This window comes from Macrobrachium rosenbergii, chromosome 11 (genome assembly GCF_040412425.1).
Source record: "Macrobrachium rosenbergii isolate ZJJX-2024 chromosome 11, ASM4041242v1, whole genome shotgun sequence".
Taxonomy (NCBI): domain Eukaryota; kingdom Metazoa; phylum Arthropoda; class Malacostraca; order Decapoda; family Palaemonidae; genus Macrobrachium; species Macrobrachium rosenbergii.
In genome coordinates, this window is record NC_089751.1 from 1638610 (window position 1) to 1706679 (window position 68070).

Below are 68070 nucleotides of genomic sequence, written 5' to 3' on the forward strand. Positions count from 1 at the left end.
CTCTCTCTCTCTCTCTCTCTCTCTCTCTCTCTCTCTCTCATGTTGTCTTCTCTGTTTCCGTAATAATTCATAAATAATTTATCATGATATTTCAAGTAAGGATATCTCTCTCTCTCTCTCTCTCTCTCTCTCTCTCTCTCTCTCTCTCTCTCTCTCTCTCTCTCTCTCTCTGTTATTCTCTCAGTGTCCGTAATAATTGATAAATAATTTCACTCTCTCAAGTAAGGACAACCCTTATCTCTCTCTCTCTCTCTCTCTCTCTCTCTCTCTCTCTCTCTCTCTCTCTCTCTCTCTCTCTCTCTCTCTCTCTCTCTCTCGTTCATAGTTAGCGCTCACACATTTTTACAATGTATTATTTCTCTGTACGTCTTTACCTGTACAGTAGATAGTTTAAATTGATCTAATTTTACCTGTACCGTCTATGAAGTGTAAATGCGCTAGTTTGGCAAATACGTTCTGGAACACAGAGACATAATAACTAAGAGTTGTAGTAGTCAAAATAAAAAACACTTTCTTCATGAAAAAGCATTTCAGAACAAAGAGAAAGAGACGTAGAATAAAGATGTTATTAAAGAGAGATTGAGAAGACTTCCAAAAATAGATCGGGCGGAAGGGGAGAGAGACAGAAATTCTCTTAGACTTCTAAAAACAGATTGGTCGGGGGAGAGAGACAGGAATTATCTTCCAACTCTCTATTTTTATGTCAACCATTTATTTCTTTTTTTAAGGGTAATGTATTAAGCTAACATTTAAATGAAATTACAGTGACTTTAATTTCATTTAAAAGTTAGCTTAATAGTTTAAGAGCATGATTTATGGTCATATTTACTGTTTAAACTTTAGAAATGAGCATTTATTAGCATTTTTAGAGACCGTGCCAAACTTTTGCGAAAATTCGCCTTGTGCAAGGGGTTCTGGAACCTAACCTCTCCTAAGTTCAGGGTGTGACTGTATTCTTGTTTATATTTTTACTGTATTTCTCATTTTTTATTCTTTCAGACCAAAAAATAAATGCATAATGCTGGCGTCACACTTTGGCGATTCAAGACCGCGACTGTCGTAATTTGCTCATTAGGACGTGGTTATGCTCTAGGTATGACCAAATCGGCATCAATTGGCATGATTCGTAACCGCATCGCCAAGTTTGGCGATGTCCACCAAAGTGATGGCATACGTGTAAGGCTGCACGACACCTACGCGGTCAAACCACAACTACTGTCAAAAGTTGCCATGTAATGCAGCATGACGCAACTGTGTCGGAAAGTCGTCACTACTGACTAGACGGCTTTGACGTTTGAGTACGTCAGGTGTAATTAGCATTGTCAACATGCACCATCCAGTACGACATACGCCATGTACTTGGCAACCCCAGAGTGTGCGCAGTGGGGATGCGCAGAGGTGTATTTTGGCTCTTCCTTTGGTGGGGATGCGTAGTATAGGCAGTCCCTGGTTATTGGAGGGCTCAGTTATCGGTGATCCGGTTTTACGGCACTTGTCTAGCAACGAAAATCACTGATTTCCGCATATCAGTGCCGATACATACCTAACAGAGGCAGCGATGAAATCGGCACTGCAAGATGCTGATTTTCGGTTATCGACAATTTTCGGTTATTGTCACGCTATCAGAACCGAACCCCCGCCGATAACCAGGGACTGCCTGTAGTGTAATTTGGCTCCCTTTTTTCCTTTTTTGTTATTGTTCACACAATAATAAAAAGAAAAAATGTTCTTCTTGCAACTGTTCTCTAATAATGCTACTGTAAATGCTTTTTGTACATTTTCAAGGTCATAACTAAAAGGCATTTTCAAGACGTGATGCTGCCGTTGCATTTGTTGGCATGGGCCATAACTAAGTTGGGCATAAATCATCATGAATGGTCATGCCTTCACGGACATCGCCGGCCCATAAAAATCTTTAAATGTGGGCATGGCCTGAATTATCAGCGACTGTCGTGTACGACTACACATGTTCATAATCTTATCTCAACGTGCGCACTGCTGTCATAAATGTTCATTACGGGGCCCAGGGCCTGCGACTGATGCCTCTTGGTCGCCAACTGCATCATAATGAGTCAGTCGGTCTTGAATCGCCAATGTGTGATACTAGCATAAGGTACATATGTATGCAACGTCGGTTTTGTGTTGTCTACGTATGAAATTCTGATTTTAAATATTTTTATGTTGAATAGAGATGAAACATCAACAGTGATGAAATATTCTCTTATGTACTATTATAGTATGTTTGATAATCATAGAGTCAACTAAACTTCTAATGAAGCATGGTAGAGTAAATCAGACAAAGCAGAAAAATATGGCAGCACACCCTACCTGTATGTACTTACTCATTTGATGGCATCGTGAAATTCTTGGGTTTGTTTAGTTTTGTGTTGTTATTTTTTTGGTACAGTAATTGATATATGGCAGAGAGAGAGAGAGAGAGAGAGAGAGAGAAACTGAAGTATGCTTACATTATAGGCTAATACAGAAAAACCACACACTCTTTCACTATTTTGTTTATATTTTGTGCTATAGTATTCTTGTTTATATTTTTGCTGCATTTTCTCATTTTATTTTAGTTTTAGAAACCAAATTATATATGCAATCAAGTCTATAGGGTACATTATGCACACGCTCATTCCGTGCCATCGGCGAACTTGGTACAACCTGTTTAGTTTTGCTTTGCCTACATATGAAATAAGCATTTGAATATTTTTACGGTGATTAGAGATGAAATATCAAGTTATAAAATATTCTTTTGTGTACTGTTATGTATGTGTAATCATACTTAGAATCAACTAAACTTGTAATAAAAATGGTACGGTAGATCAAGCAAAGCAAAAAAAAGAAAATTGCAACACGTACACACATAAGCATGCACTCATTTGATGTCATTGTTAACTTCTTGCAGTTTTAGTTACGTATTTTTATGTTTATGATACAGTAATTCATATTTCATTAAAGGATATGTGCAGTACACAGAGAGAGAGAGAGAGAGAGAGAGAGAGAGAGAGAGAGAGAGAGAGAGAGAGAGAACTGAGTTATGTATTCATCAGTAAACAAACAAATCAGGAAACAGCTGTTTTGTGATTTTGAGGGAGTTGAGTTACTCTTATGGTCCTGGATGGGCTCCATAAGATAGATCAACCAGTTTCCAAGAATTCTCTTTTAGTTGGTCCTGGCCAGTATAGTGCACATTGGTGCTGATAGAGTATAGGACTCAGACAAGTGGGCTCTTTTTCTCGCCTAGCTTCTTCCGTGTCTTAACCTGCAGACGTGGCACGGCGCATCGCATGTCGTCCATTATCATGGCAACAACACGCTCTGCGTCAGACCGACTATCCATTATTCTTTTCAGGTCTATGCGGGGGTTTGAGCACTCACAGCAGCTACCAAAAATAGGTATTTCCTACATCAGAAACTGTATTTTTGATATTGTAGCCACTATTCGTCCTCAAAGGAGCTTACCAAAGAAATTGACAGGTGACAAAATGGCTAAGCTTTTAAAATTCAATCCCAACAACCCAGATAAAATTTTTGGTCCAAGTCATAAACCACATTCTTTATTCCAGATACTCATATGGTTTGGCAACAAAGAATATGAAACTAAACACGAACATACAGTTATTAAGATGTGGTTCTAAAGTGACTTACTTAAATATGCTGTGTTTGGTCGCAGTTTTGTTGCACTTTTCCCAGCGATATCGTAGCATACCCACCACAGCAAGAAGACCCCTGGTTTACCGCCATAGGGCCTGTGGAGTCATGACTTACTATACCATTGAATGACACACAATGTGGTCAAATTTGCCAATAATGTTTTTGGAATAATGTTTCTTATTACCACCATGTACACTCGAAAACTTCTTCGAAAGACACATTTTCAAAGAAAACTAACGATGCACTTAACCTTTCGAATGTCATGTGACTTAGGAAAGGATTGGGGTCTGCCTGTTTAATAAGGGGCTCCATAACTATTCTCAGCCTATGTAGAATGGAGTAGTTTGTTGTGTTAGGGTGCAGGAAAATCAAACCTTCTGGGATGGTTGCCAAGACCTCTAGGTAACCTTAAGTGCTTGAACTGGCGTAAAATTTATTTGACAAATTGAGTTACCTTATCAGAACAGGAAATTTTCTCTTTAAAGGGTTCTCATTTTTGACCAGGAATGATGGGCCAGGAGACAGTAATAGATAACGGTTAGCTGTATGAGTAATGTAGCATTGTCCCTGTCTAAGAGAGCCCAGTTTACTAATGCAATCTCCTGATGCAAAAGCAGTCAAGAAGATCGCCTTTTGCAGCATATATGTTGTAGTTGTATTGGACCCAGTGATTTGAGGGGTTGACAGAATCCTAAGCACCTCATTCAGGGACCCGGGAATGGGGAGCCTTGCGGGACTAGGTCATTGCAGTGCAAAAGATTGGAGAAGGGAAGTAACAGTTTCTATATTAGAATCAGCTTAGCAAGGGGGACACGTAGACAACTTTCCTCCCTACTTTCTGGGATAGAATAGTGGAAGATAATGGAATCGAGTTCTTTACCTGTTGTTGAAGCAATAGGAACTAATGCCTGTATGACTAATTTGAGGCTATTAAATAAGAGGTGCCATTGAAAGTTTGAAGTTTGTTCAAAAAACCTTCAAAACCTGGGACAATGGAGGAAAAGGTGTGTTGTCCTTCATTTGTCCCAGTCTTTTAGGAATACATCTCTTGCTCTTGTTTGATTGTCCAGTTTTGGAGACACATACACTGGAAGTTGATGGTTCTTACAAGAGGCAAACAGGTCCACTTCCGGATATGGAAACATGTTGGCAATTAATTGAAAGGAGTGATTGTCTGACATTGACTCAGTCGAGGCTGTTGTATCCCCTGATAGAACATTGAAAGACCTTGTGAGGTGAATTGTAGACAAGTGCCACTTGATAGAGGGTCTGTTTTCTAAATGATAGGAAGACAGCCATTAGCTCCAGAAAGTTGATATGACACTTCCTCAGAGTAGGTGACCACCTCCGTGCTACCTGACGATCCTCCCAATGGCCTCCCCAGCCTGCCAAGGAGGCAGCTGTGTGTATTATCACTTATACAGATGGAGGAATCAGGGCAGCCCATTTTTCCAGAAACCTTTCCAGGTCCACTGCCAGAATATTTCCCCAACTTTTGACTCCAATGAAGTCGATTGCAAATCTTTTTTCTTGCATGCGTGTCACAATTTGTTTACATTTTTTGTTGTAGTCTGAGGATTGGTCTACTACAGATGTGAACATTTTTTGTTGTAGTCTGAGGATTGGTCTACTACAGATGCGAACTGTAACAGGCCCAATGCGAACTGTAACAGGCCCATTATACGCTCCAACTGACGTCTGGAAACGCTGGGCTGTGCCAGGAACCTTTTTGAGTTCCTTCCCTATTCTGTTTTGAGTTTTGGTGGGGAAAGACAACTGGCTGTGAAGAGTAACCCAATAAGTCCCAGCCACTGAAAGTATCTGCTGGGTGTAAGGTGGGGTTTGTTCAAATATGTTAGAAAGCCTTTTGCTTGGAGCCTGTCGACTACTACTCTTAGGCTTTGTAAGCACTCTTCTCTGGTAGGCCCCCAGACTAGCCAGTCATCTAGTTAGACTACCTGTTGAATTCCTTCTTGTCTGATTTCCCAGACAACTACTGTTGTTAATTTTGTAAAGATTCTTGGGGCACTGTTAACCAAAGGGGGCATGTCCTTGAATCTGTATGTTACGTGCTCTGACGGGAAGTTGAGCCCATGATGCTGAATAGACACAAAGTCTAATGGACATAAAACTGAATGGACAAAAATGAAAGTAAAAAAAAAATAATAAATAAAATAAATGAAATAAAAAGAACACTAAGTTTAATGACCAATTCACCAATCTGCAGTTACAATTTAATGAGATAGTTAGTTCTTGATAAACTACCAATTCATCATCTAGTTACTAAGAGATGTTTCCCTAGAGCTGAAAGTTTTCTCCACATGCTGTTATGTTCAATTCTTCACTCTCTATACCATTCCTTGCTCTCTGTACCATTCATCCAAGTGTTTCTCTCATAGGCAGAGAACCAACAATGCTTAGAAGCAATTCTTCCATGACATTGTTATTTACACTGCTTGTCACCTCTCTTGTCTGTTCGGCTCTAGTTTTCATAAGATCCAAAGCTTTTAAAACACTATTTTGAGTACCAACAAGGGGATGTGAATGATTTGAAGCACTGCCTTGTTTGGTATCATTTATAATTCTGATTCTTGCAATACACACTTTTCGTTTCACACACCCTCAGTATGTGGTTTTCTTAACTTTTTTATCAACAACATATGTGTATCCATTAGAAGGAGCTTTTTGCCACAAACATACTTTTTTAATGAATTCCATGGGTAAAGTGTTTGTTGTATATATTTCAATATTTTTAATTTGAGAATTATCTCTTAGTAACTTAATGGTGAATTGGTAGTTTATCAAGCACTGACTATCATCAAATCTTAAGTGCCAGACCGGTGAATTTGACATTAAACTTCATCTTTTTTTTTTTTTGCTTTTATTTTTGTTCTTTCAGTTTTATGTCTGTTCAGCTCAGTGTTCATTTGGCTTTGTGTCCATTCGGCTTTATGTCCTTTTGGCATCACGGGTTCGACCTCTTGTCCTCCTGCAAAAGTGCATTCAGCTTCCCGTCTGTGTACCGCATGTTACCTTTCCTTATTTGCAACCCTAAGAAGGGACGGAAGGAAACAGCAATAGGGACATGTCAGTATGCATCTTTCAGGCATATAGAAACGGCCCAGGTCCCTTGTGGAATGATTGTACGTACTTGGGCAACAGTAGTCATTCAGAAACTTGTGGCAAACAATGTTTTTGTTCAATTTCGATAGGTCAAGGATCACTCTTCCTTCGGAGGAATCCTTCTTGGGGGCACTGAAGAGATGTGCTTAATGTTGAATATATATATGTTTCTCTATGACTCCTTTTAAAAGGGGCCTCTTAACCCATCTAGGATAATACTGTGTCCCCAAGGGGAGGACTTCCATTGCATGTGATGCTGTAGAAGACAACTCTCGACCATACCATTCATGGGCTGCACCTTTTCCCTTGCCTTTAATAGGCATTCCAGGAGTCGCTTTCCCTTTTCCCAGTATGAGCGTCTCTGCCTGTGTTGAAGGGGGTGCTTTTGCTGCTGTTGTCTCTTCTGTTATTGTTGGAAGGATCCTTTAGGGGCAACTTTCCCAGGAGTAACATATTTGAGTCCGCCCTTGTTTCCATTCTAGCCTTTATGCGACACTCTAGAAAATCATAGAGTGCTCCCCATAGGATCTGCATAAATGTTTTGGCTACAGCAGCAAACATTGTTCTAGAGGATTCTGGAAGCCTTCTAATAGAAACTTCCAGCATACTAGTAAAGGTTATTATATTGAGGAGGTGGAGCCTAGCATGAAATTCAGTGAAGGCTGTCCGCTCTGAGATTTTCTCATAGGTGTCCCAAACTGTTGAGTAGCCACGTCCAGAGGGAACTTTTTCCTATCCAAAGGAACGACAAGTGTTGTCTGTTCCTAAGTAGAATTATCAGACACCACCAGGATGACGGAGACAAATGGCTTTAATTCTGCCATTGGCTCTCGTTTCTCAGTTACCACAAACTTCTGAAAATTTGCCTTCACATGAATAATTGTTTTAAAAGTGAAGGGACAGAAGGCTGGAGCTACCCAGTGAGCATACTGAATCTTATCTAAAATAGATATAAAACTTCATTTTCCATGGACCTGGTAAAAGGTCCTCTTCCTGACTTTCAACGCTAAATTCGTAGGTAGGATAACCATCTTCTTCAGCAGTTCCTCAATGCCTACTGAACGAGGGACTAAGCTCGGTTCATCATAGGAAACACTGCCCTGTCCCAAAATTTTACATGTTGTACTTCAGTCATGGTTTCCCTTTCATTAATAAGGTACTCACCATCTGGAGAGAAGATACACCTTGAAACGTCGTCCCAAGGCTTTGATTTGAAGTTTTGTAGCCCGAACTGGTCTTATTGTTGATACCAGTTGGAACTCAAAACTCAGACTCTGCCCTGGCAGGCTGCTCAGCCACTTGATTCTTTTGTTTGAAGGCTAAGAAATTCTTACATCAGGACTGACCTGTGAATTCCTGTTTGGAATCATGGATAACGTCTGTGATTTATTAACGCGTCAGTAGCAGTGACATCCTTTATACTGTTCATAATTTCCTTGCAGAAGTCAGCAAATGCAACCAGTGTCATTCCCCTATTAGGGGAGCTGCCACAAACTGATTGTACCCAGGCAGCCGTACTGCAACTGCCCGATAACCAAAGAACAGATGTCTTGGATGACTCACTATACCCCTCAGAAGATACGGATACTTCAGACGGGATTAAGTGGATCCTATTAGGATCCCTTCAGTATATGATAGCTGCATGGGAGACAGATTTCCTTTTGAGATATCTCTCTCATGTACAGCTGAAGTCTGTGTCCCTGGTCCTTCCGGGTTCAGCAAGGCAGTTTCATTGGCAATATCCACTTCATATCTGGTAAAAGGGACATCTTCCCCAAGTTAGACTCCTCTTCTCCATCAGAGGGGTTGACCTGGGAAGTACTAGGAACCAGTGCCTTCGAGTTTTGGCCCAAACATAGCTTCTGCTCTGAAATGGAGAGAAATATACTGTGCCCTTACTGAAACCTAGGACCCAATGAGACAGCTTAAAGCGAGCTGTTTCATTCTTAACATTTGTTGCCAGGAGCATGTTACAAATTATACGCATGTCTGGCAACCCACCATATTACTCTTCTTTCTTAATAGGGCTAAGGAACAAGTATTTATTTGAAACTACTTGGTACTAACCATCTATAATCACTGTATGAACAATATACTTGAGATACTACAGACTAGTAGTGTGTAGTTATAGTATAATGTTATGATAATGGTTATCTATATGGTAGTAGTAAGTATTATCATGTTCATGGATACTACTATAATTTTGTTTTTCTTGCAAATGTTAGATGCGCTAATTATTTGTAATAACTTCAGCAGCACAACTAACATGAATAGGTTAACTTGGGTACAAGTATGTAGCCATATTGCTGTATACTGTTAGCCATCAGAACAATGGGTTCTTTGTCTAAAAGTAATCATGTATTAAATATATAATTACTGTTTAATTTTGCCATAAAAGTAAATTCTTGAATGTTACACCATTCCATTAGGCCAAAGCTAACTGTATGCTGTAAATCTAATTTTGTTTATTGGGCCTAGGCTACTCACCAGCTGTGGGTAAGCTAAAGGCTGCATAAGAAAGTACTTCAGTGAAATATTTTGCCAAGGGAATTTTTTTTTAAATAAGCTTGGTGCATTTAAATTAAGTACAATTTCAGTGCCCGTTATATGAATGTAAAGGTTTAATAATCACGAAGGAAAACAGACACCACTAATTTTTAAAACCTGCTGATGCTGCCAGTGGTGGAACAATACCTGCTAAAAGACCCATGAAGGAAAACATTTAATTTGACACAAGTTTCCTGATATGAATGTTCGATAGGGAACATTATCACAAAAAACTATTCAGTTTGTTAATTAACTACTGTAATTGACCAATTGGTTTTACTTAACACCAAGGTTTGGAAGTTGAGCATGATGGAAGGTTGGTTTATCAAAAAACTGTTTTACAATTTTACATAGCTGTATGAATGTTAGGTTTACTATCAGTCAAAAAGGAAGTACCCAAGCCTATCTGTTGAGTAGCTCAGATGGACCCTATTAGGATCCCTAACTATTAAGATAGTTCACATACCAAAGATCTTAAAGAACAATAACGTTTGAAAGTATTACTTCAATACAGTATAATTAAACATTGTCGGCTAGCAAAGACGGAGCCTAGCATATCTCATAAACAAAACAAACAATTCTAGTAATTCTCACCCTGCAGGAGACACTGGCTCCCAAATTCAGCGAAATATGTTATTAGTTAGAAAACTTCAAAAAAAATTTTTTTGCTGGGACTTAACCCTCTGTACTTAGCTTGCTTCATAGTTTGGTTCTTCAGTGATGACCAGTACGATCATGGAGCACTTATACTGCACCCATTTTAGGTGTGTCATCATATAAGCAAGACCAAAAGAATAATGGGTAGTCAGTCTGATGCAGAGTGCATTGTTGCCACAGTAGTGGATGGCATGCAATGTGCGGTTGCCATGCCTGCAGGTTAAGGCAAGGAAGAACCTAGGCAGTTGCTGTAGACAAGAGAAAGAGCCCTTTTGTCTTGAGTCCTGTACTCTTTATCATTGTCAGCATGCGCTATAAACTGTACTGGCTAGGACCAACTAGAGGAAATTCTTTGAAATTAGTTGTTCTATCTTTTAGAACCCCTCCAGGACCATAAGAGTAACTCCTTTGAGGATGAACAGCGGCTACACTGTCAAAAAGTATGTTAATTTACCGTTGTATACATGTTTACATTTCTGTATAAAAATGAAAATAGTTCCATTATAATACATTCGTTTCTTTTAGGGACAGTCAATTTTTTTATATATATTATGACAGTAATATATTAATATAATAATTCAGTATAAATGGATTCTGTAAATAAAATAAGAGTTTCATTACCATTACCTTTATCTTAAATACATCTTTAATTGCCTATTTGGCTTTTGCAAATGGATACTAATGTGTGAGTGTAACACCTAGGCTAGCCTTGGTCTATAGTTCACACATAGCTTAAAAATTTTTATCTTGTGTATGGTAATACAATACTTTATGATAACAACTGATAAGGAAGTTGCTCTATAAAGATACATTAATGGTCATAAAACCATGGTAAGCTTTGGGTAAACACAGGTAGGCTGTACACCTACTTAACTGTGTCATTTACTAGGGAGAGAAAAAATATGGGTTGCATTTTTTTAAACATATTTATGCAGTATATTTTGTTAGAAATGTAGGGAAAAAAGTAGATAATTGCCTCTTGCATAAAGTTTTCAGTTTAAAGTGTGATGGTTATTGTTCACAAGCATACTTGAGTGTTTACAGTTATGTGGTATTGACAAGGTTAGATGAGGAAGGGTACAGAGTTGCTCTTCAGCACCCCTAGATTTTTTTACTTGTCATTATTTGGATTACGCCCATATCCGACAGACCCTAGGCTCTATTAATTCGGATAACTGAAGGATTACTGTACTGTACTTCACTGGCAGTTTCAGCAGTTTGAAGTATTCTACTTCCTTCTCAGCATTATGTAGAGCTGTTGTAAAATGGAAGTCAAGGTCTAGGGTATTAGAGCTCCCTCCCTCACACAGTTCTTTTTATTGACTGTGTTTCTTTAACTACAGGCAACTAAATTAAAATTCTGTCATTCAGTATACTGAGAGTCTTTCATGATTTTTGGAGGCCTGTCTATCCTGAGGAAATGTTTTGAAATATTTTTCCCCTGTTAGGTGTTCAGTAGTTGACTTCATCTGAAATTGTAGCGCAAAAACTTGATTTCTGTTGAATTTCTTATCCCTGAACTTGTTATTAATTTTTGGTCCCATATGTCAATTAGCTCATTGGTCATGGAGTAGAAAATATTTCTTGATTCTGTCATTTACATTCAGATCTTCCTAGATTGTCATCTGTCACCTAGTCCTAAACATGCAGCTAATCATAAAAGTATTGCCTGTTCTTCTAGAATTTTTTTCCTTTGTGACCAAATTGTAGAATGATCTTAATACAGTACTATACTTGAATCAAAGGAACTTTGGAAGTTCAAACCTGGTGCAAATATGCTTTTGTTGAGCAGGCTGACATGAGTCTTACTGCCTAGTTTTTTGTCTTATTTATTTTACATTATTATTTGTCTTATTTGATATTATTTTACTCATTTGTTTTTCTTTGTTATATTTCTCTTATAGTTTATTCTGTATCTCTCAATTTCCTTTTCTTTGCTGGACTTTTTTCCCTGTTGTGGTATTTTGCTCTTCCTACTATGGTTGCACATTGAGTTATAATGATTTTAATAGTAAGAATAATAATAAAAGGCTTTTATTCTTTGCATTCAGCTTTCTTTTGCTTTGGTCATTATCAGTCTTTATGCACTGTTTCATTATAGGTATGTTTTCATGATTTAATGTTAATTTTAGCTGAACACTTAATAGTTCTGTGTTAAAAACCTGCTTGAGTATTGAAAAATATAATTTCACTTTACTTATATCTGAAGAGGAAGTTTGTTATGGTTATCTCGGTAAAAGTATAGATCCTGCCATACTGGTTGTTTAGGAAGCCTTAGTGGTTGAGAAAATTTTACCTGAGTGTTTAGCCATATTATTGTAGCATAAGTTTTATATACTTCATGCCATGTTTTCATATCAGATGCCTAAGATTAGGCATTGCTTTTACTTGGATCTTAATTATGTAATATATTCTGGAGTAGAGTCAAAGTTTTCAATGACATTTTTTCATTTTCAGTTGTGTGAAGCTCTTGCTACCGAGCATGATAAGATCCGAGAGGAGTATTGGCGATATATGGCCAGACATTTTAGCCATTGTTTTGGTGCATGAAAGTGTTCTAGTCATATTCTACTATGGTACTGTAATTTTTTACTGCTTTATTAATTGCACTAGATCTCAGGAGGGCAGGCTTCAGTGTTATGAATTTGTTAAGAAGGCCATGTGGGGAATTTCAGATACTGTACTTTTAGATTCTATAGTAATGTGTAATGAGTTGATCAGTGTTTCCAGTAGTGAAGTCATGTTTCATTATAGTTGTTAGTAATGTTTCTTTCCCCATATTTTAGTATACAATACTGTACTTTAATATCATGTTCTGTTAAACCTTCAGTTTGTTTATTGAACTTTTTTCTTTTGTTTTGCCCTTTAAAGCATTTGTTTAAACCATACATTTTCTGTCCTGCACATTCCTATACAGTTTTATTATAGTGTGTAATCTCCTATAGAATAGGCCTTTGCTTATTTGTTATTAAGATTCATTGTGTAACTTATTTGTTGTTAAGATTCATTGTGTTTATTGGAAATGAAGAGAGGAATTTTATTATTGTAAAAGTTCTTTCATATGTTTTATGAACTTGTTGTTTTTATCTATTGACTAAATCTATGGACGATGATCTTCAATCACCTGGTACAGAACATTATGCTGTGTAAACTTGTTAATTACATTGAAGCCTGTGACCTTTGCTTGAATAATTTTCACATCAAAATACCAGTGCGTTACCCTCCATTTTGGAAATATTTTTTTTATGTTCTTTAGTAAAATTTGGTAAAATTGGTATCATGAGAAATCAGATCATCATACAGTATTGTGAAATGTTTTGAAATTAATAAATAGATTCCTTTTGATGGTTAGGACTATTTAGTGTTAGTGCTGTACGTTACTAGTTAATAATTGGTTACAACAAATAAATGAGTAAGAAAGTATGTGTATGAATCAGACCATTATTCCAGCATTTGCAAACCATAATCTTGTGAGTAGTTTGTAATTTTATGTAAGGTAGAATTTGAAAAATATTTGACAGTTGAGCGATTAATAAGTCGCATTACAATCTGTGTTCATATGAAGCTAGACTTATAAATATTCTCTTTGTTAGTCTCAGCATGACAGGTCAAACAAATTATGTTATTAAAGGCCATTAATTATTTAGTTAGACACCCTTTCTTATTCCCATCTCCTTGTTCATTAATTCCTCTTAAGTTATTAAGTGTGTGCTTGGTGTCATATCATTTAAGGATTTACTGCTCACTATTTGTAAGATTTGCTGCCATTTTTAGTACAGTATTTAATACATGACAGATGTCTTAGACAATAAAAAACTGTATGTTATGATGGCTAACAGTACAGTATATAGCAGTATGGCTACATGCTTGTGCCCAAGTTAACCTATTCATGTTAGTTGTGCTGCCTAAGTTTTTACAAATAATTAGCACATCTAACATTTGTGAGAAAAACAAAATTTATGGTAGTATCCATAAATGTAGGGATAACCATTATCGTAATATTATACTATAACTGCACGCTTATAACCAAGCTAGCCTGTAGTATTATACAAGACCCATTGATTTGATTACATGCGTCATAGTAAATTGCTCAGTCTGCTGTTCACCAGTGGGCACGGCCCATACCACCTGCCGTGAACATAGCCCTTGTAGGAATACGTAAAGGGGAATAGGTTTGGTTGCCAGATGTGTGAAAATTGTAACATGCTCCTGGCAACAAGTGTTAAGAGTGAAACAGCTCACTTAAGCTGTCTCATTGGGTCCTAGGTTTCAGTAAAGATATGGAAGGAGGAGACTACATCTTTCCGGCAAAACTCCGGCAGTGTGTGTTTCCCAACATTTCCGAGCCGAACCCATGTTTGGGCCAAAACCCGAAAGTATTGGTTCTTAGTACCTTCTAGGTCAACCCCTCTGATGGAGAGAGGAGTCTTTACTTGAGGGAGATACCCCTTTTACCAGATATGAAGTAGATGTTGCCACTGAAACTGCTCTGCTTAACCCAGAAGGACTAGGGACACATCCTTCAGTTGTACATGAGAGAGATATCTCAAAAGGAAATCTATCTCCCATGCATTTATCATATACTGAAGGGATCCTAATAGGATCCACATAACCCTGTTTAAAGTGTCCATATCTTCTGAGAGGTATAGTGAGTCATCCAGGACTTCTGTCTTTGGTTGCCGGGCAGTCGCAGTACGGCTGCCTGGGCACAATCAGTTTGCGCAACTCCCCTAAAAGGGAAATGATGCTGGTTGCATTTGCTGACTTCCATGAGGAAATTATGAAGAGTATCAGGGATGTCCTTGCTACTGAGCATCAGTATATCAGAGATGTTATCCATGATTCCAAACAGGAATTCAGGTCAGACCTGGACACTGAATTAAATGTATGATGTAAGAAATTCTCAGCCTTTAAACAAAAGAATAAAGCGGCTGCCCACACAGAGTCTGGGTTTAGAGCTCCAGCTGGTAGCAACAATAAGGCCAGTTTGGGCTATGAAACTTCAAATCAAAGGATACGTAGTAGGGGCTCCAGTATTGCCCCTGATGATACTGACAACCCTTGGCACAATGCCTCAATGTATATCTTCTCTCCCAATGGTAAATACCTTATTAATGAAAAGAAAACCATGACTGAAGTTGAACACGTAAAATTTCAGGACATGCAGCACTTCCTGATACCGAATGGTGCTAGTCCATCCTTTAGTAGGCACTGAGAAACTGCCGAAGGAGACGGTCATCCTACCTACAAGTATAGCATCAGAAGCCATAGAAAAGACCTTTTATTAAGTCAGTGTAAGAGGAAGTTTTACATCTATTTTAGATAAGACCCAATACACTCACTGGGTAGCCCCAGCTTTCTGTTCCTTCACTTGTAAAACGATTAATCATGTGAAGGCAAATTTTCAGAAGTTTGTGGTAACAGAAACGAGAGCCAGTGTCAGAATTAAAGCCATTTGTCTCCATCATCCTGATGTCTGATAATCCTACTAAGGAATGGACAACACTTGTCCTTCCTTTTGGTAGGAAAAAACTCCCTCTGGACATGGCTACTCAGTGGTTTGGGACCCATATGAGAAAAATCTCAGAGGGGACAGCCTTCACTGAATTTCATGCTAGGCTCCACCTCCTCAATATCATAACCTTTACTAGTATGCTGGAAGTCTCTAATTAGAAGGCTTCCAGAATCCTCTAGAACAATTTTTGCTGCTGTAGCCAAAACATTTATGCGGACCCTATAGGGAGCACTCTGTGATTTTCTAGTGTCTCGCACAAAGGCTAGAATGGAAACATGGGTAGGCTCCAATATGTCACTCACCAGTGTTGCTCCTTATTACATTCTAATCCCTTCTGTAAGGACCCTTCTGAGGAGCCTGTTGTGGCTTGACTCAATGATTGAGCCCGACAGTAAAAGTGTACAATGTACGCACTTCTTGGAAAGAGTCATACAAACCTCTAGTCTCCCCTAAAGGATCCTTCCAACAACAACAGAAGGGACAATAGCAGCAAGAACACCCCTTTCAAAGTGGGCAAAGATGCTTATACCAGGAAAAGGAAAAGCAACTTCTGGAATGCATATTGAAGGCAAGGGAAAAGGTGGAGCCCAAAAAGAGTGGTATGGTCGGGAGTTGTCTTCTACAGCTTCACATGCAACGGAAGTCCTCCTCTTGGGGACACAATATAATCCTAAATGGACTAGGGTGGAAATGGTCTCATCTTTCACCCCCACCCCTTTTAAAGAGGTTTTCCAAGAACCAGGCCCTTCTCTGGAAGATTACGTGCAGAAGGCCTTTTAAAAGGAGCTGTACAGAAACATACATATATTTGCTACCAAGCACCTCTCTTCAGTGTCCCCAAGAAGGATTCCTCCGAACGGAGGGTGATCCTCAACCTATCAAAATTGAATAAACACATTGTTTGCCACAGTTTCCGAATGACTACTGTTACCCAAGTACGTTCAATCTTTCTGCATTGGACCTGGACAGTTTCTAATGATCTGAAAGATGCGTACTGACACATCCTTATCGCCGTTCCCGTCCGCCCCTCCTTAGGGTTCTGGAGAAGGAAAGGTAATGTACATATTCAAGGTCATGCATGTTTGGTTAAATGTTGCCCCAAGAATCTTTACAAAATTAACAAAAGTGCTTATCCAGGAGCTCAAAAAAGAACAAATCCCTCCTTACACCCAGCAGATACTTTCAGTGGCTGGGATTTGCTGGGATACTCTTCACAGCCAGTTGTCTTTCCCCACCAATACTCAAAACAGAATAAGGAAGGAACGGAAAAGGTTCCTTGCACAGCCCAACGTTTCCAGACGTCATTTGGAGCGTATAATGGACCTATTACAGTTTGCATCTGTGGCAGACCCAATCTTCAGATTGCAACTAAAAATGTAAACAAATTCTGACTATTGCATAAAAGAAAAAAGATTCGCAATCGACTTCATCAAAATAGTAAAAAAGTTGGGGAAATACTCCAGCAGTGGACCTGGAAAGGGTTTCTGGCAAGACAGGTTGCCCTGACTCCTCCATCTGTACAAGTGATAATACACACGGATGCCTCCTTGGCAGGTTGGGGAGGCCACTGGGAAGATCGTCAGGTAGTAGGGAGGTGGTCATGGCCACCTGCTCTGAAGAAGTATCATAGCAACTTTCTGGAGCTAGTGGCTGTTTTCATACCTCTAAGAAAACTGAAACCTCCAAAAAGGGACAGACATTTTGTTGGTCCTAGATAAGATTACAGTGTCCTGCATCAAGAAGTCAGACTCATGTTCATCTCCTTCTAATGTGCAGTACAATATTGCTGTCCATCCTTTGGATAGCGCAAGCAAAGAAATAGTGCTTGTCTGCAATTCACAAGTTCTTTCAGTGTAAAAGCAGACCCTCTGTCAGGGATACAACAGCCTCGACCAAGTGGATGTTAGACAATCACTCCTTTCAATTAATTGCCCATATGCTTCCATATCCACATATGAGAACCATCAACTTCCAGTGTATGTGTCCCCAAACCTGGATAATCAAGCAATAGCAAGAGATGCATTCCTATACTTAATAGCCTCAAATTAGCCATACAGGCATTGGTTCCTACTGCTTCAACAATGGGCAAAGAACTCAATTCCATTATCATTCACTGTTCTATCCCAGACAGTGGGGAGGAAGGTCGTCCGCGTGTCTTCCCTGCTGAGTTGAGACCTTCATGTGTGAATTTTCAGAATCTTGTCTGCCTTGAAAATTACCCACCCAGCATTGCTAGGTACCTAGTGCAGAAACTACGGACATCGTTTCTTCGACAATAATAGTCCGTGTGAAAGTATGGTTAGATTATATTCATGCTAAGAGCCCAGTTGAGATCTTTGTTGAAATACTTTTACATGGCATACAAGGCAGCGTTGTTGGAACCTTGCTTTATGGATTTGGAATTGATTCTAACATAGAATTGTTACGTCCCTTCTCAGGTCTTTTACATTGCAATGACCTGCTCCTGCATGGCTTCCCATTCTTGTGTCCCTGAATTGAGTGCTAAGGCTTCTGTCAACCCCACAATTCATTGGGCCCAATACAACTATGACACATATGCTGCAAAAGGCAATCCTCTTGGCTGCTTTGCATCAGGAACTCGCATTAGTGAACTGGGCTCTCTCAGACGGAGACGCTACACTACAGTACCTGCCTTTTTTACGCATTTCACATTTCTGCATTTCATTTTTTTGTGGATTTTTGTGGAACACATCATTCACTTGTCCGCAGGGGAAATTTCACTTATTTGCTGATTTTTCTTTGGGCTGTATCTCAAAAATTATCACTATTTCGTTTTTTTTTTTTTTCATAGAGCAACACTGTGTTCACTAAATGCTGTATTTTTTCATTTAAATATATGTATACTGAGAGAGAGAGAGAGAGAGAGAATGATAGCACAAGAATTTTTTTAATAAAAATATGGGAGATGGTGAGGATTAATCACATTTGTATGATAAACAAATGATTCACCTAATAATAAGTACCAATTTTCAAATAATAAGATTAAGATGATAATAATTAATAATAATAATAACAACAATAATAATAATAATAATATACTGTAATTAAAACTTTTATGCATTTCTCTAGTAAATTATGTGAAATTTTAAACAAACAAATACATATTCCCAATCTTTCCCAAAGCTCTGAAATGAGGGGGGAGGTTGGACCTGTCATATATGTCAAATATCTGAACCCTGCAATCAGATATTTGACATATATAAGAGGTCCAACCTTCCCCTGCATTTCAGAGCTTTGGAAAAGATTGGGAATATGTATTTGTTTATGTAATATTTCACATAATTTACTATAGAAATGCATAAATTTTTTAATTACAGTATATTATTATTACTGTATTATTATTATCATTATTATGTTGCTCATTTGGTAGTTAAATGAAATACTCAAGAATGATTTTGAAACTAACTCTCTCTCTCTCTCTGTAAAATGTTTAAGATGACTTTAAAATGATATTAACATCATTTCAAAGATTATTAACAACTTACTGTAGTAAATAATTTTTTCATTATAAATGTATTTGTACGTAATCACAAAAATACTAACATGATGTATATAATTAACAAACCTAGCATTTCTGTTTGGAGGTATGTGCGTGTCCCTATCCACGTATTTCAGATGTGCTCTATACAGTAGTACTATCCTAAAATACGTACCTGTATAGTTGTACAGTAAATATCTTTTCAAAATCATCTTACAACACATAAAAATTTACATAAGATATACGCCCAGTGCATTACGTACAATATGAGCAGAACAACGCGCAGAGTTACATAGGTCAAAGAAAGCGTACGTGTCTGAATGATAGGGATACTTAAGAGTAACAGTCGTAGGCTTGAACCTAATTTTGCAACATGACTTTGAAATGATATTAGGGTGTTCTGGGATGATAGTCTGATGTATATTTTTGTTTGAACTGTCAAGTTTGGTGATGAACTGTTGAAATAGGTAGTTATAAGCATTTTAGGGGTGTGTATACAGTAGTCTACTTAAGAGTAACAGTAGTAGAAGAGTACTGTAATGTAAGGTTACTTAGGGTGTTTTGGGATGATGATTTGGGGTGTATTTTTGTATGAAATGACATTAAATTGTTGTAGTAATTTAAGGTATATTTTTGTTTGAACTATCAAATTAAGCATTGAAATGTTAAGGTAAGCAGTTATAAGCATTTTAGTTTAAGGGATACAAGGTATTTGGCAGTTACAAGCATTTTTAGAGGGGATTTTTGCATTTCAGTGGATTTTGCATTTCTGCGGTAGGTTCTGGAACCTATTCCCGCGTAAAAATTGGGGAGCACTGTACTCAAACAGCTAACTGTCATTTATTACTTTCTTCTGGCCCATCATTCATGGCCAAGAATGAGAACCCTTTAAAGAGAAAAATCTGTTCTGATAGGGAACTAAATATGTTGCCAAACCTATGGGTCTCTGGAATAAAGAATGTGGTTTATGACTTGTGGCTTAACCTTGGACCAAAAATTTTAATCTGGGTTGTTGGGATTGAATTTTAAGAGCTTAGCCATTTCGTCACCTGTCAATTTCTTTGGTAAGCTCCTTTGAGGATGAACAGTGGCTACGCTATCAAAAAGCAGGTTTTGAAGTAGGAAAACCTATTTTTGGTAGCTGCTGCGAGTCCTCCAACCCACCCACTTTCCCTGACGAAAAGGCACGTGATTTGGGTGAATAGTTATCCTGCATAGACCTGAAAAAGAATACAGTAATGAGAGTTGGTCTGACGCGAGGTACATTTTTGACCCAATAATGAACAACATGCAGCAAGCCATTGCCACATCTGCAGGTTGATAATAGGAATGGAACCTTAGCAGCCGCTGTAGACGAGAAGGAGCCCTCTTGCCTTGAGTCCAATATTCTTTCAATGTCAATGTGCACTGTACTGGCCAGACCAACTAGAAGAGAATTTTTTTAAATTGGTTAGTCTGTCTTATGAAGCCCTTCTAGGACCATAAGAGTAACTCCTTTGAGGACTCGCAGCGGCTACCAAAAATAGGTTTTTCCTATGTCTAAACCTGTTTTCTGTATTTTTAATAGTCTGAGTATGTTTATTTCTTGTTCATATGCTAGTATAATAGTTGCTGATTATGTATTATTTTGCATGCTTGCCAGAGTTGGTTTCTATCGTATGGATTTATTCATACTCTTGTTGATGATGAAAATCTTAAGAATCAAAAAGAAAATTCCAAGAAGTGGTAAAAATGACAACGGTAGAAAGTAAATGTAGGAAGTCTGAAAGATGATTAAAGGCTTTTCTCAATTTATCTTTTCTGCTGCAGATTGTTGTTGATGTAAATTACTTTAAAAATGCCACTGTTTACCTTTACTAGGCACTCACAGGACTCGATTGGAGGATTTATTCTCCCATGGGAACTGAAAATAAACAAAATTAATGTTACTGAAAAAAGTGGGAAGAAACCAAAGGGAGTGGATGAAATGGATAAGGGAGAAAGTGATGCAGCTGCACTGAAGGTACCTTTAATACCATGCAAAGTATTCTGTGCAAGATATATTAAATCTTTTATTCTCTATTGGGGTCTGATGTAGAGAAGTTACAATTTATAAAAAAATAATCCAGTAATATACATGCCTGTTTTCTAACTTACTAGACATGTTGTGCAAGAGCCAAGAGGAAACAATGAAGGGTATTAGCACCTAACACTCTCTTGTGTTTAACATATGGCTCTCTCTTGTAGTGCAGTACTGTACTATATTTAGTCATGTGATCCTTGTGATGGTAAAGTGTACTAGACAAGTGAAAGTTACTGAATACTAACTTGTAGGTTTTATGCCTCCGTTAAAGGAAGCAAGAAGAACAGAGTTGAAGTAAGGACAGTTGACCTTGACAACTTAGAGAACAATAGACCTGCCAATTGAAGGATGAAAATAGAGGCAGAAAGAAAATGATAAATCTTGGCAGTAAAAGTAAAGAAACAACAAAGTTACTCATCTTACAAAGTGGGATGGGGTATCAGTACACATTACACAGAGCTGCTTGATAGAGGGAACCCTCCCTCTGAGTTTAACTGAACAGTGACCAGAATACTGGCCATGGAGGATGGAGACAAGATGAGGCACCCTAAATAGAGAACCAATGCTCCAACATCAGTATGAATGAGAAACAAAATTTGAATTATTAGGATGAAACAAAGGAACTTCAGCATACAAACCACGCAATTCATTTTTATAAAAAAATTGTTGTAGAGCAGATCAACTTCAATATTGTCCTTGCTTGTACTGAATCTCAGAAGTACAGGATTATTTGGTTAATGTATTATGGTTATTATCCTAACTCCAAAAGCCAGGATGAATATTAGATTTGCTGCAACATAGCATTCCAGCTCCAGTATTTAACAGTGCATAGTAAAATTCTTCAGGCATAGTGTCTATCATGTAAGTTTATGCTCTGCTACAGTTTGACCCCATTGAAGAACTGCCTACAGATCATTGTAATGTAAAAGTGTGAAAAATATAGACATCTTGCATGAATAGCCCATTTTTCTTTTCCTGCTCTAAAATCTCTCAGCATGATGATCTACCTTCACATTCTGACTTTGGAAGACAGTTCTGTAGCACTCACAGGAAACACTGTTGAACAACTGTATTACAGGTATTGGTATTTTCATCATATGTAGTGGTTGGGAGACTCTTGATCATGTTAACACATAATCTGGATCTGGAGTCATCATTCTTCTAAAAACCTGATTACTGAGAGAATTGTTGCATTTATAAACAGTGTTTTACTTTACTCATTAATGTTCTGTTTGGCTACCTCATATTATCATTATTGTTGAAAAGGCCAGGATATGTGTACATGTTTCCCCAAGACTGGAAGTTGAGAAATTGTGAATCTTCAGATATGTCGCACCAGTGATGTGGTTGACACAACCATTTTCAGATCAGGGCATTCATAAAGGCAACCACTAACGTTCAGGTATACCTGCTCAGTCAACCTGTGCAAGCACACCTGAACGTTAATGTGGACAACCTGCATCATTTTTTCTGCCTGCACAGCCGACCAGAGCAAATACTTTATCTCAATCTCAATCAATCAGGTCACCAAACTGTCATTTCTCCCCCTTCTCCAGGTCCTTTGTCTGTAGTTATTCTTACTTATTCTTGGGTTTTTCCTTTGCTAATGCTTTAGCTAGTACTAAAACATCCTCTTCAGCTCTGCCATCTGCTCCCCTTTCAGTTCAGGAAAAGCATATTGAAAAGTTACAACAGGTGTAAACCTTATTTTAGCAAGTTAAAGGTTTGTCTGAGTTTAAGTTAGGGAACCGTTCTGGGTTGCCCTATAGTGTGCGATCATTTTTGCATTCCACTGTAATAGGCAAGGTGTCGGTGCCCTTTCCCATCTGTTGCCCAAGCTTAGGACTGCCCTGTGACAGGTGGAAGAGTCGGCTACTAGGGAACCAGGTCAGTTGCTGGGGCAATGTGGTTCTGTGCCCTCCGTTACCTGCCTTTTGATTTTCTTGCTCCGAGTCTCATTTAATGCATTAGCCAAAAGATCGTTTTGGTAATGTTAATCATTGCAACGTATGCGACTTCTACCCCAGTAACTGCTTCAACCATGACCGTGATGGGTCACAGTATCCACCAAGTCTAGGACTGCCCCTATTTCCTTGGTAACCCTACACATAGCATCAGTGATGTGTCCCCAGTTGCTGTCATCAACATCATCATTGGGTGATGTCCTCCTTCCCACACTGCTGTCGAAGGCCACACTTGGCAAGAAGAAGTTCAGGAAGAGGAGGAGGTGGTCATCGTCATTTTTGTGTTTATCTTTGTCGTCGAGTGCTGTTGCCTCCTCCCTTCTTCCCAAGCTAGCTAGCAGAGGAAGAAAAAGGTTACCTCACCCTCCTGCAGGAAGTCTCATAGAGCTTCCAGCAGCAAGCTGCCTTCTGCAGAGAGGGCTGACATGTCTGTCGCTAGCAGTACCATGAGTACTGCTACTCCCATTGCTGAGTGCACTAGTGCAACCACTGCCCAGGGTTCTCCGGACCCTTGGTGTACTGGTACCGGCCCCTGTAGCCCACCTACCCAGGCCAGCAAGAGTCCCCAGTCTAGAAACTTGGGCCCGGCTGCCAGCAAGGCCCAGTGAGACAAGGTGTGGAGAGAGCATGCAGGTGCTCCACTCCCTCCCCCTCTGGGAGGGAGTCACCCAGGCCAGGCAAGAGGAGGTCCCCTGCTCAGTCTACACTTGTAGGAGCTCATGCTTCTAAGAACACTGGAATATGCTCGCAGGACAGCCCCACGCATGCTCACATGAGTGGGACCATAGTACTCTCCTCGACCCATGTGGACATTGTCTCCGCGGACTGATGACTGCCTCACTCTCCTGTCAGGACTTCTATTTTTGACAGGCTGGGCAAGGGTGCTCATGATCCCTCACCCGTCCCTTCCACCTCAAGGTTTTCCAGAAGCTGGACAGGTCCATAGCTCAGAACCGAGACCGTCCTCACTCCCATCCCAGCCTAACCCATGGAGTCCTATGTTCCTGGGTCATTCCTCGGACTGAATAGGATGTACGCCCAAGTGGTTGAGAGATCTCCAGGGGTCTCTGGTGAGTGTCCCTCTCCTGTGGAGGGAGCGGCTTGGTTTTCTTTGCCATGGCAGCATTCTTGATAATCTCTTGGATCGACCTTTGGTCCCTGACAGTGGCCAAAATCGCCTCTTCTTTGGGCTCTCTTACACCCAAGGAGTATGCATCTTTTAAGAGACATGCTGTCAGGAAGTAGGGCTATTACTTACCTCACCCACCAGACAGCAAACCTGTGGATGAATCTAATTATGAAGAGTTAAGACATTGTGCTGTCTCAACTCTCTAGGTTTTTTGGTCTTGAGTTGGCTTTGGCACTTGAGAACGTCTTAGTCTTGGGATCCTCCCTCCATGCTGGAGGTGAGGTGTCTATGACCTTTGGTCTTTGCGCGGCACTACGGCCTGACCTTTGGGTCATGCTGGCCCTTCCTCTTTGGGTCAGAGAAAATTCCAGAGTTTCTCGGTCTCTCATGGAGGTACAGGTACTCAGTCTTCTTCTGCCCCAGAAGCAAAAGGCATATGGCCACACCCCTTTCAGCCCTCCTCATTGCCTGTTGAGCCATTGGGCAACTTAGGAGTGACCTGGAGCAGAGACCTGGGTAGTGGATGTTCTTCAGGTAGGATATCTACTACCCCTTGGGTCTTCGCCACTCCTCACTCTCGATCCAGTCCGATTCCAAACGTACTTTCCCAGCTTGCCGAAGGATCTCACCCTTCAGGAAGGGGTGAATGCAAAGCTCCAGAAAGGAGCTCTGGAAGTCATGAAAGACCAGTCTCCAGGGTTTTACAGCCGCCTGTTCCTGGTGGAGAAGGTGACAGGTAGCTAGAGGCCAGTCATCGACCTCTCTCCACAGAACTGGTTCTTTCACCAGACCCATTTCAAGACATAAAAGGCTCATTCAATTCTTGGTTCCATCAGAGAGGATGACTTCATGCTTTCGGTGGATTTGAGGGATGCATATTACCAAATACCTATCCATTGGTCCTCCTGGAAGTAACTCCACTTTACCCTTAAGGTCACAGTGATCCAGTTCTGGGCACTTTGTTTCTGGCTCTCAGCCACCCCCAAGTTTTCGCTTGGGCGTTCACAGTGATCTTGGCTTAGGCTTGTTCGCAAGGGATACGTCTTCTTAAATACCTGGGCGATTGGTTGGTCCTGGCGAGCTCATTGTCACAATTGCTTTGGGACAGAGATTATCTTTCTGAGTTTTGTCATGACCTGGGTGCAGTGATCGACTTTGAGAAGTCAGATCTCATGCCCAAGCAGAGGGTAAAGTATCTGGGCATGCTGATAGACACAGCAGCAGTGAGAGTCTTCCCTTTAAATTCTCATATAAGCTGGTACAGAGAGGCAGTGGAGGAGTTCCTGTCTCGACAAGAACATGCTTGGCAGTGGCAGGTTGTTCTGGGTCACCTTACAAGAATGGTCCAAGTTCTTAACCCCAAGCCTGTCTGGCTCCTGGCTCCCGGAAAACCCTGAAGAGGAGGTGAAGGGGACAGGTAATAGATGATGAGCACCCTTGCCCAACCTGTCAAAGACCGAAGTCTTGACAGGTGAGAGAGGCTGTGGGCGGTTACCAACCCACATTGATGACTTCTGCGTGGGTCGGAGAGAGGTTCTGCTGACACAAACGTGGGCTGGGGCTGTCACTCAAACATGGTCCAGTCTTCTGAGAAGCCAGAGCTTCTACAAGAGGGAAGACTGAATGGGGGACCTCCTCTTGCTAGGTCTGGGTGACCGGGCCAGGAAGGCCGGGTCACTATCCTGGGACCCCTAAGCAGCCCTCTTTGAATAGCGGGAGGGGGAGGATGGAGCACCTGCTTGCTCTTCTTACCTTCTGTTGCTGGGTTGTGCTGGCACCCATTCCTGGCTCCCAAGATAAGGAACCCTTGCTGGCCTGGGTAGGGGTGCTACCAGGGCTGGTACTGGTACACTGGGGGTCCAAAGAACCCCAGGGTAGTGGTTGCAATCTTGCTTTCAGCAATGGATGCAGCAGTACTTGGTGTGCCACTAGTGAGAGACCTGTCAGCCCTCTCTGCAGCAGAGGACTGACTGCTGGAAGCTCTATGAGACTTCCTGTGGAGAGGTAAAGTAACTTCATTCTTCCTCTGCTTACTAGCTTTGGAAGAAGACAAAGATGACTATGATGATGAAGACTTCCTTCTCTTCTTGGAATTCCTCTTCTTCCCAAGCTTAGCGAAGGTCAGAGCAGAAGACAGGTAGTGGGTGGAGGACCTTCCCCAAGGATGAAACTGGAGGCAACACCTGGGGATACATTACCGAAGATATATGCAGGGTAACCAGTGAGGTGGGGATGGTCCTAGAGCCAGTGGAGACCAAGACCGTCGAAGTTGTAACAGCCATGGTTGAAGCAGTCACAGGAAGACCTTCCATTGCCTTCAGGTGGTCAATAAGGGAAGAAACATTCAGCCCAACTGAGATGCCAGGGAGGGCCTCAGCCCCCTGAACCCCTCAGCCTCCACAAAACCTGAAACAAAGGTCTGGATAAGGGAGAGCTCTTCCTTACACCCTAAGAAAGAGCGTCCTGCCAAAGGACAACTCCTCCAAGTGAAGAGAGGCTCTCAGGGAGAAACCCTGCCAGACGTCTTCCCGGCCTTGGCAGCTCTCTGGCAAATCAACAGTAGGAGTTGGCTAAGGGGAAACTACTCCCTCAGGAGTAGTAACAAGAAGAAGCTTGGCAGGTGGAAGGGAAGTACCGCAGAGGACTTTTGGTGTCACCGGCTGAGTATTGCATTCTGACGACATAAGAGAGACTTTCTTCTGCCTCTTCTTCCTGGCAAATTTCATCCATTGTTCAGGCAGCCGGAAAAGGCACTTCAAACATGGGTTATTCTGATTGCACTCATGCTTCCTGCATGCATGAGGTTGATGTCTTAATTGACTGAGGGGTTTGTGGCATAATTAAAAGACAAACAACTCAAAATACAACTTATATATTCAAATTCAAACAAGTGTGAAAAGACAGCCAACAGCATGTCAAGCAGAGAGTCCGCTGGGGTGTCTTTACACAATGGCAGCCGAAAGTAAAGTGGAGCACATGTAGGCAGGTGGGTGGGGCTTCCCCCTCCCTGTCAACAGTTAAAGACCTTGTCTTAAAGTCAAACTGCCCTTCCAGCTCACGTTCACAAGCTAAATCCCGATGTTAAGCATAGTTTATATTTGTGTAGGAACAAACTGCATTACAAATACAGTCAACAACCCCCAAAAAAAGGAATACTAAAATTTAATCAACAAAAGTTCGAGCAGGAAAAGTTAGGCAGAGAATCGTGAAAGGTGCTTGGACTTAACAGCAGCCAGAAGCAAAGTGGAGCGCAGACCAAGAGGTGAATAGCTGTTCCAGCTCTCATTTACTAGCTAAATCCCTATGTAAAGAATGAAGGTTCAAATATGTGTAGAAACAATTACTGTTCGTGCACTTAGCACTTGTATGATAGCTTAAGTTCGTTTAATCCACTTTACAAGGTCCATTAGCATAAATGGTACTTTACAGTAGTCTTTCACAAACAATATAGCAAACTAAAAAAGTAATTTGTATTCTTCCTAACATACAAACCTGAAGTTCTTTGCATAGGATTTAGCTTGCAAACATGAGCTGGAACAGCCATTCAAACTTATTGACAAGGTAGTCAGCTACCAACAGGCAGGGGGAAGCCCTGCCCACCTGTCAGTCTGCACTCCATTTTGCCTTCTGGTCCAGGTACCAGAGAGAGGGGTGGCTGAGGTGGGCCGTCAATGTAAAGAGCTTCAGGTTTGTTTGGTAGGAAAAATACAAATTACTTTTAAAATTTGCTATTTGTTCCTACACAAATACAAACCTTCGTTTTCTACACTGGAGACTTAGCCATTGATGAGAGGTGTCTGGATAATCTCTGACCGACTGGTAGGTTTGCCTAACTTGGGATGTTGCCTTCCTGGTCTGTTAAGAGCAGAAGGGATCCCTCACTTCCAGTGTACTGCACATATGGGATGTAGCAGATGCCTGACTTCTTGACCATTAAGTAAGGGTTTGTATGCCATTATTCATTCAAGCTGTAAGAACCCATGCTGAAGTGTTGGATACAATAAAACAGGTAAATATGATCAACAGACTTGCTTTTTTTGCCTGTCCTCCTCTCACCTTGTCAAGAGGGGAGGGAAACTTACATGCCTTCATTGCCAATGAAAAGACTGGTGCCTAATCAGATAGCTAACCTACACTCACGTCCTTCCATCTTATATATGGGGTTGTTATTATTACAGGCAGTCCCTGGTTTACGACGGGTCCGGCTTACGACGTTCCGAGGTTACGATGCTTTTCAAATATATTCATCAGAAATTATTTCCTGGTTTACGACACATGTTCCGGGGTTACGACACGTCATACGCCAATCTGACGGAAGAAATATGGCTCCAAAACGGCAGAATAATCATAATTTGGAGGTTTTTTTAAGAAAAACTCAATAAATATGCAGTTTACATCGTTTTCAATGCACCCAAAGCATTAAAAGTAAGGTTTTCTTATGATTTTTGACAATTTTCGACGATTTTTTGGTTTACAACGATTTTTGGTTTACGACGCGGCGTAAAAACGGAACCCCCGTCGTAAACTGGGGACTGCCTGTATTATTATTTGGCGAATCTTGGGGGTCGGGCTCTCCTGTTCGCTGGGAGTTGAATGACTCATCTGGGAGAGCCTGGCTGACCTACGTAGTTGCTGACTGGTTGGTGTCAGGTCCCAGGAGTTTTGGTCATAGGGCGTGCTGCCTAATTTGGTGGCACGGAACTGCTATCCCAAGGGCGTGGCTTGCTGTTCTCCTTACAGTGAAAGGGAGTAGAGGGGTCTCTTGGGTTACGTTTAGTGACAGTTTCCATTAGAGGATGGCAAGTGCTTCCTTATATTGGAGTTGGCGATGATTATTGTCGCTGTTGGAGAGTTTTGCTCTCTTTACAATCTTCTGCTGTTGGAGGCCACTACCATGTTCCCTCATGTAGTGTTGGTATACACCCTTTCGTGTAGGTGAACTGCGAAGCTCTTGGAGAGTCCAGTTGTAGTCAACCAATGCACAAATGGCAGCATCCATTCTCAGGGCACAATATTTGGTAAATCACTCCTCTCCTCTTCATGGGATCATCGCTAGTGACAAGGCTGTTCCTCATGAGTTACTGGGCAGTCTTCCGATCCTTGTAGTAGATCATAAGTTGAACATTTTTGTCTTCATCGGTGGGTTTTACGTGAGCACCGATAATATTCTTCAGGGCTGCCTAGTCTTGCTTGTACTTGGTGTTCATGTAGTCCCTGTAGAACAGTAGAATGGTCCTCTCACTCTTGGGGGGGCGGGGGGCATGGTTCCCCTAACAACACCACCTGTCGACGGCATTTCTCATCACCCTCGGTAAGAATATCCGTCATCCACTAGGGTTTGGGCAATATGTTTGAGATCATTGAAAGTGGTATTCCAAGAAGAACAGTATGAAAGGGTATGACAAACATAGGTGTTCATGACCAAGGATTTAAATTTTTCCAGGCATTCACTATTGCCAATGAGGCAGAGCCTGATGTCGGTGGGCTTACAATGGACCTGTGTGTGTGAGAGCCTTGAGGAGTTCTAGTGACACAGATGTCCAAAAAGGGAGTGGTGCCATCCACACTTCTCTCACACATGATGCGGAGAACTGGTTCCTCCTCAAAGGTTCACCTGAGTGTCTCCAGTTCATCTTCATCGGTGACGTTGATGAAGGTGTCATTGACATACTGAATGTATACTGCTGGTCTGGGGATCTTACTGAAGACATGCTTCTTGACAACCCCCATGTAAAAGTTGGTGGTTGTCTCTGTAGACCCTGTCGGGGATCATCTGTATTGTTTTACCTACGGGCACATTGGTGAAAAGGCCCTCCACATCCAACGATGTGATGATGCCCTGGGGTGGCTCAGGGTGAAGCCTTTCAAGAGACACTGTAGATGAAGTAATGCAAAGTTCACTGGACGTATATAGAGTCAAAACTTTGTTCAAAGTCTTGGCCAGTTGGTAGACCAAAGTCACACACTGGCTTATTATGGGTCAGAGGGGGTTGTTGACCCTGTGAGTTTTCACACTGCCGTAGATGTAGCCAGCATCATCATAACCCCGAGTAATCTTGGGCAGGTGTAAAGCATTTATGTAAACATTACGGTAATTGTCGGCTCCCTAAACGGGCTCCGGCAAGGGAGCATTCTCTCTCCATACCTGTTTAATACATACGCAGATGTCCTGAATGTCGGAATGAACTCACTTCCAATCTGATGTTTTATCAACGAAACAACAATAAACAATCTCTGTTATGCCGATAATATGGCTCTGATTTCCCCATCAGTGCAAGGTCTCCTGCGACATTTGCCACAGATATGCAGAGGAATCTGATATCCTATACAATGAAACCAAGACCCAGTGCGTGTTGCTGCTCGATCGCCGAAGCATACTGCAGAACCACAAATTTTCCTTGGAAATCATCATCTGGAATTGGTGCATGAATTTCCATATTTGGGCCAAGTCATCACGGATGATCTAAAAGATACGGCAGACATAGAACAGAGGCGTTGTAAACTATGTGCAACTGGCAACATGATTGCAAGGAGGTTTGCCTTTCATCACCGAGACATGAAACTGCTGCTCCTCTTCCGCTTGTACTGCTGCAGCATATTTGGGTGTTTTCTTTGGACGAACTATACCCAAGGGGCCATGGTTACGTATCACCGTTGTACACAGTGACATTCTAAGATGCCTTGTCAACACACCCCGCTACCACTCTGCCACACAGATGTTTGTGGAAAACCGCCTGGATAATTTAAAAATCATTGTTAGGCAAACAGTGTCCAGTCTGATCACCTGACTGAGAAACAGCAGCAATTTGCTTATGCGATGCATCCTAAGCAGTGAGGCAAGAAGATCTAAAATGTGGGAAAGATGGAATAATGAGGCTCTGTTTCATAAATGGCATTATCTTCCTTCACATAGGGGTGGCCTGAGTTGCTGTGCATACTTATTCTCTATTTTTGTAATTTATTAAAACGTCATCTGCAGGATCTGTTATTATTATGATTATTATTATCAGTATTGGTATTATTATTATTATTGTTGTTGTTGTTGTTTTTATTGTATTAATATGTTATTATATTATAATTAATATTATTACAGTAAACCCTCCGTATTCGCGGGGGATGCGTACCACACACCCCCCGCGAATAGCTAAAATCCGCGAATACCTTAAACCCTCTAAAATCACATTGAACTGCCTATTTTGGTAGTTTAAACACAAGAAAACCCCTCTAAAAATGCTTATACCTGAGTATTTTAATAGTTTTATCACAAAAAATGCATTTAGTCATGAAAATATGAAAATACAGTAATTAGTGAATATTTCTCAGTGAAAAATACCACGAATGGGCGAATTTTCTGTGAATAATGGGTAGATATGTTCCACAGAGAAATCTGCGAATCTTGAGAACGCGAATACGGGGGATTTACTTATTATTATTGAGATTTTCTGTTTCCACTTCTCATATTTAGCCCTGTGGACCTGACTTCTGTAACCACCTAACGTCCCTAGCTGGAAATTAGTTGTATGCAACCTTTTTTTTAATTATCATTTTTAATATTTTTACTGTTATTCTCAATATTAGTAGTACTGTATGTGGCCCTGAGCTGAAATACAGAATATTATTATATTATATATATTCTGGTACACGCAATTGGAAGTTAAATGTGGCATGGTATATCTATAGAGTTTTTCTGCAGTAAGCAGTAACTAAATTCTCGACGTCATCCTCGAGTGGCGACGTCGTCCTCGAGTGGCAGCGTCGTTCAAGTAGTAGATGATCTTCGTAGAGGTTTTCTAGGGGCATCGACGTTTCTGGCCGTATCGTCGGCTTCTTTTCAAGACGGGGTGGTTCGTTCTGGTTAGAATGTGCTCATCAGTCAGTATATATACTGTAGGGTCCCAAGTCGTTGGTGGGAGGGGAGCTGAATTTTGATTGGCTGTTAGGGAATTAGTGACCTTGAGCCAAGCATTCTTTCAGACGTAGATGGTTGCGCTCATCTCCGCGTGCAGATGTTGGAGACAGGGTGGGTGGTACTGAGAGGGTCTTTCACTCAGGTCTTCTGTAATCATAAGACCCCCACTGGTTAGTGCTAATTCCTATACTGTTTCGACAGTTTCACGGCTTTATCACTCGCCCTTAGCAGCTGTTTTTTGGATTATCCTCGACGTTTTGAAGGGTTTATCATTGTGAAAATTAAGTGGATACCATGACTCGACATCAGAAGAAACGACTACCGTCTCCTGGTTACTTCGCGGACGAAGCTCCCCCTCCAGCTTCGAAGAAGAGGTCCGGTAGCGACCAGGCAACAATTGATCTACCAACCCACCCATCTTCCCCTTTGCCCTCCACCTCCTCCTCTTCCTTGCAAACCTCTCCTCCTCATCCTCTGAGGTCCTCGGACCCTCGTCCTCCACCTCTTCCTCTGTCCCACCCCAATCCCCCTCATCTTTTACCTCTTCCCCCTCCAAATGATTACCCTCCATTACCGAAGTTTCGAGTGCTTCCTGCTGAAGGACGGACCTCATATGCTGAAGTAGTGGCTCTTCAAAAATACAACCCTAGCATCAACATCTTAGCACGGCCGAACCACTGAGGAGAATTCACCATTACTCCAAAAGACCGAGCAGCAGTTGACCTCCTGAAGGACAACACGGAATTTCAGTTACCAAACCCAAATGAGAAGCTAAACAAGGCCATCATCTGTAATTATCCAATAGAGCTCCATCTGGGTCCTCTTCTAGAGCCCCCCCTCCCCCCCATATTGTGAATGCAGAGAGATGTTTAACCAGATACAAAACACCTTCATGGAAGATCCTTACCACCTTCAGAGGACCATGTCCCAAGCCAAGTGTGACTTAGGACATGGGGATACTACCCCACAGAGGAATACACGCCATAGCCTCTCAGGTGCTACAGATGTCAGCGTTATGGTCATCATCAAGAATGTTGCAGAGGCCCTGCAATCTGTGCGCCATCTGTAGCAAGAAGCATGGGACGAAATTGTTTCCAGAAACTGAAAAAAGGGGAATCTATAACGCCCAAGTGCCCCAACTGTTCCGAAGGTCATTATGCGTGGTTCAAACGATGCAGTGCTCGATTATCCCGCATTGTACAGTTGAAAGCAAGAGCCAACCTGTCAAAACTACCTCCTATAGCAACACCTGCACCTAGATCAACGACATCACCAGAGCCACGAGTACAAACGACCAAACAAGTGGTTGAAGCAGCGCCTGTTTTGTGTCACGATATAGGGACTCAAACTGAGCAGCCAACACCCTCAACCCCTCAATCTACTCCTAACCCAGAACCTCAAGCCTCTTCTCTTCCTCCTCAACCTACTCCAAATCCTGTCGTCGAACCTGAAGCCTCAAGCCCGGAAATACAACAGCCACAGGTGCTTTTCTCAACTTTAGACTTCCTTGGTGCCCTAACCAAAGCTGTTAGGATTGGGTGTAAAAACCCAAATAGAACAGCAAAAACCGGGAAAGAAAGACCCTGGAACAGAGAGAAAAAGGATTTTCTCATTGGCACACGATCTGTTTGAAGAAATCTGCTACCATCATTGCATTTCTCCCGCCGGGGATAAACTCAGACAGCAGCTCCGAGACAAGTACTCTGATAGTTGTTAATCATTTGATTAGCAACTGTCCTGTTTCTTCCACTGAAAGCCTTTTCCCCTTTGTTCGGCCGCCTCACGTCTAACGACGGAAATTTTTCAACTATCGCTCTAACTACCACTTAGGCTATTACTTCTGTTTATGCTGCGTTCTCTAAAACTTAAAATTCTTCATTTTCCTCCATCGATCCCTACCACTAATCGATGCTCCTTTCTGTTTTTCAAAGTTAAATATGGCGTTAAATCTCCATAGAATTTTTGTTTTTTCCGATTTTTCTCTGACGATAAATATTTCATTTTCCCTAACTGGCTATCTACCACTTGCCAGGACTCGCTACTATCGCTCTTTCTCTCCCATTGACGGGTGCCTTAGGGCTTAAAGAGGTTTGCAACCACACCTGTTAACCTTTCATTTCACACCATTTCACTGGCACACTTGTAAATCACAAATAAATTAATCATCTTCATATCCTTAATTTCACCTGCACATCAAAAAATGACTTACGGGCTGTTCTGTGAGAGAGCCCGTGCTGGCATAAGGCCAGCTTAATCAATAACAACAACAACAACGAGTCTGTCACAGCAGATGGAGGCAGTTCCTGATTGGTCTGTTTGCTCGGCTCAGGAATACCGACAGGTGGCATTCTACGTGCTGTCGTCGGGAGATGGAAAGTTTCCTGCATGTTGTTAAGACTAGACCTTTCCTTTCGAATGTGTAGAGCCTCCAGTAGGTGAAGGCGGTGTTGGTCTGCAGCATTGTCGATAATTCGGATATTGGGAATCAGATCACTCCTTTTTATTTTAATATTATAGTGCCTTCCTGAACATAGCATGAGATCCTCTTGGAAAATCTCATCGTGGTCATACCAATGTAAGCACCGAGGCATTCTCGCACTGGGCATTTGTACCGATAGACCGCGTTGGTTCTCTTCAGAGGGTCCTGCACTGAGGGGGCTGGTTGTTCTTCATAATCAGGCTACTAGCCTTTTACTTTTATATTAAATCACTAATCTGACCTTTTTCTCCGGGTCCACAGTGCAGTCATTCCCTTCTATGATGTTGCAAAGGATGTACTAGTCCTCTTTGTAGTTTGTGTGAAACACACCCTAATAAAGATAGTAGTGTCTTCAAGGGCGGTCGGGTGAGGTTCCTGCTGGCACCATTTATCAATGGTCCTATGGATGCGTTTTGTGACTTCCCGGTTGGAGTACCCATTGTTAATTAAGACCTGGGCAACACATTCTAATTCGGTTTGTGTGTGCCTTTCCAAGAAGAGCAGTGTGAGAGGGCTCTCCTGACGAAGGCGCTGATTGCAGTGCATTTGTTTGTATCTCTCTGGGTACTCACTCTCCCCATTCAGGCACATGCCCAGGTTCGTGGGTTTTGTATAGACTTGTGTGATGAAGCATTCCTCCTGTTGCCCTATGAAGATGTCGAGGAAGAGGAGGTGACAATCACAGCAATATTCGACGGTAAAGTTGAGGTGACTGTGGTTGTGGAAAGCTTGCCGCAGGTGTTGTACTTCTCCTCCGTGCTGGCGCTAACAAAGTTGTCATCAATGTACTGGATGTACATCAACGGGTTCTCAATGGTGGTGAATACCCGACGCTCCACAGTGCCCATATAGGAATTTGCGAAGAGTATTCCGAAGGGGAGAACCCGTCACTACACCATCTTTTTGTATGTACATATTGGCCTCTGGGTGTGGAGAAAGGGGCCTTTTTTTGTACAGTTCTCAAGAAGTGTCCGGAGTGCATGCTCGGAGATGTTTTAATGGGGGTGTGGTATCATCTCTATATACACAGTCTAATATTATTTGGATTGTTTCACCCACGGGGACGTTTGTGAAGAGGGAATCCACGTCCGTCGAGGTGATGACGCTTCCAGGCTTCTGAAAACCCCAGCAGAGGACTTCAAGCTGTGGTCATCTGGAACATACAAAGTCAAAATAGCATCCAGTTTCTTTGCAAGCTGGTACGCAGGGGTAGCAATCTGGCTAATAATGGGGCATAGTGGGTACCCCAGTTTATGCATTTTAACGTTCCCATATGTGTAGCCAAGGTCATGGTTCCCTACAACCAGCGGCAGGTGAAGGATGTTGGAAGTTGCAGTGACAGTCTCGATGATCTTATTGGTCTTGCTCTTGATGTCGTCTACTGGGTTTTGGTGATTCTTTGAAATTTCCTGCTGTCCACCAGGATCTGATCCAGCTTACAATGGTATTCCTCAGTGAAGGTGAGCAGGAAGGCAGCAGTCTTATCGGCCCTGCAGGCCACCCCATCTTGAAAGTAAGCAAACAATATGGCTAGAAACGTCGATGCCCTTAGAAAACCTCTACAAAGATCATCTACTACTTAAGAACGACGCTGCCACTCGAGGACGACGTCGAGAATTTAGTTACTGCATACTGCTGCAAAACTCTATAGATATACCACGCCACGTTTAACTTCCACCTGCATGTACCAGGATAAAACGACTATATTTAGAAGTATTGCCTTTCTCCTTATCCAGATTACATACATTGGCCAGCTCTTAGCAGATATTAGCCTTGAAGAAAAGAGAATAGTGAGAAGAACTGAGAAGACATTGCATAAAATAAGTTCTATGGATGATGCCATTCTTTTTAACAAAACTTGCTTAAAAGAGGGTCTACTCCCATTGTATTATTATTATTATTATTATTATTATTATTATTATTATTATTATTATTATTATTATTATTATTATTATTATTATTATTATTATTATTATTCAGAAAATGAACCCTATTTATATGGAAAAAGCCCACAGGGGCCACTGACTTGAAATTCAAGCTTCCAAAGAGTATGGTGTTCATTAATAATTGGAAATAGAGAAAGAAGAGATCAATTAAAAAAATAAATTAATAAATTAATGAACAAATAGAAATGTAAGTAATTATTCAAATACAAGAATAGTAATAAGGTAGTGTTGCATTGCATCTTCACTTGAACTTTTGAAGTTCCAGTTGCACAATATCCTCAGGGACACTGTTCCACAGTCCAACGATGTGAGGAATAAAGAACCTCTGGAACAAAGAAGTTCAACAGCAAGGCATATTTACTGGACATTGGTGGTGCCGTTCAGCAAATCTGATTACTCTCGGCAGGAAAAGGGGATCAGGGATCAATTGTGACTATGAAGGATCTCAGTTAAAATACGACTTATGAAAAATTGACAAACAAGAGACCATCCGTCAACGGTCCAAGTCATAAGGGATTGTATTATGAACGAGAAACCTACCACCACGAACCACTCTATGTAAAAAAGACAAATCTCTGGCAGAAGCAGATATCCACACCTGAGAACAGTATAGTAAAGGAAGGACTAATGACCTAAAACAGGTTGCATTGATTTTATCACTTTTATAAATATATGAGACCTTACGTACAATACCTTAACTTTCATGCAGAGTTTGTTGACACTTTCATTAGATGTTTCTCAAAAGTAAGATGTAAATCAAAAGTTACACCTGGAATAGTGAAACTTTAGACTCATTTAGGAGAGTCCCTTCCACCTGAAAAGGAGGGTAGGGTGGAAGACCTGTACGGTTTCTGCTAATCAGCAGTGCTTTCGTTTTATTGGAGTTCAGCCTCATAACCCACCAACTACACCATTCACAAATCCGATCCATGTTACAATGAGACTAAGGGCAACTTCATTTCTCTTAAGTGAAGACTTTGCAACAGCCACAAGCGTTGCATCATCGGCATACTGAACAATCTCGTTTTCCAGGCCAACAACTATATCATTTGTATACACTAAAAATAACAGTGGACCAAAAGCATTACCCTGTGGAACTCCAGACACAACAGTTTCGCTAAAATTCCCATTAACAACAACAACTCACTGCTGCCAACCTGTAAGGAAACCTTGAAGTAAGCCTAAAACATATCCACCCACCCCAATTATTTAATTACTCCAGTAAAGTCTTCTCTGATATTGAAAAGAAAGTGTTAAGTAAAGGAATGAAGTTTGTTTTGTCTTACGGTAGACCTGATTTTATCAATCACTTTTGTACTTTTGAAATGTTTTTCAAAAATATTTTGAAATTTGATTTCTATGACAAACATGATAAAGGTTTTGGTTTTTTCAAGAATTCTCTGAAACATTTGGCATTTTCTTCTTTCTGTTGTAAAAAGACAGTTTTATACATAATATATCCAGAGAAGAGTATGACACAATAAGGCACTTAGCAAAGACAAATCCATAGTCATTACCAGACCAGACAAGGGTAACGGTGTTGTTGTTTTTAACAAGACCGATTATATTTCTAAAGTAAATGAGGTTTTGAATGACCATACCAAGTTTGAAAGAGTTCGAGATGATGTTCTCCCAACCATTTTGAACAAGGAGGATAAGATTAACAGATTCTTGAGAAAAAAACTGAAATCAGAAAATTCCATTGATGATGGTGTTTATTCAGATCTTTATACAACAGGTTCCAGACCAGGAATATTATATGGTTTGCCAAAGGTGCATAAAACTGGGTGTCCCATACGACCCATCATGTCAGCTATAGGTACCTTCAACTACAAACTTTCCAAGTACCTGGTGCCCATTCTTGCTCCTATAACCATTAATGAGTATACGGTTAAAGATACGTTTACTTTGTTAAAGAGATAGGGAGTAAAAGTTTCGATAATTGTGTTATGGCAAGCTTTGATGTGAAGTCACTGTTCACGAATATACCTTTAGTTGAAACCATTGACATTTGCATTAATAATTTATACAGTGATTCTGATAAAATTCTATATTTTACAAAACCTCAACTTCATAAACTTTTATCTCTAGCAGCAACCGATTGCTTTTTCATCTTCAATGAAAAGGTTTATAAGCAGAAGGATGGGGTTGCCATGGGAAATCCACTGGGTCCAACGTTAGCCAATGCCTTTCTTGCATATCATGAGGTTAGGACGATTGAACGAATGTCCGGCATCTTTCAAACCACTTCTATGTAGACGCTATGTAGATGACACTTTTTTAATTTTCAGATCTCCCACGCACATTCCTTTGTTTCTAGAGTATTTAAACTCGAAGCATGAAAATATCACATTTACGTCAGAAATAGAGACTGATGGAAAGCTGGCCTTTCTGGATGTTCTCGTAAGCCGCAAAGATAGTGAGTTTCATACAGAGGTGTATAGAAAACCAACTTTCACCGGACTCTCAACCAAATTTTCATCTTTTATACCTATTAATTTTAAGAGGAACTTAGTGAAAACTTTAGTGACTAGGGCATTCCAGATTTGTTCCAATTATTTTAGCTTACATTTTGAATTTTCTTGTATCAAAGATATTCTTTTTCATAATGGATTCGGTGCTAAATTTATTGACACATACATTGGCAAACAACTCCAAAAACTAATGAATCCACGTCCCCCAAAAGTGACAGTAAACAAAGCTACAATTTATTTTTCCTTGCTTACATGGGTAAAAGCAGTTTTTCCTTGAGAAACCGTTTATCTAAATTACTATTGGAATTTTACCCTCAAGTTAGTCTCAGAGTCATATTCAGGCCTAAAAATGTAATACAAAAGTTTTTCAAGTTCAAAGACACGGTGCCCAAAGACCTACAGTCATCTGTAGTCTATAAATGCCATGTAGTTGCTGTAATGCAACTTATATTGGTAAATCAAAGCGCCAGTTTCGGGTCCGTGCCTTTGAACACCTAGGCCGATCAATTAGAACAAACAGGCCACTTAACAAACAAGCATTTAGTGCCATTCGTGAGCACTGCCATCAGCATGACCATCCTCTGAGTATAGATTCTTTTTCTATATTAGCCAGTCGTTCTAGTGATGTGGAGCTAACCACAATTGAAACATTATATACCATCAAAGAAAAACCATCACTCTGTAATAATGAACGGTCAGTTGAGTTGCTTTGTTTTTAATTCTGTGTCTATCTTCTGTAACTATCTTTGTATTTGCCTTGTATTCCTCTCTTGACTCTTTTTGCTTTTATAGGTTAAACGGTACTGTTCAATTTTAATTCTTGGTAGTTAGTTCTGATGTTTAATTTTATTTCATTTTAATGTGTTTTTTTTCTTTCATTGTATTTATTTGTTATTTTAGATGCCTGATGATGGGGTGTGTTAGAACTTCGAAACTAGTCGCAATAAAGAATGTTTCCTCAAGTACTGGTCTACCTATTCCTTTATTCGACTCCGCTTTCCACGTGAATTCTTCTGTTGCATCTATATATATATATATATATATATATATATATATATATATATATATATATATATATATATATATATATATATATATATATATATATATATATATATATATATATATATATATATATATATATATATATATATATATATATATATATATTCTAATCATTTGTCGCTGGGAGTGGTGCGAGCACTTGTCTCAGATTGGGAAGTAATCCCTACCCAGGAAGGTGCAGAAACAGATGTCTGTGGGTACAATACCCTCTTGATCTATCCACCATAACAATCTCTCTCTCTCTCTCTCTCTCTCTCTCTCTCTCTCTCTATTTACGGAGAAGTGACAACGCCCAGATAGTTATATTCCCCCTCTTCCACATCCGTGGCACCCCAAGGGCTGAATAGCACTCCTTCTCTTTGAATTATTCATTGAATAATAAATTGTTAATTGAATTATTCAATAATGAATGAAGTATTGACTATTTTCGTTGCCTATTCGTTAAGACAGAAAGATCTGCTGCAGGTCTAGGTTTGCCAAATGGCTGGCGACTCCTGTTCCTTGGTAGCTCGCCTCAGTGCCCTGTATTTTGGGTATTGCTTACAGTATGCCTCGCTGGTGATGCTTTATATATCATAATAAAGCAATTAACCAATGTAACTTGTTTTAAATATGTATATTTTTTCGCTCTATTCATTCGTCACTGTCGGGCTGGGAGTGGTGCGGGCATTTTCCTGTGCCCGTGGCTTTAGGGTTAGTTTCCTGTGCCCATGGCTTTTGGGCAACAGTTTCCTATGCCCATGGTATCATGCCACACCAATAATAAAGCCAGGTTTTGTTGTGTAAAACGTGTCTTGTTGTATAAAAATGGAGTTCGTTGGAGGTTTTCCATCACAAAGATGAGAGTATGAGAAGGAGGAGTTTTAAGATACTACCTCGACCCTCTCTTCCTCCTCCTCCTGGGGGAACCCTCCCCCCCACCCCCGAAGCAACTTGCCTGAGCTTTCCAAAACTATTGATAATTATTATTTCAGTCATCTGAAATGACAGCCACGACCTCGAATTGCTTTGGGAAAATATTAATATATATATATAATATATATGGATGATGCTTATTCAAGGAACGTAGATCTCGTTGATGAAATTGAAGAAAGTCGTTATAAGGAAGAAGTTCTAGTAGAAAAGAATGAAGATATGGCAAAGGATTTAACGGCAGAGAAGTCTCGCTTTGAAGAGCTTGTCAAAGCTCATGATGATGATAAGGCGAGGCTAAGGCAAGCTGAGAGCGAAAATAAAGCGCTTGCCTCTCATAACCTGTTCCTCGCGAAGCAAAATGAAGAATGTCAAAACGTAATTCAAGAAATGAAGGCTCAAGCAATGGATAACGAGGTATATTGTTGTTATCTTGAAGAGAAAGTGAAGAATCACGAAGCAGAAAGAAACAAAATGAAGCAGCTGGCTACTGAACGCGACGAGCACCTGAAAGATTTAAAACAAGAAGTAACTGTTCTTCGTGCCAGAAATTGTGATTCTGAGAGCTGTCTGAAAAAAGAGGCCCAAAAGAATTTAGGCATGGAGCGAAAGGTACAGATGATGGAAGATGAAGTTCAATACCTGCAGCGGGATTTGGCTCATAGGGAATCTCAGATTGCCGAGTCGATGGAAAAGCTAGACGATGAAAAGAGGAAAAATGAAAGCCTGGCTGAAGAAATCCAAGTAATGAAAAACCGGATTGCTGAAATGGCAGGCGAAAAGGAAAAACTGAATGGTTTATTAGTCGAAAGAGAATTGAAAGAGCTGGCTGAAGAAGAAGGAAAAGAATCAAAGTTGTGAAAAACCGGAAAAGGCTGAAATGGCAGGCGAAAAGGAAAAACTGAATGGTTTATTAGTCGAAAGAGAATTGGAAATGAGCTCAGTACGTCGACGTGTGGAAGATGAGAAGGAAAAGAATCAACTTGTGAATGAAGAAGTTCTAGTTATGAAAAGTTGGATTGCTGAAATAGCAGGCGAAAAGGAAAGATTGAAGGAATTATTATAAAAACGAAAAAGAACTGAATTATTTCAGTTCAACGTGTGGAAGTTAATCAACTGAAGAACTGGATTGAAGAACTGAAAATAGCAGGCGAAAAGGAAAGACTGAAGGATTTATTAGTCGAAAGAGAATTGAAGATTAGTTCAATGCGTCAACGTGTGGAAGACGAGAAGGAAAAGAATCAGCTTGTGAATGAAGACGTCCAACTAATGAAAAAGTGGATCGCCGAATTAGAAGGAGAAAATGAAAAACTGAAAGACAGACTGGCAGATATGGAAAAGGAAGAAAATGCCGTCAAGAAAATTTCAAATGAGGACAAGGAAGGATATTATCAAGAGGAAAATGAAGAAGCACACGAGTTAGAATGGGAAACATCAAATCAAGAGGAGGTGGAAATCATAGAGGAAAATCAAGGACGTCGTAAAGAAGACACTGAATTTGAAGAGGAAAGACTAGCCGTTGTTAACCAAGGAAACGAAGCGGCGGTCTCGACCTTACGGCCTTTGGGAATACAGGCAAAATTCCCTTTTCGGTGTTGAAGACTCTCTCTCTCTCTCTCTCTCTCTCTCTCTCTCTTAACCCCTATCCCTACCATTGCGTTATCCTTCCTAGATAAGGATTATGACGTATTACTCTGTTTATTGAAAATCCAACTCCGTTTCTCTTGGCATCATTCCAAGCATACAGGGACGGGGCATTGTGGTTGTAGGGGTAGGAGGGGGGGAGAAGAGGAGATAGGCTGTAAAAATATTTTAAAAACAAGCTTGAAGAAAAAAAGGATATATATAAAGATTGGGGCAGACCCAGTTGCCCTGCCGTTTGACATGACATAGTCTAATGTCTAATCACCTTTTGCACTGAGTTCCTGCTTCGTTTATTATGCCTCATTTTATATATATAATTAATTTTTCCATTTGGTTTCGTGATACCGTTATCTGGTAACTGAGCAACTCTGAATCGTGGAGTAAGATAATGCTATATAAGCCTAGTCTGGATAATCACTCTTGGTTGAAATTCTCAGAAACTTCAGAGGTAGAATGAGTGATTTTGAATCATTGAGGAATAAGATGCTATGATACTGGTGACAACCAAATGCACATTAGGTCGAAGATTATATGCAAAATTTTAAGATAAACACCTTTAATGTTATTTGCACTTGTCTGTCTGGTTGAGACGCTTTGAGTAGCGTTCTCTCTCTCTCTCTCTCTCTCTCTCTCTCTCTCTGTGTGTGTGTTATTCAAAGGAACATGTGCTTGCGCTGTCACAAGGTCATTCTCTCTCTCTCTCTCTCACAATGGGTTATTCAAAGGTGCAAGTGCTTAGGCTGTCAGTAGGCCCCCCCTCTCTCTCTCTCTCTCATATATATATATATATATATATATAGTTCATGCATTCAAACACTCACAGTTCATTTTATTCCTCCCACTTCATTTTTCTCCACTTCCACTTCACCATAAATCAATTTTACTCAAATTACAGTTCGATCTCTTCAGATAATCGTCTGCTCTCTCAATTACCAAGACATCCAGAGCAGAAAGCCTTCAAAATTATCTATTTTACAATAAAATGCGGTTTTATTTGTTATAAAATTAATATCTATTTATACATTTTTATATAAAATTCCTTTAAAAATAAAAATACGTAATATTTTACAGTTTTAAGCATAAGAGTTAATAGTCCTTTTCTGAAGATTCCCAGCAGATGACACATAGCAGACAAATATTTTTAAGGTAAACGAACTTAAAATAAAAAATATGACAATGAGATGAAATTTTGAAAATATATAAAATATATATTTTCGTATAAATATAGGAACTTTTGTTCATTTTAGATTTAAGTATGGGTTAGATTGAGAGATTTTGTGATTAAATCATCATATATCGAAAGCCTTTACGTTACGTGAATTGTTAAGTTGCTATTAGTTATTTTATATATTATAAATAATTTCAACAATTTAAAATAATTACTCTTAATAGCTAAGGAGACTTAGATAATTCCATAATTCATATTTCATATTAAATAGATAGATATCTTATAAATAAAGCTTTAAATCGTGGAAAATAATTTGCACAATTACAAGATACTACCAGTTACATTTAAAACCATTATTTAGAGTAAATCTTTTATATGATATAGTTATGAGATCAATGCCAATTTTAATCCCAGATTTAATACATTTCCAAAATGAATTCAGTGTTAATTTAGTCCAGTTTCCCATTCAATGACGTCTTGGAAATATTTTACAAGCAGACTCGACAAAATTTCGCAAAAATATTTTAATGTTATGGTAAAATCTCAATTTTTAAGGTATAACATTTATTAAGATTTAATTTACATAAATTAGGGCCCATAAGTTGTCTTTTTATTAACTTCTTAAATATGATTTGATGTTTTACTTTGAGTTTTCTGTCAAGTTTCAAAGATTATCTTACTGTTTGTTTAATTTTAAAAAATTCCATTTCTGCTAGCTTTTGATATCATTAAATATAATATTTGAGTAATATGCTTGCATAATATTAAATATTTTCAAATATATATATTTTTATATGTAGGTTTTTTAAAGCTTAGACAATAGTTAAATACAATTGTATATTGTTTCTTTTACCAAACTATGAAGGGAAAATACCTTTAAGATCTCTTGTTTTTATTGAAAAAATCTCCATTACTGATAGGTTTTGATATCATTAAATATAATATTTTAGTTACATTCTTGCATAATATTAAACATTTTGAAATATATATTTTTATGGTTAGTTTTTTTTAAAGCTTAGGCAATAGTTATGAATTCATATTCTCACGATTCAATGATTTGCTATATGATTTTTAAAATAATAGATTTATTTTTAGTTTAGCCAAAATAAAGAAACAATATATGAATAAGTGATTTTACCATTCATATATCTCATATTAAATCGTTAAATTAAACATTTATTTGGAAGGTAAAATCAGAGTTAAATTTACATGCGAGCAAACAAGATTGTCAGTTAGTATTAATTGTTTTTTTTTTTGTCCAGTTACCAAAACATTCAGATCAGAAAGCCTTAAAGATAATTTATTTTACAATAGAAAATAGTTGGATTTGTTGGAAAATTAGTATTTTAAAGTGTTTTTAATATAAGTGTCTCTTAGAAATAAAAATGTAAAATATTTTATAGTTATTAAAGCATACAAGACAATATAGTATTTTTTTTTTTAAATTACTAGCAGACGATGAAGAATAGACGATGTTTTTTGAGGTAAACGAGTCTATAATGAAAATAGGACAAAGATGAAATTTTTAATTTATATAAAATATATATTTTGTCATATAAATATAGGATCTCTTGTATACTACAGATTTAATGGGGATTAGTATTATGTATCAAAATGGTTCGAGTTATGTGATTGGTAAAAGTTGCCAATGACTATTTTTATATATATTTCTATCAAGGATTTTCGTAGATTCCACTAATCAAACTGTCTCTTCATTAATTTAATAATCTACATTTTATATCAAACAGAGATATTTTACAAATAATGCTTTAAATCATAGATAATATTGTACATAATTACAAGATATTGCCAATGACTGTAAAAATCATTATTTGAAGTAAATATTTTAAATGGTATAGTCCTGACTCATTCGTGTGCCTAAAGATGTGATTTAGTACAGATTTATGCCAAAGTCATTCCAAATTGAATCAGTTTTACACGTAACGAATTCAATGCTATTCTAGTCCAGTTTCTCATTCAATGACGTCTTGGAAATATTCTACAAGACGACTCGACAAAACCTCGCAAATATATTTTAATTTGCTGTAAAATCTCAATTTTTAAGGTATAGAATTTATTGATGCTTAACGGGTATTTGTATTTTTGCTCATAAATTGTTTATTTATTGAATTTTTACATATGACGTTGTGTTTTACTTAAAATATTCTGTCAAGTTTCGAAGATCGCCTGACTGTTTGCTTTACCAAGCTCTAAAGGGAAAATACCTTTTAAATTTTATGATTTTTATAAAAATATTCCATTATTAATGGTTTTTATATTATTAAATATAAAATAAACAAACTTTATTTGTGTAATTCAAAATCTTCAAATAAATATTTTTGTATGAAATTTATCTAATGCTTTGACAATAGTTCTATGCAGTACAAAGCCAGAATTTCAATAGTTGCTTTGTAATGTTTTATAAATAGATTTATTTTGGCGATTTTAGCCAAAACAAAGAATAATCTTAAGAACCAAAGTAAATAAGAATATATGTTTAATCTACTTCGTATATTAAATTGTTCAAATTCGTTGTTATTTACGTAAAATCGAAGGTTAAATGTTTTTGTAAACAAGCAAAGTTGTCAGATACTATTAATAGTTCAATTTTATTTTATTTTTTTTATTTTAGTTACTATTTCCCTATAGGTGGTTATAACGTCGCAGTCCCCATAAATTTCTTGAAAACGACGAGCCTAAAGCTAATTACGAAGAATAGTAATCTCAGTCATATGGAAAATATGATATTGAACGTAAATATTAAATATGATAATAAATGTATTCAAAATTTTTAATGAAAATGATTCAAATATGAGCCTAAAGGAAATTGCAAAGAATACAAATATTATATTTAATGTCAGATATTGGACGTAGAATATGAATTTTGGATGTGATAATAAGTAAATATAACATTTTAGTGAAAAGGGTTAAAATATATTCCATAGATTATATAACGATTTCATATATTTTTTCTTTTATTTTAGGTTCGTTATTCTCACCTCTAACCACAAACGTAAACGATGAAATCTTTGTCAAAGTGTCGCCAAAATACGACTTATTTACGGTAATTATTCTATAACTGTATTTTCCCCATTCGAAATAACGTCTCCGATTCGTGTCTATAACGAATTTTCGTTGTGTCGTTTTGATACCGGTCTAACTTAACGAATTGACGTGAATTTATTACAATTTTTCGTAAGTCAGTCACATGACTTTGCCACCATGGCTATACTGTACCTGTGATAGCCGAGTTTTTTCGCTATTTATTCGTTTTCATTCGTTATACCGATCGTACCTGTCGCCTATTACTTAATTCAAAGTGTCATATAAACATATAAAGTGTCATAAACACTTGTGGTGTCAGTGACACTATCACCCCTAGGGTATTCCTTTAGAGACGCCTAAGGGTATTTGAGGGTGACCTGACCCATACATTACCCTGGGATGGGTATTGTGGGTGTTCCCTTACCGTAAATATCAATCTGGGGTAGTTGCAAGCCTTTTCCATGTTTATTGTTGCTTGTGGGGCGGTCCAGGCGGCCGCCCCCCCTCCCGCCAGGTCAGGGCACGGCGCCCTAAGTCAGGTCGGGAAGGTAAGGTCAGGTTAGGTCAGAACACAGCATTCTAGGGAGGGTTGGGTTTGCTGTGGTTGGCAGAACCTGCGTCCGTCTCTCTCAATTGGCCGGTAGGCTAAAAAATATAGGAAAAGGAGTATAGAATTATTATTATTATTATTATTTTTATTATTATTATTATTATTATTATTATTATTCAGAAGATGGAGAACCCTGTACATTTGGAACAAGCCCATCAAAGGGCCCACTGACTTGAAATTTCATGCTTCCAAAGAATGCAATACAGGTGAATAATTTAAAATTGACCAAGATGATGAGAAATTTGCCGTCTTTTGTTCATGTTTTTACATTCATCCCTCTGGGCCTGGTGCTAAACATGGCAGAAGCTCCGTGGGATGCCATGTTTAGTACTGAACCAGTGTCTGTCTTTCTCAACTGGGCTGTAGGATAAGCAGTATAGAAAAGGGTATAGAGAATGTAGTACTGGAGAGATAATCGAAAAATTAACCGGGATGATGTAAAATTTGCCATCGTTTATTCATATTTTTACATTCATCCCCTAGGGGCTGGTGCTAAACATGGCAGAAACTCCAAGGGACACCATGTTTAGTACCAGCCCCTTGAGGGATGAATTTAAAACTAGAGGTCAAAGATGGCAAATTTCTCATTACCTCAGTCAACTTCTCGACTTACCTCACCTGTGCTGCATTTTATACACTCTTTTTCTATGTTGTGTAGCCAAAAAATTATATTAATAAATGATACCTTGATGTGGTTGTATCCTTTATATTTACCAAGGTTATTTTTATTTAGCCCATGAATCGTTGCTTTTAAAATAAAAAGGTTTTGGATTTTCCAATAAATTTTCCTAACGATACCCCCTGTGAAGTTACATCCATGTGTTAAAAACTATTACCGGCTATGTACTAAATGCAAAATCTCAATGGCTGTGTAGCATATGTATTCTGAAACCGTACGGTAGGGTTAGGTTAGTACTAATGTAAACTATTTACATGGTCATAGTAGTGGTGCAATTGGAGTTATATTTTCAGCAATGAGGTTATTTTGTAAAACTTGAAGATACTGGTAATCTTTACCTGAGTGTTTAAGATTTTTTAAATGCGACCAGCAGTTACTTTTGTAGTTGATTAACTTTGTATCATAGCAACTGTATTTATAAAAGTTAAAGTATTTTGATCCTTTTGAAGTTTTAATGACTGTCATGGGGGGTGGTATGATATCTGTATTATGTCTTCTGTAACTGGTTAGATAAGATGCGTTACCTATAGTGCAATACCTTGTAGGGAAGTAGTGCTGTCAGTGCACCTCACTTGGTGCCCTGTAGGCATTACTTACAGGTTCTTTCCAGTGTCCCTTCCATGGCCCCTGGATGCAACCCCTTTCATTCCTTTTACCGTGCTTCAGTTCATAGTTTGTCTTCATCTTTCCACCCTCCTAACAATTGCTACGAAGTGCAGCTGCTGGGTTTTCCTCCTGTTACACCTTTAAAACCTTTTTACTTTCAGCTTCCCATTCAGACTTGAATGACGTCATAGGGTCCCGCTCTTGGCCTTAGGCCTAAATTTTATATTGAATTTTTTATATATTCCATCCTACAGTGCAGTAAAATACATTGTAAAATACATGTTCATGATAACCAACAGAGATGTAATAAACGCGCTGCAAGGGATATTGTGTGTAAATTCATCTTCCCATGTGTGAGATTGATCATTTTTCACTGGACCAAATGTGTGTGTGTGTGTGTGTGTGACGTTGATCTACCTAATATCATTCTTCATTTTTTACGTTCATATTTTAACTCTGAATTTTACTAGTATGTCATCATTCACGCAGCCATTATCAATCATACCATTAATTTACATATTTCACCTTCATTACGGTGCTGAAGAACCCTGATGGGTTTCGGCGCTTGGTCTTCAAGACCTAAATTTCATAATCAGTCAATCAATCAATCAATCACGAGAAATCATGGGGACAGAGCTTCATTATCACGTCTTGAATTTAGCTTTGGAAATAAGAAAGGCTAAAGGAAAGAAGCTGTAGAGTTGGTTCAAAGACAAGTAAAAGGCAGAAAGTAATGTAGCTGGTATACCACCATCTGCAGTAGTTCATTCCATCTTAAGATGTTCATTTGGCGTTTTCAATCATGGAGTTTTCTGTCCTGCGCAGGTGATGATATGATAGCCTGCTACCTCAGTAGTTTTCTAGAGACTTATGTGCCTCAGGGTCATCGGCTGTCTTTTGAACGTTGTTAATTGCTTCGGCAATATTTTTGGGGGATTTTATAGTGTATTGGAGTTCACGAGGTTGCGAGATAATATTTTACTCCTGTACGCATACTCCATTTACTAATGTTGAATGATAATAAAGTGTCCTTCCTTTCATTCGACCTTGTTCTTGTGTGAACTGATTTGAGTAGATGCTGTAAGAATAATTAGAACCGTTTTTGCCTTGATACTGGTTCCGTGATAACATGTGAATTCTCAGACAACTGCTTCATTCCTAGTAATCCAGAATAATACCAGATCACTTTCTGCCAGGAGGAGGAGGAGGAGGAGGACTGGTATTTAAGGAAGAGGAGGACATTCTCAGGTTCTTTGTGAGAGGATGGTGGAGCATAGTTGCTCAGACCTTGACAGTCTATTCTTGCAGGATGCCATTATTTATGTGAGCTATGCCCTGCTGTGCAAGACTGCTCTTGTTTGGTCTTGTTTCGCTGCCTCATTTAATGAGGTTTGATTAGGAACTGGAGGATTCTGCAATAGTGTATTTGACTGTTTATGCCGAACCCTTTTAATTCTGTTTGGACATAGATAAATCAAATCTGATAACATAATTCGTTCTATTCAATTCATTTCGCCAGAAAAGAGTTATTCAAGTCAGATTCACGGTGACATTTGATGACGCTAATGCAAGGTTTTGCAGTTCGAAACCTCCCATGGCTGGGCAGTGTCAGCTTGAACGTAGACTGGTATTTGTGGTGGCCTCCCTCACTGGTCTCTTGGTATTGAATGACATTTGCTGGTTTCCCTTTTTCTTCTTTCAGTGATGCCCAGCTGATGGAAGCTTATATAGTTCACTCTTTCGTTTTAAGGGTGGTGGGACATTTATAGTTCATGCCGTTCCTTATGTACGGTGCTGCTCATTTTTTCCTGCAACAAATAAAGAATCAGATTATCATGGAGATAGAGGCATATTAGCTCCATGATGAAGGAGGGTGGGGGGACGGGGTGGCAGCTAGTTCCAGGCGCGTCCAGCCACTGCAGGCACTCCCTCTCCCCCACCTGCTCCCTCCTTCACACACACACACACACACACACGGGTTTGAGAAAATGACAGTTTGAACTGAGAGAAAGGGCCCCAAAGATACTGAAAAGGCGATGTCTTCATCCCAGGGAAATAGGGACGGACAAAGAAGCAGCAGGATGCATAGACGACTAAGGTTCCTCGTGACTTGAACTTTTATGTCGCAGGAAGTCGTGTCTGTTGTAAATAATGTTTGTTTTTGACATGTCCGGTCAGCCGTGGATGAAACATATTTTATAATGCTGCTGCGTTGTCCATTCATGCTGAAAACAAAAGTATATTATACTTTTATGCGGTATGTATCAGTGTGCAGTGCGAAAGCTTCACTGTTTAGCATAGGCTACTCTGTTTATGTATGTAAAGGATTATGGTAACCCTAGGTTTGCGCAGTTGGGATCGTCGTTGTTAGTAGGCTTCTGTGGGTGGTTAGTTCTCCATCCAATTGCGTAAACTGCCATCATTCTAAAGCAAACAATTTTTCTAACACCTATAGATACGGGTAGGTTAGTGAAAACAAAACCAGATGGAAGGCACCACATTTTGGTATCAGTCTTCCCCTGTAACGACGAGCGTTACAAATAATATAAGTAATGCCATTGATAAATTTATGAGTTGTCACTATGCTGGTCGTTGCCTTTAACACGACAAAATAAAAAGATTCACATTCGTCCACTTTTCCATTCACCCAGAATGAATGCTTTTGAACGCAATGTGTGTGTGACTACTGGGGCCACTGCATTATACTGAAGCCTGGGCGATAGGAAGTGATGGCTTAGTATTTCTCAACACTGACCTCGCTTCTCTTTTGAAAATAATCTCTCTCTCTCTCTCTCTCTCTCTCTCTCTCTCTCTCTCTCTCTCTCTCTCTCTCTCTCTCTCTCTCTCTCTCTCAGAAGGTCTCATTTTCGTTTGATTGTCATTGGCCTGAAGGAATTTGTCATTAACTTCCTGTGTGAAACAAATGCCAGACCATTTACGACGTCAATTCTTATTAAAATCCCAATGGAATCTTCAAACATCTGAGGTTTCATTTAGATTTTGGCGATAAAGAACTTTGATGGTTTTGGACGCGTGTTTTTAAACGATTCTCTTTGTATTTGTTTTTCCTTGTAGAAGACGCTTAGGTGCTCCTGCAGTTGGTGTGCAGTGAATACTGTAGGTTGTTCCTTCCATCGGGGTTAATTTTGGATGAGTTTCCATGAGATTTATCTGAATTATTAACAAGCACGTCAGTTTAAAAAAAAAAAAACTTGCCACACAAATGTCTCGGGCAGGGGGCCATTCGTGGACAGTATCCAGTGATGTAGGTTTTCGCCAACTATTAATCCTCCAGTTTCCTCTCAATGTTTCTCGCCCTCCAGGGTCGCTCCACCTCACTCTTACACTGTTATTCATTTTCAAATACCATTATAATCCCTTTCGCTGCTCTTGATTCTCAGATCAGTCCACAGTAACACAACACTGAACTCGCTCTATGTACTTTCTTTATCTCATCTGGTCATGTTTGATGTCATCTTTAATTTCTGCTTTAAGTTCTCTTACTACTCAGCAAGTTTATGTGTGTTACGGGGATGCCCAGCTGAAAGAGCCGTGCTGGCATATGACCAGCTTAATCTAAATCATTCTTATAGCAGGGGCGGATGCACTGAACACATAAATAGCTGACGTAAAAACGGGAGTGTGTCTTCGAGGTGATCATAAAACAATCTCTCTCTCTCTCTCTCTCTCTCTCTCTCTCTCTCTCTCTCTCTCTCTCTCTCTCTCTCTCTCTCTCTCTCTCTCTCTCTCAAATAAACTGGATCCTGGAAGTTTCCAATTTCCTTGAAGATCTTGTTTATATGAGTCATACCGGCTGCTAATGATTTTCTTTTTTTAAAGAGTCAGTTGAACTTTGGTCAATTCGCTTCTAAATCTTGACAGCACAAGTACTGAAGATTATATTTTGGGTGGATTGGCACTAGGGCCAAGAGATATACCACGAAGAATTAGGAAGAATTTTTTATCAATGTATGATGGCGAATCTGCTGGTGTTTTTTTGAAACGGCGAAAGGACAGATGCACGTTCTTTGAAAGGTTAGGAAACTATCTCATATCGCTAGATACAACTGTTGATATACCAATATCTGAATTACTCTGTAAAGGTAACTAGAAATCTCACTGTGGATTGTGATATCGATAATGTATAATGTAAATTCCTTCCCAGTGAATAATTGTCAATTAGAAAGTTTTTTTTACGTAGTCTAGTTACATGGAAACTAAATATCCGACGATTGATTGACTGATTTTTCGCTACTGGGCTGTGTGTGTGTGTGTGTGTGTGTGTATGTATGTAAAGGTGTGGGGGGCGGGGCTTAGCTTACCCTTTATGACTCTTAGGAAGTACACCTCTGTAGTCTTACCTTGCTTTTTTCGTGTTTTTTACTTAATTACTTGAAAATACAGGTACTGAGCTTTTAACAGCTCTCTCTCTCTCTCTCTCTCTCTCTCTCTCTCTCTCTCTCTCTCTCTCTCTCTCTCTCTCTCTCTCTGCACCTAATTTTATTACTGTGTTCAATATACTTGTAAACTGTCAAACAATGAATGAGTCGTGAGTTAAAATGAAGTTTGGTGAAAAAGTGGAAAATATTGGAAGGTGCAGCTGCAGACCAAGAGGAAGGAAGTCTTTATTATCTTCCCTACCCGAAATTTTACCTTTTCATGTTCGCTCGTCCAGTGGCTTCTGGAACTGACCCGAGGGTCTGGAAGATGAAAAGGCGGAGACATCAAATCGAGGCAAAGTGGGACTTCCAGGAATTGACTGCTGTCTCTACCCTTTCCCTTACTTGTAAAAGGCTATCGAAGGCATAACTCACAGTAAAAAGGTCTCTCTCTCTCTCTCTCTCTCTCTCTCTCTCTCTCTCTCTCTCTCTCTCTCTCTCTCTCTCAGCCAATCAAGAGTCGTTTTCACCTCCTTTGTTCGAAGAGAGTTTCTTGGACCCTTGTGATTGGCCTAAAGCAATCTGGCAGGTTTTCAGTCAGACCGTAGCATGAACTCCGTTCAGCCATGTTTGTTTGTCCTCGGTCAACAATTGGGTGCCGTTTATTAAGGTGAGTTAATTTATTGAGGTTAAGAATAAGTACTCGTGAATATGGACGCCTCTGAATCAGTTTCATGATAACCTAGGAATTTGGTGATCGTTACAGGCCTGGTTAGAGGTGTGTCAGGCGTGGAAGACTTGTAAATGTTGCTTTCTGGGTATATAACGAACGTTTGATCCATGTATGAGAGGACCTGATAGTAGGCTATAGTGCCATTGAACTGTTAAACTACTCGCGTTTGCAATAGATAAATGCTAGAGCATCAGATCCCAAGACTAGGCCTAAAGGAGATTGCCAGCGTAGCGTGAGTCAAGTTAGGGGTTCAGTCATGATGTTGTATCTCCAGTTATGGTCAGTTCTTAACTTGAAGAGCGATGCTTAATTGCAGTGTACTTGGAACCAATATACTGTGAATGGAGATGGACTCAGCTCACAGTATATTGATTTTAAGTACACTGCAATCAAGCCGAAAATGCTTATGCAATGACGAATTTTCTACATAGACATAGACTATGGGTTTGTGGTACCCCACTGGAACCTGGTGCCTTAAGCTATCTCGCAATGCCTTGTGGTTTCTTGGAGGGAGGGGGGAGGAGATGAGGACGGCAAGATCATTAATTATTTATATAGGATTTGAAATGGCTGATCCCCCTCGTCGCCCATCCAGATTGTTCTTGGTGCCAAGAGGGTCTGGGATTCAATTCGGGAAACTCTGGCCAAACCCAGCTTTGCTATTCTGACAGAGAAAGTACCATTTTATTTAAACGAAGTTGGTAATCAGTCATTACCGTCGTTACCCATCGTGGCCCTCAGTTTTAGAAAGAATTTTTTCTGGCGCGGGAGGAGGATGACGTAGCCTATTGCATAGGTCAAAAACTATTTTAACTTTGTTGTCAAGTTTGATATTTCAGCATGGGTTCATGTCCTGTTTAGGAAATACCTTCCGAAAGTAGGTTGGTTCCTTCGCAAAGATTACTCCTCCTTTGTTACTATTGGGTGGAGAAGAAGATGGCCTTGTGCAGACAAGGGGATCTCATCCGTACGAGTAGACCCTGAGTCTTAAAGTGATCTCTGTTAATTCAAGGGAAATAATAAGAAGTTTTCTCGTGTATTTTGATGACAGTTTCCTTGCCGATGCCATTTTGGTGTAACCGGGGCTCAGTTTCTGGCGGCATTGATTGGTTGATCTTAGGGATGCTGAAATGATTTCATGGTGCTCCAGGGATTGCTTAGGCCTCGACACGTCTATCAGTAATGTTTATTTCAATGACGTTTTTCGCTGCGTGAATAGTTTCACCGTGCCTGACCACCTCCCTCGTCTCAACGTCGCTTTGGCCTAAAGAAATGCTCTTAGCCAGCTGAGTTGTTGTTATTCCCTTCCAGCACTCAATAACTTTGAGTCATCATAGTCTTCTGTAGCCGGAACGTCCGCTGTACTTGCTTCCACTAAGCCTTGCTTTTGTATCGAGTTATCCTTATCGTTGGATTGTGGGAAACAGGGTCATGTGTTGATATGCTCATTCATTTTTAAGTTGTCAGTCTTTGTTTGCGTGTGTGTGTTGGGCGAACTGACGCGAAAAGGGAGTAGTGTATGGCGTTGAGTATGAGTCCTATGGTCATGTGACGTTTTCCTGCCATTATCCCAAAGCTTTCATTTAACAGGACGATGTCTGGATTTTAGTTCGCTGAGTCAACAAGGGGATAAATATTCTTTGCCCAATTGTTGATATTCAAATGTGGTATGGTGACGAGTCTGTTGTCGGTTAAAGGTTCGGCCTAGAACCCTGTCCTACTTTCCCCGTTTCTGTGACTGTGCTTCTGTTTCGTCTCGAGGGCTGGTGGGGGTCTCCTTTTGGTTTATAAGTAGGGTGGGGGCAGGGGAGATGGGTTGTTCCTCCAAGTTCTGATTATATATTAGCTGTCCAGGCTGTGGTACTGTACAAGGTTCAGAGAATAACAACCCTCAAATGTATTACATATTGCTTCAATGCTAATCCGTGAGATGGGAGCTATAAAATGTATCCAGAATATTTAGTGAATTGAATTGTCCTACAGTAAGGTTATCCTGAAAGATTTGGAGTTAGACAAAACATTTGTGACACTCTTCCAACTCTCTCTCTCTCTCTCTCTCTCTCTCTCTCTCTCTCTCTCTCTCTCTCTCTCTCTCTCTCTCTCCACCAGGGAAGTTGGTAGAAGAAGAAGCAGCTTCTTCATGGAGAAAGCGTATCCAGAAAGTATTGGGAAAATTAAACTCTAGGTTCTAATTTTTTTTTTCGTATCAGACCAAGATCAGTTACATACTCAGTAGATGAGTTACACTGAAATGTGTACATTCGGCTTGTCTCCACATTCTCTCTCTCTCTCTCTCTCTCTCTCTCTCTCTCTCTCTCTCTCTCTCTCTCTCTCTCTCTCTCTCTCTCTCTCTCCAACAAAAGAGGTGATAATAATCATCGAATGGGTCGTGCGCAACTTTCCCTTAGGATCTTCTTGCCTTCAAAGGAAGTCTTCAAGGACACACTTTACATTGTATTTACAGTAGTAACCGTCTATTTCATAGGTATTCAGTTTTTTCTTTATTAATAACTGATCTCTTCTTTCTGCATTTCTTATTATCTTCTTCAGATGAACACCATGTTTTATGGAAGCTTCTTGAATTTCAAGTCAATGGCCCCTGTGGTGGGCTTGTTCCATATGAGTAGATTTCATCTTTTGAATAATAATATTAATAACTCTGGTTCCGATAAGGATTTCAGCTCTGTTGACTGCTGATGTGTATAAAGCTGGCTACTTGAGGGGATGGGGCTATTAATGGGGGATGGGTTTGGTTGTGGGTGGCCTTGCCATGTTCTTCTCTCTCAAATCTTGAAGAATCCCATGGTCAGTGAACTTTCCCCCCAATCAGACAGTGGCTGGATGGATACTGTATGATGATGCCCTTTGCACTTTAGACAAGTTGGCATTTTGTAGGCAAGTGGAAGGCATTCTCTCTGTCATGATGTCCTTCAGCGCAGTTGGTACGGAGATCGACCGTTGTGTGGGTATTCATGAAGGCTGCCATTGCCCGGGTTTCTCAGGCTTCAGAATCGCGGTAAGCAGTCTGATGACCCCATTGCCAAGGGCAGGGTCTGTGTCAGCGAATATGCTGGGGATTTTTGGGGTTTTAAGGGCATTAGGGTCGCTGTTATTGTAAAGCGTCTGCCCAGTTCTTAATTGTATGTTTGTGTTGCATCTCTGCATTTCATATTGAATGTCGGCACCTTTGTGGTTGCCTGTAACAGGTCATTGGGTCTTCTAGCAAATGATGTCCTTCCTTCCTTCCTTCCTTCGTGGGTTAAGCCAGCCAGTAGGAGGACTGTGTGCTCTCAGATCAGCTCCTCCTTTGAGTGTTTTTCAGTCGGGGTTTCAGATGTTTATAAACTATACTGATGTCATCATCAAGGACAGTATCATTGAACCAGAATGAATGGAGAATATATTATAGACGCACCAATCCCTCGTGGCTGCGCAAGCAGGGTGAGGGGTGAAAAGCCACAATGCCACATGTAAAAACACAACTGGGTGGATGGGTCATTTGATAGGGAGTCGTTTATGAAATCCGAAAGCTGGTCATGAGACGGTTTACGACAATGGAATTAAGTCATTTATATTATTTAGCATCACCTGTAAGTTACGAAATAGGATTTGACATAGAGACTTGACACGAACGATGCATATATCTCTGGGAAACATAAAGAGAGTCAGTTTAGGTGCTAAACATAATTAGCCAACCTAGTTAATCCTACATTTCATCTTAGCGCTCTCTCTCTCTCTCTCTCTCTCTCTCTCTCTCTCTCTCTCTCTCCTCTCTCTCTCTCTCTCTCTCTCTCTCTCATTGAGATATCTTGAAGTTGTTCTTCATTCTTTTGAAAAAATTTTATTATGTATATGAGGTAAATATTGTCAAAATCCAGCTGGCAATTTATTTAAAATATGAAAACTTTTGAAATATTAGAAATATGAGGCTTCTGTTGTTCATGTATGGAAGTCAGTCCTGAAGACAAAAGACTGTCGATGCCAATATGTCACTAAGATGAACTTTACCTTTTTCACCTCTACGGTCGATTACAGGATTTAGCAATGTACCTGTCAGTCATGGGAAACGTGAGCTCTCCATCTCCATTTCGGGTCAGTCAGCTCTCCTTTTGGATTAGTTAGTCAAATAGAAGACTGTGTGTCGGAGGAGTCCTTGAAAACCAGGAACTTGAATGAAGGTGAATGTTGAGTGAGGTGCTCCTCCTCCTCTTCTTCCACTTGTGGTGCAATGTCTGATCCCATGTATGCCAGGCCCTGCAGTATGCCTATCTGGTCTCCTTTATGTCTACAAAATAAGTGGATTCGAAGTTCCTGCTATTATTGTAACTGAGGAGACGAGGTTTTGGGATGTTAGGGGTCGGGGGGTAGGTGAACGGGAGACGAGCCATCCTCCTCTTGCGACCGAGGTTGGAAGCAGAACTCTGGTGATGATGTAAGGGTACTACAGAGTGATGTGGAACAAGTTTAGATATCGAGGCCAAATGGGGAAACAGAGGAATTTAATTATATCCAATGTTTTTCACAGAGGTGCAGTAAGGACCACCTTATCACGATAGGACACTGTGGGCTCGTAACGCAGTCTCCATGCTTGAAACACGCAAAGATATTTTGAATATTCTTTCAGAAAAACTCATTTAGGTCAGTGGTAATTTTTTTCGAGATGAGAAGGGCTGTCATAGAATCCTGCTTATTTTAGATGGAAGTAATCCATAATGATATATTCAACTGGGAGATCAGTCTATGCAGTTATATTTTATTTGTCAAAAACACATGAAATGAGTAGATCTTCCTTCACTGGGTCATTAGTGGTAAAATTGGTATCTGCTGATATATTGCTCATGCTAAAGCACTCATTAAGACACCTGACAGCTAAATTTGAATGGAACGGGTCCTCTGGTGTTGATTATTACTATTTACAGGATTTAAGAAAAAGGTCCCTGTTAATTCAGTCTGTATTTAACACTCAAGTAAAAACCATGACTACATATTAGAATATTCAAACCGAATTTGCTGTGCTAAAGCATCTCCTAGCATCCAAGAATTTGAAACAAAATAATTATTTGTAGGACACTGGTCTTTCCATGAATCGAGTTGCAAGCAAGTGTATGATATTGCCTTTCTCTGCCAGTTATGGCCTTCCTGAAAACCTGGGATTTGATGATGACACGAAAGTTAACGTTGTCATAGCAAAGTGCCTATGGCCACAGACAGGAACCCTAGAGTGGCGTGAAGGATGTAGAAGAAGCTTCAGAAGAGGTTTTACTCCAGCACATGGTAAGTTGTAATGCAGATAGTTGCATCCGTACTCTTGTACCTGTTCCAGCATATTCTGATAAAGGGCCTATTATTTTTAGGCGTCTATTACTTTACGATTGCGAGATTACTTACACAATTTGAATTAATATGCTTATTTTAAAACTAGGATTTTTAAGAGGTACACTCATCATTTATTTCAAAATGTTTATCGAGTCTTGAGAATGTGACGGATATTATTGCTTCTGGAATTACCTTCGTACAAAAGCACGAACCTAGGCGAGAGAATTATGCCTTTATATCGTGATAGGTTTAACAAAAGTTCCTCTCTCCCCCAAAATATATTTGCCCGTAACTGTACATTCAAAGATGTGTAAATTCTTTCAATTTTCAGGTTCACGATTCTCGACCGAAAAGAAGACCACATCCCTTCCCACACTTCTGGGAAGATGATTCTAAACTATATCTGGTTTATCTACTGTAGTTCCCATCCTTGGACGAATGTTGGCACGCCCAACAAAATAATTTAATCAAAATTAAATTGGTCATGATGTCTGTATCGGTTTATGCCTGTTGTAGAAACACTTATTTTATAACTGAATGATTGCAGTTCCTCTGAGCTTTCCTTTCACCTTGTAGCCTCTGTAGTTGTCGCAAAAGTCAATGGTAATGGTATGTGTAGGTGAAATTTCTTAATGACTAATTTATATTTAAAGAGACTCTTATTGCCTAACATTCCTTATAGAAGTATAATTTGCTTGAAAAATCAAAGTTGGCAGCAACAGAATTCGTGTTAGCTTAAGTACTGACTGACTGGCTCTCGTAGTTAGTGGCTGTTTTCATAGTTTTGGTTTTCAAAAAGGCAGAAAAAGACAGCTAGGCATTTGGGGACAGTTTCGGACTTCTTGAAATCCAGACATATGTTCAAAACTTTTTTGTGGCATTGAATAAAAGTATATAATTTTGAGTCTGTTTTCCTCGTGAAAGTATTGTAACTTGAATAGTTCCATTGACATTTGAATGAAGATGAAGTTGGTCTGCACTTGCAAGAAGAACTGCAGGTTTAGGAACACAGACCAAAACTGTAATAACAACAAATTGTCTTCATGAAGCCTTGGTTAGTGAAGACCAAGAAGGCTTCATAAAGGGCGATCAAATGCAGAAAATTGACAGGGCTCCATTCAGATCAGGGAGAGAGAAATACAGTTACTTAAGTACTGAATAAATAGTGGCTGGTGTGTGATATTATTAACAGCACAGAAAATGGCTTTCATATTTTACCAAAACAATTATGCAAAAATAGGCAACTGAAATAGGAAAGGAACTTAATGTCGAATTACTGGCTCCTTCCTGCCTTCTGCTGACGTCTCCTGAATTCAGGTGTATTTGTTTTACTTTCTGTTCCCTCATATCTATTTATCACCTGCTCCTATAACTTGTCTCTCTCTGCAGGCTGATTTCTCTTTGGAGCCCTCTTGGTTTTGTTATAGCCTGTTGACACTGTCCTAAGGGTATTCAGCTGAAGATTCAAAGTAAGAAAGAAAAAGCTGTATGAATTAAGTGGATTATGAAGTAGACTAGGAAAAGAACTGAGTTTTACCCTAGGAAATCGTAGGATGTGTGAATCTGAACGTGAAAGAAAGACTTTTGAATAGGAGGAGGACATGAGGAAGTGACTGGATGTCCTTGGACAGTCAGTGTCCCTTGGTGAGTTTGGCAGGAGAGTAAAGTGTCCAAGTGGTGCCGCTTCTTCTGTATCAGTGTCATTCACACTAACTCATTTACTTTTACTGTGGTGGTTACAGTCTGCTCTTTCTCTTTCGAACAAAAATAAATTCATTTGGAAAGGTTTTACTTTGTTCAATGTTTTGACCGTTCTGAAATATATAAAGGAAACTAAGAGTTTTACAAGCGTTAAGAAAATATTCAGCATTGATCTAGTTTAGTACAGGCTTAGAAACAATTTCGCTATTTTTAATCCTCACTGAATAGGGTGTTCCTGTACGTCCAAGACAGGCTTCTGAAGGTAATTAATCTTAAATGTTTTAAATGAAAGAAGGGAGTCAAAGTATTATGGTTTACCAACTCCATCGAGGTCGATAATCCTCTTCCAGAGCAGAAAGATATCGTCATCAGTCATCATTTGACGTAAAAATTCCCCCCTGAATTTGCCACACGTGGTGGAAGGGGTTCTCCCCACTCTCCAATATTTGGTACATTCCGGCTGAAGACTCCCCATCTGAACTGTCTCCATTTTCTGCTATTTCCTTATTTTATGCTACTTATTTTCTCCTGCTTCCTTATAATTACTACGTTTTTGACCAGCTGTTCCTTATCTTTCCTTCTCATAAGTCCCGAACCATCTCAGTCTGTTCTACAGCCTCTGAACATCACTTTCACTATCATCTTATACTTTCACTTTCACTTTGTTTCACTTTGGTTTTATGTAGAGCCCTCCATATGGATAACTCCCTCTCTGGTGGCCCCTTGTACATTTTCAAAATAAGGTGCTTCTTATATTTTGTAATTGTCTTTCAGTGTTTTTCTCGTCGGTATCGTGACTCCTCTGCAAATGGGAGTCTTTGGTTCAGCCTGCATGATTTGCACATTCTTGTTGTATGCTCTTCATTCAGGCAGTATTTTATTGTATAGATCTTAGTGCGCAGTGTGCAAATCTCTCTCTTCTGACACAATTTGTTCTAGGTTCCAACCTTCTATTCTTCACTTGTAATCTGATTACCAATATTCATTTCGGGTCTAAAAGCTTAAGCGGCTTCTCAGATATGTTGGGTCATCATATTTTAGTGCTTTAAAGACTGTAAGTAGTGTTTTATATTCTATTCTGGCTTTTACTGAGAGTCAATGTAGCTCAATTAGTGCTGGGGTTATTCTGTCACGGGAACGTAGTCCTTTCATCAACTTGGCGGCTCTATTTTGTACTCATACCATTTCTTAGTAGGTAGTTAGAGAACGTAGTATGTAACGTTGCAGTAGTCAAGTCTCGAATCCACGATAGTATTTGGTTGCAAATTTGTCGTTTTCAAGTATCTTCGTTTAGGTATTTTCTACTAAATGCAATGTTTAAATATGATAGTTAAACGTTTTTGTAATATACAATATAGTTCTTCAAATCGAAACCAATTACAATAAATACTCTAAGTTCCACCGCTGCTGCTTCAATATTTATTGTTGACGAGCTTCAATAGTTATTCTTTTGAAGAGCTCGGGTATAGATCTTCACTGTCAGATCCAAAGGCCATACATCAGTTTTGTCTTCATCAAAGTTTCAATTTCTTCACGACATCCATTTTTGGTATCTTTAATTATTGCATAATTTTACTAATGGTGTCTTTTACAGTTTCGACAGGAAAAATAAACTGAGTATCATCAGCCTCTGATTTATCACTTAACCTGTGCGTCTTTAATTCTAGCTAATTCAATTGTGTAATGCCAAATAGCAGAGGACCCCGGGAACGCTGTAGGGCCACCTCCTTTCGTTAGGCCATTCTTTCATATTTCACATTTGATATAACCACTGTAACTTTCATGTTTTCTAAGTAGCTTTTGTATCATTTGTGTACGTCATCTTCGATGCCTATTGCTCTCAAGTCTTCAAGCAGCAGATTTTCCATTTGCTATAATTTCTACCATATCATTTATAATTGCACACAATCGCTTGAGTTTTCTGTTAAAGTGGTTTTCTGTAATATGACTGATCAGCGGGTAATAACGTTGAGTTGTTTCAAGTGTTTCCATGTTTGTTTGTGAACTTCCGTTTCTATGAAGTTTTGATAAGTACGATAGGTTCGATATTGGTCTATGACTTAGATTTTTTCTTTATCACCTTTTCTTTTATGAGCACCTTTATACTAGCAAGCTTTTCACTGTTTGGGAAAGATACACCAACCGCTGAACTCATGTTGACAATATCAAATACAGCTCCCGCAACTGATCAAAGTTTTTTGCTTCTTTCATATCACTTATGGGAAACGGGTCATTTTCAAAATAGGTGTTTTTTACTTTTCTCATCATTTTGTCAAAGTCATTCATGTTCAGTTCTTTACACTTGCTGAGTTTGCTATTTCTCATTGCGATCACCGAGAGGCAGATTCTTTCAATTTTTTCTTCAAAGTAGTTCACAAAGTTATCGGCCAGGTTTCTGTAGTCAGTAGTTACGTCAGGTAGAACTTTTCTTTCTTAGTCCCCATATTCCGGCTAAGTGTGATGGAATTGGGATTTTCTCTACACTAAACATTTTGTAATATATTTTCTTGGTTTCATAATCAAGTCGTTGTAATAATTTCTAGCTGTTTTTATACAGTGACCCAATTTTTCACTTCCATGATTCTTCGATCTTTCCATAGATCTTCCATTTTTCTTTTCTTTTTCGTAGCTTCACGTAATTCACTGTTAAACCATTTGGCTCTTTCTTTAACTATTATTGCCTCGTTACTTCAGGACATTTTATCGTTGTAACCAGCGCCAATATAGTTTGCTATAGAATGTTAAACAGCTTACATAATTGAGGTCAGCTGTCAAAATTATTTATCAAATTACCTCACCTCTTGGCTTGTTTCTCTTGTTATTTTTTTATGCTCCTCAATAATAAATTCATCAATACAAGTTGATTTTGTTTCTGTAAGTGATAGTTTTTTTCAGTGTATAACCTTTCCAGATAATTATACTAAATATAACTAGTTTATATATTGGAGATATCACGCATTCAGGCTCGACTTGTATGTCACTTACAATCTCGTTGGTTTTGCTTTGTATCACCAGGTCAATGGTATGGTTCAATATGATGTTGGTTTTTTCACAACATTAACGAGGTCGTGGATTTCAAGTAACTCTATAAATTCTTTGACATATTTGTCATCATTGTCATCCAGATGTAGGTGGAAGTCACCACAAATTAGTATATTTTTGTTATCAGCTAGCAAGTCGAGGAAGTCACTGAATTAATCTAGGAATGACTCTTACTTATGCTTGGTGGTTTATAAACTGTTATGATTTGTATGTGTGTGTTTGTGTGTAAATTTGGTGTTGATGTATTCAAATATACTGAACACATTTTGGTTCATTATAGATACTTTGTACACTTTTTTGAAAAGATTCCCATTCCATAAATTTTTCCTCTTGGTACATGGTAAAGTTGTGAGACCACAATCATTTCGTTTATTTTAGAATAATCGCTTACATTATTGCTTAGCCAAGTCTCTGTTAGCATGCATACTGTATATCTACTGTAGATTGTGATCATTTATAAGATTTCTAATAGTGTTAGCTTTATTTCCTACAGACTGTATGTTTATTAAATTGCATAGAAGATTATTAGTCAAAGCCATGATCCGTATTATTTTTCACCTTTGACACATATTCTTTATATACGAGGTATGCTCAATAAGTAATGAGAAAATGTCAGGAGAGACACTATTTATTTTCATAAGCACACAACTTTGTCTCCTTCAAAATAATTGTCTCATGGCTACACACTTCTACGTAATCTCTCCCAATCCTGGAAGACCTCCTCAAACTCTTTTTCAGTAGTCCCTTCAGGTAACTTTCCAATGCCTCTTAGGTCAGGGCTGTAGGGTGGTGTTACCGCTGTTCCCTTGTCGGCTATCAGGGTGGTCACCAGCGTTGACTTGCGGCATGGGACATTGCCTAGCGGAACCACCACTGACCACTCCTCCACTTCTCTTCGGTCAGAACTGTCTCTACTGTGTAATACTATACCAACAGCTTCAGATAGCATCCTCTGAATGCTCGGCAGTGCATCACTAACCTTTGCACTTCCTCAATGTTTTCCTCCTTGCGTGCACTTTTCGGTGCTCCAGATCTGGGTTCATCCTCAACCTGTTCATTTCCGTCAGAAAACCTGTTAAACCACTGATAGAAACTTGCTTGGCTCATCTGCTCATCCCCATAGGCCTCCTTTAACATTCCATAAGCTTCTTGTTTGGTTTTCTTAGTTGCGCTAAATTTGATGGCGTAACGTTGCTCCATGTTTTGCTGCATTTTGACAGTGTTCTAGATCGGCAAACCGGATCAGATTGGTTCCCACCATGTTTCCTGCTGCACTCAGACCTACAAATATGAAAGTTGCCAGTTTTCATTTGCTCCAGAATATATATATGTGTACTTCACTGCCACCTTGAAGTTGTATTGCAAACAAATCATATTTAGTGTCTCGCCTGACATTTTCTAATTACTTACTGAACATACCTCGTACTGTGCACTTATTGGCATCATATGTTTTATGTTTAGTATCACTATGACCTTTCTTTACAATTTATATTAGAGATGCCGCTACTTCCCATTCGATTTGATTTGTGATTTTCCACGCATCTAGGGCAGCTTGGTCATTTCTACAATTTTGCTGCGCTGTGACCAAATTCCTGACATTTATAGCGTTGATAGGGCATGTAACAGTCGTATACTTTGCAACGGCTATACAGTGTACACAGTTTGTCACCTCAATCATAGATAGCCTTTCGTATATGTGGTGCGCATTTGATGATATAGTGTTTGTATTTGTCGTCTTTGGCCATCATTTCCTTCACAATTTTTAGGTCGTTATTTTCAGAGATGAGGTTACCTATCCATGGATTTTTCTTTACAATGTTATCAACAATGTCATCTTCATCCCTCGGGACATAGACTACTTTTATTTTTGGTTTACGTTTACCCTTCTCATTTACTATTATATTGCTGATTTCCTGAATCACCATTTTTGCCTTTTCTAAGTTTTCCTGTATGGAAATCGTACAAATAAGTGTCCATCTCTTGTTGTATTAACCTGTTCAACTGGCGCCGTTATTTTACTCATGATTAGTCTTTTCATTTGCTGCTGTGCTCTCTGTTTGTAGATTTGATCAAAAGCACTTTTTTTTTTGTCTTTAGTGATTCAGCATAAGTTTTGTACATGTTTGTCAAGGTCTTTACATCATATCAACATTGGCAATTTTATTTTCTGATTTCATCTATGTTGATCATTTACGTCACTAGTTTTTTCTGGGCGAATCCTGAATCAGCTTCGTTAATATCTCTGTGTTTCTTTTATTTCTTCAAGTTCATCTTCAATGAGTCTTTTGTGTGTTCTTTGTTCAGGCCTCTTGCAATTATTACAGATGTACAATATATCATCACTACGAAGTATGGATGTGTATCTGACCTCCATACTTGAGTATTCATAATGGAACCATGTGTCACACATTTCACAGTAAGTTCCTTCCTCATCAACTTCTCCAGAGCAATGTCCGCAGGTTTGCTACACTCTCGATTTGGGTTGACTCATCCTTCTCCAATGTTTTCTTTAGAGTTCCATCTTTACGTGCTGCTTCGATAATTATGAGATAATGTTCGTATGATGGTTTGATCTTTCCTATACTTGATTTGATTTCTACAGTATTTAATTTCTCTTTTCCCTTCCTCTTCTTCGTATTCCCTTTCAACATCGCGCAAGTCAGGCACTTTTCACAGAGCAATTCACAGGCATGTCCTACCTGCACGAAAGCTACTGTACATCCATCAACTGAACCCGTTAAGTTTAATGAAAAAGTTTTCAAAAAGACCATTCACCTGTTCGTAACTCAGGCTCAATGCGAGTGCAAATGTTAGGTATGAAAAAGCATAAAACATTTTTAGCATAAACTCTGGCTTTACTGAAAGTTTTATGTTATGCTAGCTATTATTATAATTATTATTATTATTATTATTGGAGAAGCAAATCCACAGTTTTGTACATGTACATAAATTTAAAGGTAAATCAGTATAGATAGCTTTCAGGAACTTGTTCGGTCCCCCTTTTCAATCAGATTGAAAAGGGGAACCAAACAAGTTCCCGAAAACTATCTGTACTGATTCATCTTTAAATATATGTACACTCGGCAAGAAAAGTGAAGATACAGTTTTTTTAAATCTTCGGACCATATATTCTCAATAATGCGACATCTGGCAGCTTTAGAAAGGGAGGAGCTTCAGTCTTAGTGTGTTGTTTTTGCTTGACCTTCTATAACTTTCAATCATATTCTACGATTCTACAGCATTATTGATACTTAAATGCAGTAGTAAGCTTTAGGTATTCGTTCAAGTTGTAATTGCAGCGACAGTTCTGAGCAAAATAAACGTTTTTTCGACATAACCTACCAATTAACCTTACACCAAATGAATTTATGACACCACAATGAACGGAATGCTTGCATAATTGGAAACGCGGTCTTCCATAGTGAAATCAGAGTTAAATTTGGTGTGTCAAGGAAAAACGTGGGAAAATAATAAAGGAACTGAATGCAGTGTTATGATGAGAGAGTTGTATTTGTGTAAACCTAAGGCTATATGTAGAGCTACTCATTTCATTTTTTCATTTAGATGTTGAGCGATACTATACTTGCATATTATGTTTAGCAATGGAGAGAGAGAGAGAGAGAGAGAGAGAGAGAGAGAGAGAGAGAGAGAGAGAGAGAGAGAGAGAGAGTTCTGTTGTGTAAGCCTAGGCCTGCTGTATATGTAGAGCTACTCATTTTATTATTTTTTTCTTTTAGAGAGTGAGCGATATTATGTTGTATAGTATATTTTAGCAATGGATTTGCTATGGCAGCGTCAGGGAAACATCCAGTTACTTGTGTTTTCCTGCTCTCCGCACACATCATAGAGAACGCTCTTGCAGTTTAGAAATAGATTTGGTCAACCTACCTAGCTGTCACATCATTTACTGCCATTAATTCCAGCTGACCTTTAACACCATGAAATATAAATATGATTGTGTAAAAATTAAATAAATTGGCGTACCTCGTATGATGATGCAATAATAAGCCTATTCATAACGGAAACGAGTAAATATTGCCGTTCTGATAAACAGTACTGCGCGAGATATCATACACTATCTTTTCAGATCACTCTATAGACTTGAAGTCATCTGAAATTCTGATTACTTCAAATCATCAGTGGATTTAGGTATCTGAACGTTTTTGGTTTACAGATTAATATATGTGGTCTCAATTATTGTATTTTCAT

At 39.3% G+C, this 68070-nt stretch overlaps 2 protein-coding genes across 3 annotated transcripts in view; both read left to right on the forward strand.

Moving 5' to 3' along the window:
* Fnta (farnesyl transferase alpha) overlaps nucleotides 1–13404 on the forward strand; it is a 185806-nt gene extending 172402 nt beyond the window's left edge. For both annotated transcript variants that reach the window (XM_067111045.1, XM_067111044.1), the window contains exon 7: nucleotides 12442–13404. The gene's annotated coding sequence lies outside the window, so the exon portion shown is untranslated. The remainder of the gene's footprint in view (nucleotides 1–12441) is intronic.
* A 28414-nt stretch (nucleotides 13405–41818) lies between these two features.
* LOC136843462 (gelsolin-related protein of 125 kDa-like) lies at nucleotides 41819–42537 on the forward strand. The gene is made up of 2 exons (XM_067111998.1): nucleotides 41819–41951; nucleotides 42032–42537. Exons 1-2 carry the CDS (start codon nucleotides 41819–41821, stop codon nucleotides 42535–42537), a joined length of 639 nt encoding a protein of 212 aa, XP_066968099.1.
* The last annotated feature ends 25533 nt before the right edge of the window (nucleotides 42538–68070 follow it).

What these genes read in the sequence shown, in the direction of transcription:
- LOC136843462 (XM_067111998.1), top strand. Translation starts at nt 41,819, where the DNA reads ATGGCAGGCGAAAAGGAAAAACTGAATGGTTTATTAGTCGAAAGAGAA. An exon ending in AGAAGTTCTAGTTATGAAAA is followed by an intron (nt 41,952 to 42,031) that starts GTTGGATTGCTG and finishes GAATTATTTCAG; the next exon opens with TTCAACGTGTGGAAGTTAAT.